The 72,089-nt window shown below is 37.6% G+C and overlaps 1 long non-coding RNA gene and 1 pseudogene across 1 annotated transcript; one reads left to right on the forward strand and one right to left on the reverse strand.

Annotated features, from left to right (window-relative positions):
* Window positions 1–25,990: 25,990 nt before the first annotated feature.
* LOC110220440 (uncharacterized) lies at window positions 25,991–54,101 on the reverse strand. Its single transcript, XR_002327867.2, has 3 exons — window positions 54,036–54,101; window positions 33,839–33,934; window positions 25,991–26,105 (listed from the first exon to the last, which is right to left on the reverse strand). It is a non-coding gene; the product is annotated as an uncharacterized LOC110220440 (long non-coding RNA).
* Window positions 42,569–43,140, forward strand: LOC110220439 (large ribosomal subunit protein uL5 pseudogene; annotated as a pseudogene).
* Window positions 54,102–72,089: the final 17,988 nt, after the last annotated feature.

The raw sequence follows: 72,089 nt of genomic DNA on the forward strand, positions 1-72,089 counted from the left end.
TGTATTAATGGGTCCTTGTCCTTTTCTTTTTCCTTTGATCTGTTGGTGGTATAGGCCTCATACTATAACTGGATCAAAGATCATGAACAGTTTAGTGATTTTTTTTTTCCTGAGGCAATTGGGGTTAAGTGACTTGCCCAGAATCACAGAGCTAGTGAATGTTATGTGTCTGAGGTCAGATTTGAACTCAGGTCCTCATGACTTCAGGGCCGGTGCTCCATCCACTGCACAACCTAGCTGCCCCGTGATTTTTTTTTTTAGCACAATTCCAGGTTGCTTTCCAAAATGGCTAGACCAATTTATAACTCCATCAATAATGCATTGAAGTTCCTATTTTCCCATAGTTCCTCCAACATTCATCATGTTCTGTTTTTGTCATTTTTGCTAATGGGATGAGTGTGAGGTAGAACCTCAGCTATTTTCATTTTAATTTTTATAATTATTAATGAGTTGGAGCACTTTTGCATATAACTATTGCATAGTTTAAACTTCCTTAGAAAACTAGATGTTCCTATCCTTTGACTGCTGATTAAGGAACGTCTGTGATTCTTATAACTGTGAATCAGTTTTTTTTAATATATTATATATCTTGGAAATAAGATTCTTATCAGAGAAATTTGCTGCAAAGATTATTTTCAAATTACCTATTTCCCTCTAGTAGCTCCAATGGTTTTCTTTGGCCAAAATCTTCCCAATTTTTTTGTAACTTAAATTGTCTCTGGGCTATTTTAATTAATGATTTCTTCATTAGTAAGGGTTATTCAAAGTATACTCGTATAACCTCTGCCTACTTCCAGCTGATCATGGAACTTAAGGGTCTTCTTGGCTCAGGGCCAAAAGGTTCACACTTTAATCTGATAAAAAGCCTTCTAATTGGCTGCTGAACCAGAGGAGCTTATGACTTAGTGTATATACAAAAAAGATTGACTTGCCTATCTTATCTTCCTTCTCAGCTATAACACATGGGAATTGTTTTAAGCTGTATACTAACCTACAATTGCCTCTATTTCCTACCTGGCCTGCACAAGGCTGTGAGTACCTCTCCTGCCTAAATATGACTTAGCCTGGGTTGGTGCTGCTTTTTCCCCTTGGAGGGTGTTCTTTCTAGATCTTAGCGAACAAGTACCTGGACAAGGATTTATTCAGGATCAGAAATGCCCTTGTGAGCTCAGAGGGTCCTGAGATCTACAACTGCAGCAGTGGGAGTAAGCACAGGAGCAACAGTGGCAGAGTCCACTAGAGTGGTTAGTTGTGGCAATGGCAGATGCAAAAGAGGCTGACTGTGGACATGGCCAAACACAAAATTCAAAGGAAATGCTTTTTGGAGAAGAGTAATAATGCAGAGCTGAGGTAGTACTGCTTAATGAGCATTTCTGCAAACTGTTTTATGCTCTGATGGAGTTAAATATTAACCTCCCCAAAGATTTTATATATATAGTTATAGATTTTATATATAGTTATATATAGTTTATATATAGTTTTAACTATATATAAATTATATATATTATATATAACTACATTTTATACATAATATATCATGTACAATATATAATTATTACATGCAATATATAATTAATATGTAATATATTATATATAACTATATAAAAATATATAATACATTAAATATATATATTAATATATAGTTATAAATTACTAAATCCTATTCAAAGTTCGTATATATTAATGCATTGTGAGTTTTTATGCTTAGCATTTCTTTTTGTGTGTAGGAAGAAATTACCCGTCCCAAGCCTGATTCATACTGTACATTGTACCTCTTCAATTTCCTCATTTTTGGGAAACCTCTAGACTTGTGAGTGTAGCCTAATCACCAAAAGTAAAATTGATTCACAGGTGGATTTAAGGTGGATTTGTTTTCTTTTAGAGATATTAGTTCCCAGGATCTGTGGCCATAAATAATCTACTAGTTCTCAGGATCATGGCTTGTAAACAATCTCACTGCACTTGCACCTCATTATATGACCATATAATGATATAAACATTTGAGTTTAACTTGTAAACAGCATCCTGTGCCTGCTTCTATGCTAAGTCATCATGATACTGCTAAAGTTAATGTACACTTGTGAGGCTATTGATGGCAAATTGCCTTCTTTGTGTGCTCCTCTATAAATCAAGTGAGCACTGGTCAGTAAATGGGGAATGTGAATGCTGTGCTTATTTTGACTGGCCCCCATCGAGACTTAGAGGAATGTTGTAGGATCTGGATCTCCTACTCTTAATTCTTGCAGGCCCCTTCAAGAAAAGTAATTAGGAGATGCTGTAGGAGTTGGTGCTCCCATTATCGGTAACCCCTGCAAGAATAAATTAAATTAACCTCTTATTATGTCTCCATTGCTGTCCTTCTGGCTGCCCAGATCAAAAGTGAACCTGCTAGAGACTGGAGCCCAAAAGCTCCTATGTTACAACAGGTCACCAGGATAGGGGAAATTATTGAACCAATGAGTATGAGAAAAGGCAGGTCCATCTCACCAGAGGCATATACCCCAGACTGAAGCTGCTACAAAGGTACAGGACAAGGAGTGTCAGCCCCAATGGACCAGGCTGTAGTGCCTAAAGGCTATGATGTGCAAGGTCACAAGCACTCACAGAGATTGGGTGATGAAGACATCAGGTCACTTCTAGGGCCAGACAACATTATGGAGCAGAAAGAGGGGAAATGAATGCAGGACTTTTAACATAATTCATTAAGATTTTGGGGCATTTTTAACACAATAGTCAACAAATATTGTGAAACGGCAGCTAAGGGTTAGATTAATTTCTCTATCAAGGTAATAAGTAAAAGCTTTCCAAAGTTTAGTTGTTATTTAGTTGTTTTCAGCTGTGTCCAACTCTTCATGTCCCCTTTGGGGGTTTTCTTGGCAAAGATACTAGAGTAGTTCGCCATTTCCTTTTCCAGCTCATTTTATAGATGAGGCAAAAAGGGTTAAGTGACTTGCCAGGGGTCACACAGCTAGTAAGTGTCAGGCTGGATTTGAACTCCGGCCCTCCTGACTCCAGGCCCTCCAGACTCCTCTATCAACTGCACCACCTAGCTGCAAGGATAACATTGTTTTATAGGATCAACAATGTCATTTAGTCCACATCTGTGATTTTATCAAAGTGGGGATATCTCCAGAGTGGAAACTCCCTCCTCTGGGGCAGATCAGTGGCTCATTCATAATTCACAATTGAAGAGATGGCAGAGGTCCTGTGAAATCAAGTAATCTGCCTGGTATCACACAGTCAATATGAGTCGGAGGCTATACATGAGCACAAGCATATTTTTTCTCTTTATTCTTTCTGCTACATCCCCCATAGGTCTATCCCTGAATGTTGGCAAGTAGATGCTGTCAACATGTGATTGCAAATGATCATGAACATTTTAAATCTGAAAAACTGAACTTCTCTGATTGAAGAGATATGAATTTAGAACACAGGCATTTTTAGATTCATCCAAAAGTTCAGTGTTTTGTTTCAAGAAAATGCAGGCAGGGTTTCAATGTATATTTCAAGAGAATCTATCTATATTTTTCCCATTTTTCTTCCTAAAACTTATAAAAAACATAGCTTTGTAATAGACGTTTAATGTCAGCGAGCTTAAAACAGAATACCTACAATATGCTGGGTATAATTCCAAATACTTCACAGAGCCCCGTATTTAAACCCCAAAAGGTTGTTTGATCTTATTGAACTACCCAGATTGCTGGATGATCCTTTCACTTGCCAAAACATTCTCTTCCACCTGTATCTTTGGGGTTTGGCAGTCCCAGGTGTTGTGCAGTATTTTCATCAGGAATGTAAACTCTAACTTTTGGCATCCTGGTCCTTGCCTTCTCACATTTACAGAAAGAATTTTGAAAGAGCTTCATCCTGTTTACGTTTATTAAGCATCTCTGTTCCTATCACCTTTCTTCCTATTGCCTAATCCAGTCGACTTATTGTATTGTCCATCACAATGCCACCGAAACTCACATGTGGAAAAATAACTCTTTGGGGTTATAATCTCAGAAGTACTTGGGTAGACGTATTGACAGACATGTAAATAGTTGCTCTGAGAAAGCAATTCTAAGAATGCGTTTGTCTCACATCAATGCACTGTTGATGGACCTATGAGTGGTAAAACCATGCTGGAAACAATTTGGACTTACACACAAAAAGTTACTAAATTGTACATGCCCTTTGATCCAGCTATAGCACTGCTAGTCCTATACCCAAAAGTGATTAAGAAAGAAGTGTATGAAATACATATGTGTATGAAAATATTTATAAAAACTCTTTGTGTTGTGGCAAAAACCAGGAAACTAAAAGGCTACCCATCAGCTGTGAAATGTCTGGACCAAATATTCATATATGAATGTAATGAAATACTATGAGGGCTTTAGAAATGAGAGAAAAAGAGAGATGCAAAGACTTGTATGAATTGTTGCAAAGTGAAATAAAAAGAGGCAAAAGAAGAATTTATATTATTAATATTGTAAAAATGAATAATTTTGAAGATTTTTATAAACTGATGAAGAATGAACAGAGCGAGGAACAATTTCTACAATAAAAATAACACTGTAAAGAGAAATAGCTTTAAAAGCTGTGAGAACCTTAATCAATGCAATGACCATCCATGATTCCAGAGGATACATGATAAAGCATGCTGTTTCTCACTTGACAGAGAGATGATACACTCAGGATGCAGAATGAACTTTTTTTAACATAGACAATGAGGAAAGAAAAAAGGAAAGAAAAGCAAATTCCTTATGACAAATGTATATATATATATATATATGTATATATGTGTGTGTGTGTGTGTGTGTGTGTGTGTGTGTGTGTATGTACATATATATATTTATCATAAGGAATTTGGTTTTCTTTTTCTTTTTTTAATGATAGGTGGAAGGGAGAGAAAGTTGATTCTGTTCATTTAAAAAAAGAAAATACACACACATCCACACACTCATATGCACACACACACATTCACACACTCATATGCACATGCACACACACAAATACCCACAATGTACCAAGCTGCCTCAGCCTAGTTCAAATTTCAGATCCCACTAGCAGATCTGCCTTTTCTATAATTCTTACACCCAAAGGTAGACTTTTTGTCTGTTAAGTGGCATGACAGCAGAGCCTGTCTTTTCAAAGCCCGTATTGGCCTGGCATACCCAATGCCAAGAAGATTGTGCCCAACTCTTGGATGGGCAAACTGCCTTTGAAGCAGATGGCTATGAGGACAAGCAGGATGGAGATTAAGACTATGCATAGAAATATTTCAGTCTAGGGCCATATTCACATTTGGGAACATTCTACCATCTGCTCACATCCTAAATTTCCAATTCCACTAATGCAGTTTGCATACAGATTTCCATTTTTGTTTTCATTTTTTTAAAGCTTTGAATTGAAGGAAGACCCCTTTCTCTGGCCAGAAGAATCAAGAAGTTAGGCTTTTTGTTGTTATCTAATTTCTACCACAGTCACCCTGCCAGTTAAGGGCAGAACAATGGGTAGAACCTGTCTCCTAGTACTTTTCCCATAAAACCATGCCGCCTCTCAGCCTAAATAACAAATGCATTGATTGACAACATAATATTTAGTTATCAGTTTCAGAATTCCTTATATTCTTGTGGGATAGATAGAAGAGTGATATCATTGGTATGAAGAACTACCCAGTAAGTTAACTCCCAGATCAGAAACTTTATAACTTAAAATCTCTGAACTGTCTGGGGTACTAAGAGGTTAAGTAATTTGCTCAGAGTCCTATAGCTTGTATACAACAGAAGCAAGATTTGAACCCAGGAATTTCTGAATCTCAAGCTGACCATTATGCTATGCTATGCTGACTCTCTAGACTGTCTTTTTTTGAAGGTTCACTTGAGCTATTATAGTTTGAATGAAAATAATAGAGCCAGAACCCAGTGATACAATGACTCAGATACTGGAGTCTAACAGTACCTTGGGGAATATACTGTCCAGTCTTTATATACAAAGGAAGTACTCTTTCAGGCAGCAAACATCCCAAGACCACAAGTTATCCTTATGTTTTATCAAGACAGGCAGAGGAATTACAGGAAAGAGTAGTCTCTGGGATAAAGGTTGCACATTCCTATTCTCTATGATAGCCTGATTTCAACCTGATTTCAAAATGATGAGAACACAGGAATAACTTCAGCCTTTGACCTTGTCAGGTAATAGCACCAAGGTTTTTCTGATGATGCATTGGGACAGGATAGAGATATGGGCTAAGGGTCTGGCCAAGACAGATAAGAAAGCATTGCTCTTCCAACTCAATTCTGCCACTGACTGATTTTGTGACTATAGGCAAATCACATCATTGCTCTGGCTTGCCTCAGTTTCCTCATCTAAAATGAGAGGGTTGGGTAGATGATCTCTATGGCCCCATCCAACTCTGCTTTAGCACTCTGTGAGATTGAGCCCACTTCCAGCCAGGTGAAAAGCATAAAGTAATAGCAAATAGGTCTCTGATGTCATGGAGTTGGTCAGAGGCCCAACAGTGGATTTTACAACCAGCTACTGACTATTACACATGGGCAATGAACAGTGACTAAGCTTTTCCTAAGGTAGAGAGAGACAAACTCAGGAAATCCATACCCAGCCTGATTAAAGCCAGCCTTCTGGGAGGCAGCCACTTTGGAGCCAGTAGATTCCTGCACTTCAATAACTTGTTATCCTAGTGAACTGAAAGTCATTGTACTTGCTAAAATATTAGTTTACTCCCAGGGATAGTATAAGAGAGTCTGGCTAGATGGGATGAATGAAATTGAGTCTCATAAACTTCACATAATGGTAGTAATAGAAGTAGTAGCAGCTTAGATATACATATCTAGCCCTTTACAAAGTGCTTACATATGTTATTTCATTCGATCCTCACAACAAGCCTGAGGAGGTAAGTACCGCATGTTATTATTACTATTTGACAAATGAGAAAACTGAGTCTCAGAGCAACTTGTGTACTGTCCCAAGGTCAGTAAGTACCAGACTTCAAATCTGACCTCAGATTTTCTGATTCTAATTCTAGTGACCTATACCACAATGATCCCTAATGCATATTCCAAAATCAAATCAACCATCTACCCCAAGCTCCACTAAAAACAAAACAAACAAGGCTATCAACTGATTAAATAGCGCTTCATCAAACAGTTGCTTCTCTGATGGAGAAAATACTCCTGTCCAGACAGAGTTAATCCATGAGCATAATATTTTGTTCTACCGGGGTCCTGTTTTCACACTAATTCATTTGATGGATGAAATCTTTCACACAAGCTGCCAAGCAGCTGGGAGGCATTCTCTCAACTTTTGGAACAAAAATTGACAATTCTGGCATTGCTTTTGGAGATCAGGTCCAGTTTCTAGAGATCAACAAGTTGAAATCCTGGTGCCAGCATCTGGTATTTTTGAATACAAGACCAGGAACTTTAACACATTCAAGCCACAGGAAGTGCCTGGGAGCAGAGAAATGTTAGTTAGCTCCTGAGAAGGCAAAGGAAGTTAACAAAAGTGCTTATTGTAAACAAAGTCTGGTGATGTGAACACTTGGAAAACCATAATCTTCAATGTGAGGCTTTATAGATTGAAGTCTATTTAAGCATCAGTTTTCTCGTTAATAGTACAACTCATATATTTCAATAACAAAGCAACAAGTAGGGAAACTATACAAATCAACCAGTCACCAAGTATTTATTAAGCACCGACTATGTGCCAGGTACTGTGCTGGATACTGGGGATACAAATACAAAGAATAAAACTATCCTAACTTGCAAAGATCTTGTAATCAACAACAACACACTTAATAGTTGCAAAGTTTTTTTTTGTGGGAAGAACTCAACCCCATACCTCTCTTTTGTCCTCTCAACACTCCTCAAGGAGAAAACATTTCTCTTTTAAAATAGTTATAATGGGTTTTGTGATGATCAGAGGATATAAGAACTTAGCAGGTAGGGGCATGGACCCTTTGAGAAGCCAGATTTACAATTTTTAAATATGTGCGTGTGTGTGTGTGTGTGTGTGTGTGTGTGTGTGTGTGTGTGTGTGTGTACTGCTGAATGCCTGCTGTAGAAAACAGTCCTGGTCTAGATAGATATAAGTAATTCATGAGTAACTTTAGCTCTGAAGCCAAGGAGGAATGAAAGATCTCAAGGAAGCTTCCCGAAGAATCACTGACTAGACATAGGCAATAATGGGGAAATGTAGTGAGGAAATGTTGTGCAGTGCTCTGGGATGGTGTCCTCTCTGCTAGATACAAGAGAAAGAATAAGCAAAAAAAGAAAGCAGCATCAGAGCAGAATATGATACCATGTGAGGTGAAATGAAGCAAAGATCTTTTCTGTGCATGGTAAGAAGCAGGGAAGGACTCATAGAAGGGGCATACGAACTGGGCTTTGATGGGTGGGTGAGATTTCAAAAAGGATTGGCAAAGAAAGATGGTGTTTCAGGGCCTGGTGGATTCAGAGTGCCTGGAGGATGCTGGGAAGCAGAAAATGGTTCTCCACGTGGAGGATCCGAGGGAAAGTGTTTCTAGGCTAGGCATGATGATGTGTAAGAGAAGTCTGTGGACCATTCATGGACTGATTCTGGTTTGCTTACAAAGTGTTTGGAATGAGTATTATTATTTTTCCACGAGCTGCATGAGCAAAACTATTGCTCTCTTAAAAAAAAAAAAACCTTCCTGAATCAGCTTCTGCTGCCTCTTGCAATTGCGTTTGTGGGAGAAAGGTCACTCCTTCATCACACCTGTCAACAAATTATGCTATAAGAGAAAAGGCCTTTCTATCACATGGCTGGCAAAAATGGTCCTGGATCCTTGGCTTTTTGTTTTCCTTTCTCAGTATAGGGAAAACAAGCTATATGAATCAAGGAGTCAGAATCCAGTCTGGGTGTTGCAGCCTGCCCAAGCAAGGAATGATCTTTGGGAGTGACCTTCTGGACCCATATCAACAAAAGGTGAACTGAAGACTTATACAGTAGCAGTGCTACCTTTAGGGGTAAACTTAGTGGGACCAGTACTTAGTAGGAATTTACTTAAGTTTTGAGGCTCCTTTCCAAAGGTATTGGGGGAGTGTAGGAGACAGTATGATTTGTAGGCGTTTGGCAGCAAAAATGTTTATGTTTGTAATGCCTATCTTTGAAATAAATATCCCATTGTAAAAGCTACTCAACATTAAGTCTTAAATGAAACTGGGGTACTAATCACAGGCCCCCTAACCAACAAAAGGAACAGAGTAAATGAGAGTTCAAGTCAATAATAGCAGCAAAAAGAAATACTCTAAAAGCCACCAAATGCCCCCTGCATTCCCCACATGACCCCAAATATCCTCAAAGTCAGGGTGCCCTGGAACTCTGAAATATGAGATAGCCTGACTAACCTTGAAAGAGTGGAGCTAAGGCGTGCATGTTACATGGGGAACACTACGGGCAAAAGGATGGCGCCAACAAAGCTCTGGTAGTCTACCCTGCACTCATTATGGCATAATGTATATTGATTATTTAGTATGAATAGATGAAAAGCATTTATTAAACGCCTACTCTGTGCCGGCACCGGAAATACAAATATAAAATTAAATCAGTCTCTAACCTACAAGAGCTTAAGTTCCAATAGGAGACAATACATATATAGAAGTGGTGGCCAAGGAAGTTTTGTGGGAGAATCACAAGAATGATGAGTGGAATCATGGGCCACACTTCATTATCATCCCCTTTCCAGAAACAATGTTAGTATTGACTTCATCACTGGTCCCAGAAAAAATGGCGGTGGAAGGTGAGTTGATGTGCATGGTTAGTTAGCACAGATGGCAAGATGTCCAGGCTGGATGGGTGTGAAGCAGTGTCTGGGGCAGACTAAATATAGTGAGCTAGGTGAGTTTGCACTTAGCCACTCACCAATCAAGGCATCTCAGCCCAGGGCAGAGTTTCAAAGCTTAGAGAATTCATTCATTTAGAGAGGCATGGTCTCTGGAGGCTGGTCCAGAAGGTGCTATTCCAGGTGAGGAGAAGAGAGCACTTAACATTAGCTAATATGTGAATGTGTTCCCCTAATTGCAGTACCCAGAGTAAACACTAGGTCACTGAAGGATAGATCAGAGGAACAGAATTTAGGGCAAGTTCTAATAAGCTGGAAAGGATTCAAACATCAGCCTGACAATTGTGCCACTTCAAATTTATTTGGATTGTCTAAGGACTAATCTAGGAATTTACCTGACTTTTATAATGTGCTTTAAGTTTTGCAAAGTACTTTATAGACATTATCTCATTTGATACAAAGTCCTTTAAGCTAGGTGCTGCAGATATCATTATCTTCATTTTACAGAGAAGGAAACTTATTCAGAGTGACTTTTCTAAGATCTGTAGTAAGCACCAGAGGTAGAATTTGAACCCAGCTGTCTCCTGATTTCGGCCTAATGCCCTTTCCATTATCCCTTGCTTCTTCTAAAACTGTGCTTAGAGGCTCAGCATGAGAAGATTAGTCACCAAGTCCTTCTCTTTGTGCATATGTGGCCATGGGGCAATATGTGATGGCCCAAATTACCCTAATCCTTGACAGCTCCTTTAGGCTCTTCACGGTGCAGTCAGAGTGGTTAAAGTAGAAAACATATATTTAGCTGTTGGGAGTCTTGACATGCAGTGCTAGCCCAATGACCAGGAAATTGGCACTCTACTAGAAAAACCAAGTAATTTCCATATTAGTATTTTTACTGCAAATGAAATAAAAGATCAAAAGATGTTAAGAAGTCAGATAAATGGCAAAAATAGCTCCCAGATTCTCATGAGAAAAACTCATAAAATGATTGCCAGCATTAATTTTCTTATTTGCTCAAAGGCATACCATTTGATGAGACATTTGTTCATTTTGTTTTGTGGAGCTTCTGTTAAGTATAAGTAGATAGATTACCCTAATAGATGCAGCTAGGTGGCCCAGTGGATAGAGGTTCTGGGCCTAGAATCAGAAAGACTCATCTTCCTGCATTCAAATATGGCCTAGACACTCACTAGGTGGATGACCCTGGGCAAGTCACTTAACTCTGTTTGCCTAAGTTCCTCATCTGTAAAATGGAACTGGAGAAGGAAATGGCAAACTCCAGTATCTTTGCCAAGAAAACCCCAAATGGGGTCACAAAGAGTGGAACACAACTGAAAATGACTGAACAACCATGCCCCAACATCCATTGCAGAGAATACAGAAGCAAAAGATTCGTATGAAGAACTTGATTTAAAAAAAAAAAACCTAAACTGAGTCAAACTATGTCTTGATATGAGATTACTTCAGTGTGAAAACAGCCAAGTACAGTTACACTAAAGCCAAAATGACACCAGTTTATACTATAGGTTCAACTGCAAAATATCACTTAGAAGAAGTAATTGGAGAAAACAGGCTAGCAAAGAATTTGACATGAAATCCAGTAAGATCAGTTAATGACCATTTATTTAGTGGTTATTATTATTAAGGCAATTTAAATCATCAGTGGCTAGAATGAAGAAATTGACGGCATACTTGTCAAATTTCTCATCAATCAGTCAGATAACAAGCCTGTATTAAGCACCTACTATGTGCCAGACGCTGTACTAGATGGCGCATATAAGAGACAGCTAAGACCCTGAGTGACAGTGACAGTTGGAATGTAAAAAAGTCTTGACAAATGAGAATTATCAATCAAATTTAACAAGATGAAACTTAATACTGTACTGGGATCCAAAAAAGGAACTTCATAAGTACGAGAAAGAAGATCTGTGCTAGAGAGCAATTTGTCTGAAAAAAGATCAGAGAGTTGATCTGAGGAGGTGAGTAAGCTACAAACCCAATTTAGGTAATTTTTGTTGTTCAGTCATTTTAGTTGTGTTTCACTCTTCGTGACCCCATTTGAGATTTTCTTGGCAAACATACTGGAAGGGTTTACCATTTCCTTCTTCAGCTCACTTTACAGATGAGGAAACTAAGACAAACAGGGTTAAGTGCCTTGCCCAGGGTCACATTGCTAGAAAGAGTCTGAAGCCAGATTTGAACTCAGGAAGATGAGTCTTCCTGACTCTAGGCAGCACTCTATCCATTGTGCCCCCTCGCTGCCCCAGTTTAGTAAATAGTGTAACAATATTGCCTCTCCCCCTTGATCAACTACATTAAGACACAGGGAATCTACTAGAGTAGGTATAGTATCTATGATAGTCCTGTTGCACTCTTCCCTGGTCAGACCACACATGGAGTATATGTGTCCAGTTCTAGATACCACACTTCAGGAAGAACATTGATAAGCTGGAGAGTGTGTATGGGAGGGCAACCAGGATCATGAAGGGCCTTGAGATCATGCTATGTGAGGATCGATCGAAGAAACTAGTTCAGTCTGGAAAAGAGAGTATAGAGGGCAAACATAGCTGTCTTCATGTACTTGGAAAGTTTCACGTGCAAAAGAATTAGTTGTATTTTGCTTGACCGCAGGTGGCAGAACTGGAAACTGGGTGGAAATTTCAGAGGTAGGTGTAGGATTTACGTAAAGAAGACCTTCTAACAATTAGAGCTATGAGAAAGTAGAATGGAGGTAATGGGCTGCCGCTCTCTAGAGGTCTTCAAGGAAAAAACTGAATTACCACCTTTGGGGTACGTAATGGGCAGTACTCTTGTACACAAATGACTTAGCCTAGGTGCCAACTGTGAGATTCTGTGAACATTTTTAGACAATGTTGGAAGAATAATTAACTGCCAATAAAAGGATCAGCTCTATTGGTGTTTTATAGTGGAATAAACAATGAAACCACCACATTTGGATTCTACCATCTCTAGCTTTTATGTACTTTGCGAGAAAATTAGCAATGATGTATATGTGAAGGTGAATCTAGAAAGAGAAGCTAGAGCAGACCAAATACATACAGCAGAAATTAATGCTACAGGTTACACAGTTTTAAAGACATGCAAGGGAAGATTCTTATGAGATTTCAAAAGGAAAAGGATTTTAAGGAAATATAAAACATTACAGATAATGTATTTACCAATTAAAAAGGGAGACCAAGAAGACATGAGCAACTATCAGCTTGTATACTTTTCTCATCACTATGAAATCTTTATGATAAGGATATATATAGCCATATAAAAGGTGTCCTAAATAAAGGAAGAATGAGAAGGGCACTGGCAGGCTTTCAGAGATGATTTTCTATGACAGACAACTTCCTTATGGTCACATAACTCATTAAGAGTTGTAGATCCCACTGTATAACATCCACTGGGTTTGTTGTTTGTAGATTTCAATAAAATGTTTTACTCCACTAAATTACTACTCCAATGATGCATTGTGATGTGGAAGTGACCCTGAGTTCTCAAGGGTTTTGCCAGTGAAGTCTGACAGTCAATAAGTGTTTATTAAGTGTCTAGTATGTGACAGGCCTGTGCTCAGCACTGGGGATACAAAAGCAAAAGATAATCCCTGCTCTCGAGGAGCTTACAGTCAAATGAGGGAAAGACAATATGCAAGCAGCTATGTACAAGCAAGATACATCTAGGCTAAATTGGAGAAAGTCAACAGAGGGACTCTGACCCCTCCTATGAAAGTAGAGGACCTTCAAGAGAGATTCATCACTTCTTTGTCCATAGGTTGATAAATATTTTTTCAGCCAGATAAATTCTCCACGATTACCTATAGGTCATGAAGAGGTTTCACTCTGAATCGTTAGAAAGAATGTCTACACCAATGAAATCTTGTATCTCAGAAGGATTAAATGAAGCCCTTTTTTGACTCAGTAGAATAAAGTACTGCCTTGAAGTTTCTCCTAAGATAAAGTAAATACCCAAATCGTGCAAAACCAGCATAATAGTGACTATCAAGATGACTTTGTTCAGTAAGCCACATGCCACTGACATCAAGCAAGGCTTAAATGGAGAGTTACATATTTTACCTAAGACATTCGATAATATCATAGAAAATGTGTTAAGTAAAATCCAAAGAAAAGAATGATTCTCTTTTGACAATGAAGTTTCCCAATGTTCCTATTCAGAGATATCATCTTGCTAATTGTACATACTAGCATACTATAAATCTTTTTTAGTCAAATTTATACTAATGCACAAAGTGGATGAAAAATTCAATCGTGTTACCTACTAACCTGCAGCAGTTAGAATGGAAACCAAATGACAGAGAATTCAACTACCAAGAGTAGTCTACAGATTTTAGATAGAGGGGATTACTGTGTGCATTCTCTCCCTGCTTACCACCAAAAATTTCCAATTGAGGTCTCAGAGTTTACTGTAAATATTTTTTTAAAAAGCCAAGAAATTATATAAGTAATATGTCAGATGCTATCTTTCATTCAATGCCTGTTTTCCAAAATATCAAGACTTGTTTACATTTGTTTTTGTTCATATGAAATCCCACTGTTCATTAAAAGTGTTTAGAAAAAGACCATACTGAATCAAAAGAACAATAATAATTGATCTTTATAGAGGAGGAACTTTCTTTCATATAGTTTCTTATTTAAACTAAAAACCACTTTGAAAAAAACAACTTAGAATAGGAATTCTTTCATGGCAAGGGCTGCTTCATTGTTGTCTTTGTATGTTGACGGCATGTCTTCTCCACTTTCATGATTTCCTTACTCTATGGAATTCCCAGTAAGTAAGGAACCCTCTCTATCAGGGCAGATCAGCATGTGCTCAGCAACCTATAGTGATAAAGAGTTTCGAGGAGGGGGTGGCAAACTAAGAGGTTAAATGAGTTCCCTGAGGTCACAGAGCAAACATTCGACATTCTCTCTGCCATTACATCCTTTCATATTCACATGACCAATAAGATGTAGGATCAGAAGTACTTTTAATCAGGATCTCATTCTTGAAAGGACCTTGGGGTCTGTATCCCAAAGAGGTCAAAACAAAAGGAAAAGGACCTATATGTATATTTTTGTACAGCTCTTTTGTGGTAGCTAAGAATTGGAATCTGAGGGGATAATATCAGTTGGAGAATGGCTGAAAAAGTTGTGGCATATGATTGTGATGGAATATTGTTGTGCTATAAGAGATGATGAAGGGGATGGTTTCAGAAAAACCTGGAAAGACTTCTATGAAGTGATGCAAAGTGAAGTGAGCAGAACTAGGAGAACGTTGTACATGATAACAGCAATATTGTAATGGCAGTCAGTTACTCTAAATAATTAATTGCAATTAATTACTCTAATTAAACACAATGATCCATGACAATTCCAAAAGACTCATCATGAAAAATGCTATCCACCTTCAGAAAGAAAATTGATGAACTCTGAGTGCAAATTGAAGCACATTTTCTTACACTTATTTTTGTTAGTTTTTTTTGCAATATAGCTAATACGGAAATATATTTTCCATGACTTTTCATGTATAGTAAGCACCATATTTCTTGTCTTCTCAAAGGATGGGGGAGGGGTGGAAGGAAGGAGAGAATTCAAAACTGAAAATAATTGTTTCATTAAAAATAAATAAGTAAAAAGAAAGGGCCTTGTGTGGATCTGGAGTCCAAGCATACATCCAGGAAATGTATTAGGTCCTCAGAATGTTCTCCATTAGAAATAGGAGGACATCGCAACTGCTAAAGTATCCACAATGTATGCTACAAGCATGTAGCTCATAAGAGACCTTGGCTAGAGTATAGAGAATTAAATGGAATTCGCTGTCCTAATGGGTTTGCTTCAATTGATTGGAGTCAAAAGTTCAGAATAATTTGCCGCATAGTATAGTGGGAAGTACACTGGACTTGTCAACTGGCTGGTTCTAGCCCAAGGTCATATAGTCCTGCCACAAACTAGCTATGTCCTATCGGACCACTCAATTAACATTCTTGGCTTTGGTTTCCACATCTGTAAAACAGGAAAATTGGACTAAATGATCACTAAATGATTCCCTTATAGATCTAACATTCTTTGAGCTTTATGTACTCAAATCAAATTCTGAAAACAATATGGCTATTCATCTACTTTTTAGGGGACTGAATTGACCGATTTTTCAGTTTCCCTTTCATTTCATACCATATAGATAGTTTTGCTGCAGAATCCTCTATTCCATAGTGGACCCTGAGGTCACAGAGTGGCATAGAGAAGATTTGGAATTATCTAAATCCTCTGTTGAGCCTGTATGGCTCCAAATTAGAGGTTTGAGGAATAAGTTTGTTGTCCATGCATATAACAAATATAACTTCCCGTCTCTATATAGTAACTCATGTTCCCTAAGCCACCCCCCCCACTTCTCACCCATTGCCTTAATGCTTGCAGAGATTAGTTCCTGGCCTCTCCCCAAATATCACTGAAACATTAGTATCAGATGTTCTACCTGTTGTTGACTCTTCTCCTTTTGTTTGTTTGTTTAGGTAGAGAGCCTATCCATAAGTCTAGTCTTAGATTCATCCTAGTAAATAGTAAACATAAGCCTTCAATCCACATGGAAAATAGAGAAAAAAATCTGTAATCTGCTTGTTGGTGCTTCTGGATTGCTGTGCCTCTGAAATCTCTTTTTCATCTCTTTGACTGAAGCTTTTATAGGAGTTTTAAAAAGGACTCTCAAATCAGAGGCCTTTAAAAAGCTGACAAGTTTCCTGATGAGGCCTTTGCCTGGAGGGGGTGTAACAGCCTATATACAATCCCTTGTGGTGTTCACCACCTACCTATCCCTCATTACACTGGCAATGCAGACCCTGAAAGCCAGCCAGTCTACCAAAATTGTTCCTGCTGTCCAGGGTGAAAGGGAATTGCCCTAATCCCTAAAGATGGCTCCATTTCTTTTCTTGCCTTCTCAGGGCTCGTTTGCTCTTTCATCCTGGTTTGTGGGTGATGTTCAGAAGCATGGGACTGCAAGGTGAGAAATTATTCAACAGACATAGCTGCTCCCAAATCCATTGTTTAACAAGAACTCGTTAGAGCCCAGATGGTGACATATTCCCTTTGTAAAGACACACATGCATGGCAGCTGGCTGTGCTCAACAGGAAAGATGCAAGCTTTAAAACAGTAAAAGTAGCAAGAGAAAAAACTGAAGAGCCGAAAAATTAAAAATGAATAGTAAAACATGACAAGAGTCATCAAGGGGAAAGGGTAATCAAAAAATTTGCATTTGGTTTCAAAACAGCTCATTTCTAACATCTGGCAACTGTTACCTCACTTCTCAAAAATGAGGAGGTAAGATAGCCAGTACAGCTTTACCAATTGGCCTCTTCATAAATCTACCTCCAATTGTGTAGAAAAGCACAATGGCACACAGAACCTGTGACTACCAAGAAGAGAAATTACTCTATCTTGCAAATCTCACAGCCAATTTTTAAGGGCTCATTATACTCAACTGCCAAGAAAATAGTCTTTAAAAGTTCGATTTTTTTTGTAAGGTGGACACATATACCACAGCACAGCACCAATCCTGAGAAAGTGTTTCCCAGTAGTAACTGTTTTGAGTTTTTTACAGCAAAGAGATCACTTGACCTGGTTTGCCTTAAATCCCATTCTGTATGTGCATATGTGCGTGTGTGTGTGTGTGTGTTTAAAAATAAACTGACAATAAGCAAACTATGCCTATCACTTAATTTGGTAACTATGTTCACCTTGTTCAATTGATCATAAAATATACTACAAGGAGAAACTGTATTGTTGCAGGGCAGATTTCTGGTTCTGTTTGTCACTGTGAGGATCTGAGAACATCCATTATCATGCCACACAGCATGGAAAACAGGTTGAGGGAAATAAATTCATACAAAAAAAAACAGGAATCATCAATAATTGGACAGTCAGTCATCATTTTAAAAGCACAAAATGGTTGTACCAAGAGAAATCAATTGTATATATCCTGCCCTGAATAGCAAGCAGTTCTCTTTTTTAAATATAATGATTTGCATGGTAACTATATCCAATTTTGACAGTCAGCTTCATAGGGCTTGATCATCTTTAACCCCTTCCTTCCCTCACTAGAACTTAGCACTGCAACCCTCTTTCTCCCTAAATGTCTCAATCCTCCCAATTATAGGCATATCTTTTTGTCAAAGAAATTTTGGCACCTGGAAAGAAGATCCCAAAGATTTGAGTGGGGAGTGGAACTAACTCTGAAAGACCATTTCAGTTTTGTCTAGGCGAGCACATATTTTCACAGCCCTGTTCATGTGCATTCACCATTGTCACTGGAAGTCAGAGAGAAAATTCTGAGTCAGAAGTGAGAAAGAGAAAGGGAGGGACTATGGCCTCTCTTTTTAAAGTCTACTGAGTGGGCAGCTCTTCCTAGATTAGTTGCCCATACTCCTTGGCACAGCTTTATTCCCACTCTACACACACACACACACACACACACACACACACACACACACTTCTAGGTGGACCAAGAAACCAAGTGAGACCTGTGTCTGTTTTTCAATGTCCTAAATTTAGCAAGAGGCCAGACCATATAGCCATCCTCAAGGAGAAAGAGCACATGCTTCATGGGCTTGCCCATGTTGAGTAAACATTTTTTTTATGTCTGGTAGTCATTCAAAGAAGCAGATATGGAGTAAAGATGAGAGGTCAAGGATGGAAAATTACTAATTGGAAGTGATTGAACTAGTAGAATATTTGAAGCACTGTGAGTGAATGAAATTGACAATGGAAAGTGGAGGTAGAAGAGAAGGGTGAGGTGTGTTGGGAGTCGCTCACCTCAAGATGTTGGGAAAAGGGAAGTTGAGCTGGTTGAGGACACCTAGAAGGAATAGTTAGATGTGTTGGAAGAGAATCTAAAGAAGGCAATGTCACGAAAATGAAGAAAGAAGAGCATAACCAAGCCTGAATGTTCATGCATACAGGGGTTCAGTCCTATAAGAATACCGTCAAGCATTGCTGAAACTCAAAATGAGTTAAGTCTTGTGATGTCTGGACAATAAAAATGGAGGAGAGTGGCTTTCTAAAGCTAAGTGGGGATCTAAGGAAAGATTTTTAAAGAAAGAACTGGACCGCAGCTCACTCTATATTAGCGCAGCCACAAACTTAGATCAGGCCCTCATCATCTCTCACCCGGACTATTGTTATAGCAATTTAATTGATCTCTAATAATAAATCAATAAACATTTGTTAAACATCGACTGTGTGCCAGGTGCTAAGGATACAAATACATAAGTGAGATTGTCCTTGGCCTGTTTATTGTTAAGTAAATCAATTAATCAACTCTGTTAGTCGTCTACTATTCCAGGCACTGTGCTGGGCACAGTGATAATATGTAATAATACAATTATAAAGAATGAAACAATACCAATCCAGAATGAGCTTACACTCAAATGGGAGATATAACAGGTCCATATAAAATATAGAGAGCACAAATATAAAGTTAAATAAAATATGTACAAAATATTTAAATACAAGGTAGTTTGAGAGTGAGGGCATTATCAGTTGGGGAGATAAAGAAAGTCTTCATGAAGAAGACAGTCCTTAAACTCTATCTTAAAGGAAGAGAGCTCTATGGAGCAGAAATGAGGAGGGGATATATTCCAAATACATGGGGGGGGTAAAGCCATGGAGATAGGGGATGGGATGATGTATGTGAGAAACAGAGAGAAGGATAGATATAGATAGATGGATAGATAGATAGATAGATAGATAGATAGATAGATAGATAGATAGATAGATAGATATACACATACACAAAATAAATGCAATGTGATTAGTTGGGGGGGGGGGATGGATACTAGCAACTGGAAGGAAGTCATGAAAGGCTTCCTAAAGAAGGTAGCACTTGATTGGAGGCTTGAAGAGAGCTATGAATTCTGAGAGGCAGAAGTGAGGAGAGAGGATATTCCAAGTATGAAGGACAATTTGGGCAAAGGCACAGACTCAGAAGAATGGCTATCATGTTCTGGGAACAGCAAGCAGGAAGGTCTGGCTGACATAGAGAGCATGCAAGGGGAGATAATATGCATTCAATCCTGGTAAAATAGACTGGACTCATACTATAAAGGGCCTTAAATTCCCAAGAGAAGAATTTGATTTTTTTCCTAGAGACTACAGGGAACCATTAAGGCTTCATGAGCAAGAGAGGGACATGATGAGACCTGAGTTTTAGTAATATTAATTTGCCAAATATATGGAAGATGGATTGGGGAAGGGAAAGAGTGGATGTCCAGAGACCAATCAGGAGGCTATTACAATAGTCTGGAAAAGAGGGCCTGGTCTAACATAGGACTGAAGAAGAGCAATGAGGAGGAGGCAGAATCAATAAGACTTAGTAATTGATTGGATATTGGAGATAGGTGAGAATAAAGAATCAAGAACACTGCAAGGATGTGAACCTAGAGGATGGTGGATAACCTTATTGGAAATAGGGAAGTCAGGTGGAGGAATGAGTAAAGTTGTTTTTATGAATCTTCAGAAACAAAAGATGTGTAAATTATTATAGATATCTCCCAGAGCTTTACTGAGAGAGTGTGAGATTCTGAGAAGAAATTGGGTGATTAGAATGCGGAAACCACTTTTTTCAAAATGAATGAACAATTGGAGGAATGAAAGAAAGAAGAAAAATAGTAAATACTATGTGACAAAGCACTGCGCTAAGCAATGAGAATATAAATAGAAAATCAAGACATTTCCTGTTCTACAGGAACATTATAACAGGAGGGAGACAACATGTGAAAAGGAGGGGAGAGACATGGAACATTCACTGAATGTGGATTGAAGGGGAAAAAAGAAAGGCTTTTCTTTTAAAGTTTTAAAAAAGACCTGAGCTTGTTTGGAAGAAAATGAGAAGGAGCTAGTGGAGAGAAAGAGATCAAACCTGTTCCAGAAGTAGCCTGAAATGCATCTGGGCTTGAAATCAGGACACTTGGCTTCAAATTACTGGTTCTGATGATTGAAATGTATTGCCATTGGCATGTCTCAAAGCCTCAGTTTCCACATCTATAAAATAGGCACCATAGTACCTGTATTACCTGCTTCCAGAATGATAGTGAGGAAAAGTCTTTTGCAAGTCCTAAATCACTAAAGAAATGTGGATTATTTTTCTGCACAGAAAAGGGATGACTCCTGAAGCAAGGCCCTGAAAGACCAGGAATAGATTAGGTTGAGGGCACAAGGAGCAAGACTGGATTTTGAAATGAGCAAGAAAATATAACTTCCTCTGAAATAGAAAGAAATAAGGAGAGAATGAGCAATGGGGCTGAGAAGTTTAGAAGAGGGGAGGAGGGGAGTTGAGGAAACTGTGGTCTGATGACTTCAGTCTTCTCAGTAAATAAGGAAGTTAAATTATCTGCTATAAGTGTGGGTGGCAAGAAACATTTGGGAGTATGAAGTAAGAGGAAAGACTTTCCAACAAGCTCTGTGGGAAATCAAATAGGGAGTCAATAAAAGCCAAGTAGAAGGATTCCCAAGCATCATTGGGGGCCCAGCTGAGGTAATGCCCCATAAATTCATAGTGGGTGGAATCACCCGCAATTTTATTACTTTCTCCACTGAAGCTCAGGAGCCCAGTAGGAGGGGTGGGATATTTGGATGGTGGGTTTTGCTTTGAGTTGAGAATATACCTAGGAGCATAAGACATGGTCCATTCTCATTACAAATTATTTGGATACATGAGACAGATAAAAAAGAGAAAAGAAAATCCTGCAGTACACTGTATTCTGTGTTAAGTGTTAAATGTTGTGTGTGGTTTGTCCTTCATTCTTGAAGAGGACCATGACATTAGGGAGATGATGACATGATTTGCAATTGACTTTGATTTGAGTGAGGGAGGGCTGTGCAAGGTCACCAGCTTCACTTTCTCCTCCAGACCCATCCGGGTCCAGTGGCCAGATACAGATCAGGACTGGAGATGGCCCAGGATGCATAGGGAGACCTTGGCCCTTTTAAGCTAAGGTCTTTTCAGGTTCTCACTTTGAGTGAGGCAATGCCCATTCAATGAATAGGCCACTTTAAGAAGTGAGTCAAGGGATGGCCCCTTTAACATACATACATCTATATATAATACGTGTGTGTATGTATATATATATATGTATATATATGTATATATATGTATGTATATATATGTATATATATACATATATATACATATATATATGTATATATGTGTGTATATATATACATACATATATACATACATATATATATATACATACATCTATATATAATACGTGTGTGTGTATGTATATATATATATGTATATATATATATATGTATGTATATATGTATATATATACATATATATACACATATATATATATATGTATGTGTATATATATATGTATATATATACGTATATATATACATATATATATATATATATGTATATATACACATATATATATATATGTATGTGTATATATATATGTATATATATACGTATATATATACATATATATATATATATATACACATACACACACACACACACACATTCATGCATACCTACATCTGTACATACATACATTTATATCATACTGGGAGGGGAAGACCTTCAGGGTTGCTGGCCAAAAGAGAAACAGTTACTATTTACATTCACTCTGACCCAGGAAGGTTCAAAAAAACCACTAAATAGTGTTTGGGCACAGACCTATTGTTGTCCAATCCATGAGATCCAGAGTGAATTAGGTTTAAGGCTTAGTCTTTGAGAAAGAAAGCTAGCCAGTAAGACCCAAGTTAACTAGGTAGCTTTCAGCCATCAAAATTTACCTCCCTTTGGGCAGAAGTAGGTACTATTTGAGTACAAAGGGAGATATGATTACTTTAGTTCTATTGGGTCAGAGATGGTTCAAATAAAGAGACAGGATTTGATCCAGGCCTTCAAAGATAGGAAGAATTTCAATAGTTGGACTTGATGAGAGGATATACTGGTGGTAGGGCAAGAGGGATGGAGTCCATTATGGCATGTACAAAGACCAAGAGATAGAAAAATCTCAGGTTTGTTTTGAGAAAATTGGTAGGATAGTCCAAGATGGAGACAGTGAAGAGTTCATGAATGTAGAGGAGTTGTGAGAGGCAAGTTTGGGCAGACAGTTTGAAGAAGGATTATGAAAAGCCTTGAACCTTAGGCTTAGATGTCTGGATTTTATCTTGTAACCCCCAGTTTTGAGCCTTTAAATTTTTGGTTTCTCCCATAGCTATCTAATTATGAGTGAGGTGGGACAGGCAGCACGGGCACAGGGGGGTAGGAGGAAGAGAGGGTGGAAAGAATATGATTAGGAAAAAATAGCTGGCAAATTATCTTATTTTTAATATCCCAAGAAGATGCATCCCTTTTGCTCCAACAGTAGCCATGTAATCAGAAATCCTTATATGTTCAGGTCACATGATTTTTTACACTTATTTGATTAATTAAGTTACACCTTAGTAACAGTCAGTAACAAAAAAGGAAACAGCAAGAAGATGGCTAGGCAGATGCTACCAATGGGAACCACTAGTTCATATGCTTTAGTACCTCAGTAGTTTGTGATTTCTTTGGTATGAGCCCTACAACTACCACTGCAGATTAGAAACCTCCCTATGAATTAAAAAAATGAGCTTCAAAAGTTGTTGTGGTTGATAAATTCATCAACCTGAGGCCAACCTGATGATGACCCTTTTCAAACATAGTTAGGCTGGTCCTTGAATGACAACAGCTTTGATAAGAGTAGCCAAGGCAAACACTCTGTTGTCACCACAAATCCCTTTCACACCATGATGCAGCAGTGGAGGAGGCCTACTTTCTGCACACTAATTAAACAGAAGTGTCCGTAGTCAAGTGGGTTACATTTGGCCTAGATCCAACATACTGATCCCCTGAATTTTAGGATAATGGCACCAGCCTTCTAGTGGGAAAAGTTTAAAAGTAAAGAATATGTACAATTTAGAGTCTTGTCTACACGAACATACCCTTTTACATACTTTCTCTTGTCCTGAACTATACCATCTCACTCTTTCTCTTGCTTTATTGTCTCTGTCCCTACTTTTCCTTCACATAGTATATAGTTGTCTCCGCTAACACATAGCCTATCTGGGATTAACCCTGGGCAAAACTTCGAAACATTCCACCTTTAACTGTTGACTGTTTCCTTATCCCCTACTTGTTTTTCCCTTTTATGCACCCCCACCCCAGAACCCACTACCTTCATATTGTGGTTGCCCAAAGGAACCCTATTACAACATCCTATCTAGGCCACATAGCAACCCCCAATGAACTGAGGCTCAGTCACCAAAGTTCTAATCCTGACTCTGATCCTTATGAGTTCTTGATCTTGGGTCAGTAGCAGAACCTCCTTCTACCGCAGCTGCCTCATCTGTAAAATGAAAAAGGTGGACACGAATATCTCTAAGGGGGGAGCAGCTAGGTGGCAAAGTGGATAGGGCACCAGCTCTGGAGTCAGGAGGACCTGAGTTCAAATGCGGCCTCAGACACATAACACTCACCAGCTGTGTGACTCTGGGTAAGTCACTTAACCCCAATTGCCTCTCCAAAAAAAAAAAAAGGAAAGAAAGAAAAGAAAAGAGAAGAGAAGAGAAGAGAAGAGAAGAGAAGAGAAGAGAAGAGAAGAGAAGAGAAGAGAAGAGAAGAGAAGAGAAGAGAAGAGAAGAGAATAAAAGAAAAGAGAAAAGAAAGAAAAGAAAAGAAAAGAAAAGAAAAGAAAAGAAAAGAAAAGAAAAGAAAAGAAAAGAAAAGAAAAGAAAAGAAAAAAAGAATCTCTAAGGTATCCTCTAAGTCTTATACTCCATGATTCTATTATAAAGTTTTCTAGTATCCAATTATGTTTTAATTTTTTCCAGCATCTACCTGTTCTTTTACTAACTGAAAATGTCAAATATAGAAGTCCTCTTTTAACAGTGATGTGTATCTCTATCATATTTCTTATTTTGTTTTTATTTTCCAAAGTAAAATGGATTTATTTCCTTTTATAGAACTCTTTGCCTTAGGAAATTCCAAATCCCCGTGTTTCTCTCCTTTGAGAACTTTCCTAATTATATATTTTTGCAGATAAAGTGGCTAAAAAAATCACTAGAACAGGATGTTGCAAATGTATATATTCCCCACTTCACCAACTTCTGTATGACCTTAGTTGGCAATGTGGGAGAAGTAGCATGCTATAAATCCAGGGCCTTTGATGTCTGACTTTTGTTTATTTTTGGAATTTGGTTGTTCCTTATTCTAGCTGTTCCTATTAACATACTGTAACCATGATTATGTAGTACCATGACTGGAGGTCACAGTTTCTTTCACTTAAAAAACTGGATTAATACTAATGATCCGCCACACAGTATCTCCACTTAGAATCACATAAAACTTTTCCACATTATTCATTTTGTACAAGAAGACTCAAACAAAAAAAAAAGTGAAAAACAGTGTGCTTCAGTCTGTATTCAGACATCATCAGTTCTTTCTCTGGAGGTGGATAGCATGTTTCATCATGAGTCCTTTGGGATTGTCTTGAATCATTGTATTGTTAAGAAGAGCTAAGTCATTCACAGTTGATCATTTTATAATCACTATTACTGCATGCAATGTTCTCTTTGTTCTGCTCACTTCACTTTGCATCAGTTCATATAAGTCTTTCCTGGTTTTTCTGAAATCATCCTGCTTGTCATTTCTTATAGCACAATAATATTCCATCATAATCACATACCATAGCTTGTTTGTCCATTCCCTAATTGATGAACATCCCCTCAGTTTCCAATTCTTGAGCTAACCATCTATTAACTCTCCTCTTGTTACATGACTCAACCACTTCCTTTTACAGTCATATATGTCTTTAATGTTGTTTATGTCACTTCTTGTAGACAAGTCATCAGGAGCAATATAGGGTAACCCACTTATACTCACCAACCTTTTTTCCATTGTCCTATAAGTGACTTTTAATTTTTATGTTTCCAGTGTGTTGGTGTTCCAATGAATTGGTATCCAAGATGAGTTCCTATTAAGACCAACAGCTTGGCATGCTTGAGAATACTGCTTACTTCCTGATATCTACCTTAGACGCTCTCTTGCTTCTGGGTCCAGTTCATTGTCCATCTGAAATAACTTGCAAAATCAATAAAGTAATTCATAAGGTTCCCGTCACAACATGTGATGTGGACTGGGCAACATACCTGTTTCATTCACTTTGTTTTTCAGTGTGGATTGCTGAGTTAATTGCCTTCAAACGAACATGCACTTCACTAATAAGGTCCTATTGTATTCCAGGGCTTGATGTAACTAAAACAATGTCATCTGCAAAGAAGAACAATTGAAGACATATTACTATCAATAAAGAAGCCTTCTCTTTGGGCTTTGTATAGGACATGCTCCATCATACTAATGAATGTCATTTGTGAGCATATGTGTCCTTTCTGCATGTCTTGTTTGATGTTAAGACTCAAGAGATTGTTGAACATAGTTAACTCAATGGTTGCATTTGTCAAGGGTCTGACATGATTTTAAGACACACAGAGGAGACACTTTGTTTAAAATGAGACTTAAAGACTGCATTTTTGTCTGAGTCTACGCCTTTATCATAAGGAACATAGGAGATATAGTGCATAGAGTGTTGGACTTGGAGTGAGGAAGACCTAAGTTTGAATCCTGCCATAGATAATTACTAGGTGTGTGACCCTGGGCAAGTAATTTAATGTCTTTGTGCCTCAGTTTCCTCATTTGCAGAATGAGGATAATAATAGCACCTAACTTACAGGGTTGTTGTGAGGATCAAATGAGCTAACATATGTAAAGCACCTTGAACAGCTTTAAGCACTTTATAAAAACTGTTATCACTATCATTATTGTTGTTATTATTATTATTACTCCATGAAAAGTAAACACAGCAGGACCTTATATTTGCTGTTATTTCTCAATTACACAATTGTGAATGTGTTCTGCTGTAAAAAATCTTCCACAAAAGTCGCTTCTTTTATTTTCCTCATAGTTCCCTCATCACGATTTCATCAAGGATACTCAATATGAAGAAAGAGTTTTCATAAAGATTTTATAGACATGAAAAAGTAGACCCATTGGTTGGTACTTGGTTAGTTGGTAGTCTTCTCAAAAGCCATTTTTTTTTAATTTTTAACTTCTCCATTCTTATAGAGTCTTCCCTTCTTTGAAATAACTTGAAGACTGATTCCTGAAGGCCTAAATCATATCTCCTTCATGATAAATGTCTTCTTAAATATTTGGGGGTACAGACACTCTTGCCAAATTCCCATCCATAGGTTTCATTGCAACTTCCTCACACAGAATATCATTTACTCAAATAATGGAATACAAATGTAGCCATTCCACTTTCACTGCTGATAAAATTCGATGAAAATAGAAACATTGGCAGAACTGTTCTTTTTCACAGCTATTTGTTCTAAAAGTTAATGAAAAAGTAACATTCTGTTACTTGCATATTTATAGTGCTATAAAATGCTTTAATAATAGCAGCAAAATAACTGAAGTGCATAATGTTGATCGATCTTTAACCTTGCTACATTTTAGCTTTCTTATCTCCGACATGCAATGTGGTCAACCTATCCAACTTTTGGTAAGAGATTAGTCATGCACAAAAATATGCCGAAAACACTTAGCAAATTTTTAATGCTTCTCTATTTCTGTTGTCTAATATATTAATCATATTTTTCAAAACCCTGTGAAAACAGATGTGTTAAGTACAAAATCCATAAGGCTAGCTCTTACAATATTTTCAAGCATTTTCTGTCTGTAGACATGGACTTATGCCCCTCACTCCCATATATATTCTGTATACATGGAATGGATTGTAGAGCCCACCCCCAGCTGGGGGAATAGGATAGCCCAGGGTGTCCCTAAGCAATGTTTAAGGGCAGTTGCTCTACGGAAGTAATACTCAAACTAGTTCTAAATTGGACCTATTTGATACTATTCTTCTTTATGTTCTCTAGCCTGCTAGCTGTTCTCTACACACAATGTTCCACCACTGACCTCCAAGGCTTTACCCAAGGCTTTACTCCCATTGTGTGAAATGTACCCCTACTCACCTCTGCCTTCTGGAACCTAGGTTCCTTGAAAATACCATTTAGGTGCCATTATCTACATTAAGCCTTTTCTGATCTGTCCTGCCCCCACTTTACATTGTTATACTTTATGCTTGTTGTACACCCCAAGGAAATGTGTGAGTTTTTTTGTCTTTGTATCCCTAAACTAGCATACATCAAGCATTTCATAAATGTCTACTAAATTGAATTGAGTTGAAGCAATGGTGTTGAGAATATCCGGAGGTTAGTTGAGGAAGCATATTATCAGAGGTCATTTCAGTGGGCCATTAACAGAAGACTAACTTATTAGAATCATACACCTAGACCTTGAAGGGGTCCTGGAGGTCATGAAGTCAAACCTCTGCATTTTACAGATAAGGAAAATGAGGCATAGAAAGGATAAATGACTTGCCTAAGGTCACACAGGCAATAAATCTCAGGGGTAAAATCAGGTCTGTTAGTTAAAGCCAGAGTCAACAAAGGAACAGACAAAATGATCAGGGAGGCCAAGTCTATTGATTCGTGCTCTCCTCAGAGCTGATTTTTCTATGCTAGTGAGGCTGCCATGAATAATCTTGGCCTGGCTAGCTTCTACTTTTCTTGTTCTGTTCAACCACTTTTTTAGTGGTCTCTTTTGCATCAGCAGTGATAGTATTTATTGGTTTTTTGTTTTTGTTTTTGTTTTTAGGCAATTGGGGTTAAGTGACTTGCCCAGGGTCACAAGCTAGTGAGTGTCAAGTGTTTGGTCTGAGGCCGGATTTGAACTCAGGTCCTCCTGATTTCAAGGCCGGTGCTCTATCCACTGAGCCACCTAGCTGCCCCAGCAATGATAGTATTTAGAATGTGGGGCAGTAACAATGGTTCTTATGATGTTAAACATAGGAAGAGCAGTTGGACCCAACCAAATAAACATAGCAGGAGGTGATACAGTCTAGCTGTGTCATGTGATTATCTCTTTGTATGTACCTCGAATCAATTCAGCAAATATGTGTTAAAGACCCACTCTGTGTTTAATACGATGGAACTTAATGTGGTGAAGTGAAAAAGAGAGCTGACTTAAAATTAGGAGACCTGGGTTTGAGCAAATGTCCAGGACAAGCATTACATGTAAAATCACTGACATTTCACTAGTTAGGTGACATAGCTCTTAGAAATTTGGTTTCTTCATCTGAAAATGAGGTTAATTATATTGCCCACCTTACAGGGTTTTTGTGAGGAAAGTGCTTTATAAGCCTTAAAATGGTATATTATTATTATATAAGGCATTATGTTGAATCTAGTAGGATGGAGATGATAAAGATGCAAATAATTATAATATAAATTAGAATATGATAAGTGACACAGACCAAGTACTATGATACATTCAAGATGAGAGAGATTAATTCTGAACAGGGAAATCAAGAATGCTTCATGGAGGAAGAAATATCTAAGCAGAGCCTTTAAGGATGGAAAAGATTGCAACTTGTAGGGATAGGGGCAGTAGAGACAGCATGTCAAGTGTGAGGAATGATGTAAGCAAAGGCATGAAGGGGGAAAGGACTGGAGAAGTTTAGTAAAAATGTAGCACCTGGAAGTATTCCCCCAACTCAAAAAGTAAGCTATTCAAACAATGTTCCTCCAGTTCCAATGTGCTCTAAGGGTCCACATCTCCACAAGACCATAACTCCTACTGCTCCAGTAATGTGTTTGCTAATCAGTCAGATAGTATAATTAAATTCAAAGCAAAGGCATTTAATGAAATAACATAGCAAGAAAACTAATAAGAAAATATCCCCCCCACAAGCCAGAGGCAGATTCTCCCACAAATATACAAAACATCAGTGGGATCAAAGGTAAGATGTGTAGCTAGGACACACAGATTCAGAATAAATGTGACTGGAGTACATGCTTGGGGCAGCAATAAATGCCCCTGATGCTTCAGGACAGCTTTTGTTTTTCTCAGTGAAGTCACTATTCTATTCCCACCAGGCCTGCTCTCTTCTTTGTTATGTAGTCTTTGCTAGGTATATAGTCTCTTCCTGGTTGTTGGGGTTGTACATAGCCTTTGCTGGGCATCGTTCCTGGACCATCCCATGGTTGCAGCCAGAGTTCTATTAGGTATGAGATGGTGGAGCTTCTCTCTTGGCTTCTGGCATCATCTGGAGTCCTCAGATGAGATGCTATCTCCTCCTTACGGAAGGAGGTTTTGACTCTGTCAATGCTTTTAGATTAAAGCCCAGAGATTTTTCTTCTACAAATCTTTTAGGAAAGGAAAAGCTGTAATATAGTCAGTCAGTCATTGCATTTGGGGGGAGGGGAATCTTAAATGACTTTTCTTTCCATCAGAAATCTCTCTGTTTTTCAGTCTTGACTGGAAAAAGAATTATCAGAAGGAAGTTTCTTGGCCCAGACCCCAAGCTATTTGGAACAAAGGGGCAGAGTTAGCCCTTTCACCTTGACTTCTCAATCACCAAGAGCCAGGTTTCTGTCAGAACTCATTCTGATATAGAATCAAAAATTTCACGTAACTCTCTGCCTAATTCCCCATGTGAATTTTAGTCCCAAAACCATTTCAGGTTTTTATAGCACTGAGTGCATCTGAGACCTTGTAGTACTTTAGGGGAACCAAAATACTTTGTTTTCTATCCAAATTAGTTTAAGCAAGCACAAGTACTAAAATTAGAAGAAAAGACATTATCTTCTCTCTGTACGACCCCATTCCAGTATTTTAATGCGGCCTGGCCAGCAACCCTTCCAATATCTGAGCCTTCCCTCCAATCTTTAAGTAGTCCAATTCAAATGGAATCAAAAGCATATGAAGAGGAGTGCTGTGAGATAAGACTAGACAGGAGACTCAAGTCAAGTGGCTAATGTCTAACCAATGAGTTAGGAGAAAATATCCTGAATTTTTTTTCAAATTTTTAATAATTCATTTATATTTTCTCACTATGCATGTCCTCCAAATTTTCCTTTTCAAAATAGCAATTCATGTAGAATTCCTTATTTAAGTAATTCATTAGTTCAGTAACAAAAAGCACTTAGCTGGACATCTTACAGACCTGTGCAGAATTTTGTGATGTTATTTTGTGATTACTATCTTTTCCCTACCATTGAATCCAAGAATAGATGCTGGAAAGCTCAGTATTTCAAAGAAGTTAGAAGAGTATGGAGTTCTATGTCAGACTAGAGAACTCAAGCAAGGGTTGAATTGAATTGAAAGGGTTCAGTATAATGCTTTGAAAGGGCCAAGGTTTGGGGGCAGTATTAGGAATGGTGTTGCCAAAGACACTCCTCTACCATTTTTGATCCAACACTTTTGACATTTAATTATATCACCACAGTGATTTGCATCTTTATTTAATTTTCACTTGAAAACTCCCAAGTTTTCTGGATAATAACTATTAACCAAAAAGTTTATTACATAGGTCCTTGAATACTTCCTTTTAGCATTCACTCATTCAGCAAATTTACCGGGTATCTACTAGTGGAAATCATTATGCTATGTGCAGTAAACAGTAAAATTGTTCTCTGTTCTCCGGAAGTTTATAATTGAAAAATGTTGGTTAATGTAGACAAAATGTAGGAATCTTGGTTAACTGGATTCTCCTCCCACCTGACTCCCAACAATCTTTCTCTAAATCTCAAGAAGATTTTTCTTTTTACATTTCATTCTAATTCAGATCCTGCCATTTGAGGGAGATGTTTTCTAGTTTATATCACAGACACCTTTGAGGTGATCATTAATCCAGGTATTAAAGGTGGGCCTTAAAGATTCAATTCCATACCAATCACTAGAATCAATTTTCTAATTTTCACAAATATATCACATTCAAAAAGTGTATTTGGCTAACAATATGAAAAAAATCCAACTGAAGTTAGTAAACATTTATTGAGCATCTACAATGTGTAAGGTACTATGCTAGATAATGGGGCCACTTACAAAGACAAATATGAAACAAATCATGCTTTAGAATTTTTTTGATTTATGATTTTTGAATCATGATTTAGAATCTCTTTGTGGGTAAGGATTGTTTCATTTATTGTCTTTGCAACCATAGCACCAAGAAACAGTGCATGGCAAATAGTAGGCACTTAAACTCTTGTTCAGTAATTTGGTTCTATTGGCGGATACAACATGTATACAGAGTAGGGAATATGAAGTAACTTTAGGAGGAAGAGAGTATTAGCAACTGGGGAATGAAAAACGACTTCAAGAAAGACGTAGCCCCTGATGAGCTAAGCCATGATGGAAAATGGGGATCTGAAAGGCCGTGATGAGAACAGAATGAATTCTAGGCATGAGAGACATCTTTTGAAAATTTATGGAAACAGTAGATAGGATATCAAGTTCTGAGACTGTCTAGCAATACAGTTGGACTAGACTCTGGAGTATATGAAAGAGAATATTGTAAGACAGGGGCAGTTGGGTAGCACAGTGAATAGAGCAGCAGGCCTGCAGTCAGGAAGACTCATCTTCCTGAGTTCAAATCGGGTCTCAGACACTTAATATCTGTGTGACCCTAGGCAAATCACTTAGCCCTGGGTGCCTCAGTTCCTCATCTGTAAAATGAGCTGGAGAAGGAAATGACAAACCACTCCAATATCTTTGCCAAGAAAACCCCAAAAGAGGGTCATGAAGAGTTGGACATGACTAAAAATGACTAAACAGCAATTGTAAAATAAGGCTAGAAAGATAGACATAGCCACATTGTGGCAGTCCTTAAACATAAGGCTGGCAAATTTGTATTTTATCCTAGAGGCAATAGGAAACTAATCAAGGGTTTGGGGCATGGTGGATTAGGGTGGGAGAAGATGATACAATTAGACATCTGTCTTGGGAAAATTATTTTGTCAGATATCTACAGGTTAAGTTAGAAGAGGAAGATATTGGAAGTAGGAAGACCAAATATGAGGCTATTTTAATAGTCTAGAAATGGGGTGATGAGGTCCTGAAAATATGGTGATTGAGTGACTAGAGAAAAGAGGATTGACCAGGAGTGGATAACCTGCAGCCTTAAAGCTACATGTGGCCCTCCAGGTCCTCAAGTACAGCCCTTTGACTGAATCCAAACAGAACAAATCCCCTTCATAAAAGGTTTTGTTCTGTAAAAGTTAGACTCAGTCAAAAGGCCTCACCCAAAGACCTAGAAAGGCCACATGTGACCTCGAGGCCACAGTTTCCCCACCCCTGGATAGATATAAGAGATGTTGTAGACTTAGAATTAGAAGATTTGGAAAATAATCAGAAATGAGTTGTGAGAGATAGGGAAAAATTAAGAATGACTCCAACGTGTGGAAATATATCCAAATAAGGTTCATAAACCATATATCATACCCATAATAGAAGCAAGGAATTTTGGAGATGGCAAGAGTGGGTTTATGGGAAAAGACAGACAATTTGAGTATAAGATGATGACTAGAAATCCAAGTGGAAATATCCAGCAAGCAGCTGGCAATTTAGGGCTAGAATTAGGGAGACCCACTGTGGCTACATATATAGATTTAGAAATTATCTTTGTGGAGATAATAAATGAACCCAAAGAAACAGATGAGATCATATGGAGCATAAGGAAGAAAGGTAAAGCTTAGAATCTTCCACTATAGGGTAAAAGTTTTGAAATGAGGGAAATGAGGTCAGAGTAGGAGCGCTGATTAATTGTCAGAACAGAGAAGGCTGAAGTGACTGGAGGTCACAGTTAAGCATAAGTTTAGGAGAAGTGAGTTTGAAGGAGAATTGTAAATATGGGAAATTAAGAAATACGTACAGAATGGTTTTACAAAAAAATATATATATATATATATATATATATATATATATATATGCATACATACACACATGCATACATATTTTTCTAATGGTATCCATCTCTGGGGGAGAGGGGGATTGAAAGAAGTGAGAAAAAAATTCTTGGAGAATGAAAATACCCTCATACCAAAAGATGACTCAACCCATTCCTGATACGGAGTAAAGTTAAGGAAGGGGGACCAACTTACTTTCTCATTAAGCATCTTTGGTTCTCAGCTTGCTAACTTTGCAAGATTATTCCAAGGATGATTCAGTCAGCTTATTATATATTGAAAGCAATAAATCTAGGAGAAGAAAAGAAAAAATGAGAGAGGACAAATTTAAGAATTTAAGATTACCACATCTGTAAATGGGTGCAACAATACTTGTATCACCTACTTCACAGGGTAATTGTAGGAAAAGGGCTTTTGAAAACTTTTTTTTTATTTTAAGGGTTGTCCTTATGTGAAAAACATTTTGTAAAAGGCTAGTCTACAACTATACACACACACACACACACACACACACACACATATATATATATATATATATATATATATATATATATATATGAAGATATCATATGGAAGGCCTCATTTACCTACTAAAATTAGCTTTGTGAAAATTTTAGACAGGTGGTATGGAAATGGGCTTATTAATTATTTGCTTTCTACATGACACATCATACAAAAAAAAAACACTAGAAAGCACTAGAAAAAGTAATTTTCCTCCTTTCAAACATGTGAATACATTCATCACAACTTTCCTTTGATAGACCTAATCCATTTTGGCCACACAACATCAAAATTCAAGCAAGTATTACATCAAAGTAACTGTCTTTCAATTTAATCCTGATCTTCCAGTTTCCCAGTTTTTTCTTACTTCCTTATGTAATGAGGTGTAGGAAACAATTTGAGAACTAGTGTTGATTTGCTTTTTAAAAAATGACTTGTTTATTCTGACTTAAAATTTGTTTTAACTCTAATGCCATCTGTTATCATCTGTGCTATTAATAATCTCATACACAATGAAGACTTGAAAGAGGAAGTTAAACTCATTTTACTCACACTATTGTGAGTGATGAACAATTTAATACAAAATTGTTTGTTTCTTTGTAGAAACTGGACCCTGAAGTAATGCCCCAAATTGCCATTTATAGAGCATATTAAAGTGTTCCACGTAGATTATCATAACCCTACAAAGCAGGAGCCATATGTATTAATATCCTCATTTTGTAGATAAGAAGACTGAGGAATAGAGAAGTCAAGTGACTCCTTCATGTATTAGACCTAGTATTACAGGTAGGATTTTAACCCAAATCTTCTAAATTCCACATCCAGCACTCTGTTTAGTCCACCATAACAACGTTTTTCATGGTTTATCAATATAATATTAGAAAGGAGAAAAATCATATAGAATCAATAATGGGAAAGTAAGAAATATGCTCATATTAAATATGAAATGGGATAAAGGGACAAGAATCATAAATTTAGGCCAAGAAGGGATCTCATAAGGCTACCCTTCTTATTTTATAGATTAAAAATACTATGTCCCCCCAAAAACTTATCTTGTTGGGCACTTTGTCAAAGGCAATATTCGAACCCAGGTCTTCTGACTCAAAGTCAGTGCTCTTTCAACTATACCATATTGTCATTGAATGGAGACCATGAAAGAAATAGAGTTGGTGGAAGGGGTAGGGGAAGAGGGATAATGCAGAGCTGGGAAATAACTAACTTGTGACAAGTGATACAAGGTCGCAGCATCAGCAGACATGGGTCCAGTTCAGGCATTTGGACATGAATCAGAATCAGGAGGAAAGCAAAATTAGACTTGCTGACAACTGAAAATCAATGAGGCAAGATAAGGAAATGCCTATGCTCGCTCTCTCTCTCTCTCTCTCTCTCTCTCTCTCTCTCTCTCTCTCGCTCGCTCTCTTTCTCTCTCTCTCTTATTTTCTTGATGTTGACAACCAAGTAAAGATTGTACTTGCCAAAAGTTTCACATTAGTTTTACTAGCATTTTTTTTGCTTTCCTGTTAATTAGTGCCAGAGGCAAATACTTGTTCCTTCTTCCCAGACTCCCCCTCTAGTTGCTAATGAAGTAGAGCATTTTCTGGGCTTCACAATCTCACTTGAATTGTGCTATTATTTTTTGCTGGTGGTAGGGAAAAATAAATTAAGTTGGAGAGTGTCTTGATGGAAACAGTTTACAATCAAACACCCCACTGTTGACAAAATCATCGTGACTGTCACTTCGCGCCTCTCTGCCAACTGTGTAATTAGTGTCATTACCAATGTCATGGAAATATAAATTAGTGAGGATTACACAGCACAGAACTGCATAAATACGAATATTTTTATAGTGCTTAAGTCATGTCACAAATTGTGCCCAACATGAGTTTGGCACTTGCTTCCAGCTGTTCTTAAGAAATATCAGACAAGCTCAAGTTCAACATTTTTTGTAATGTAGTTTTGGAAAGACAATCTGTGGGTGGATGTGACTGGGGTGAGAGTGACATGGTGGAGATGAAGAAAAATATTAGTTTGTTTGGAAATATTAAAGGAAAGAAATATTTGGCACATCTGTGCTCCCTAGGAAAGTAATTTAAATTTAATTTTGATGTTACCTTAAGTCAAACAAATAAAGATCAATTTATCTTTAAAACCATATTGTACGTGAAAGACAAATATGCAACCACCATTTTGGATTGTCCATTTTCTTCTTCATGAGCAGAAAACATTATAATTCCCTATGCATTACACGAAAGGTACATATGATTCTCTGTTCAGGGAGCCATTTCTCTTCTTTTCTACTTATCCAAATTTTATTCAAGTTTACTTTCTTCATATCCATTGAAAAACATTTATGAAAAGTTAAGCCTGCTGGCATTACTAGGGAAAAGACAAAAATAAATGGATATACACAGTCCCTTCCCTGAAGAAGCTTACATTCTAGAAAGGGAGAAAATAAATATGATGCAAGGAAAAGATATGATCAGTACATGAGAAAATTACAAAGTGCTATGTATTCAGATAAGATAGTGATCACTACCAGATTGGGAGATCAAGGAAGGCTTCATGGAGGAAGTCGAATTTTAGCTGGGCCTTAAAGGACAGCAGAGGCTTTCAGCAGTAAAAGATGGGCAAGAGAGTTATATTATGGAGAGTGAATGACGTGCAAAAGCACAGGAACTGGAAAGGAGGGAAATCCTTTGAATCACAAGGAACTTAGGCTAGCTATGAGCATAGGCAAAACTTCCAAACATTAGTAAAGCATGAGTCAGGTTGTGTAAGGCCTTCAATGCCCAGCTGAGGAGCATGACTTAAAATGAGCTACGTCAATGGGAAATCACTAAACCTTTTTGAATGATAAGATCAGACCTCCACAATCGGAAGATTAAAGTTAAATGGTCTCTCTGTGATTACTCATTGACAGATCACTGCAGTAATCTCTCTCACTTTGAATTCTTATAACACTCATTACACAACTTGATTTGGCACAAAATAATTTGCTGTTTCAAATTCTTATCTAACTGTTTTGTGTGTCTTGGTCATGTCTCCTCAAAACAACTGTCAGCTCCTAGAGGGCAGGGGTCATGTTCAGAACTTCTTTTGCACTGAATCAATGTTACTGACTAACCAAATATGTTCATTCCAGGGGAAGAGCAAAAAGCAGGCCACAGCAAGCAGAGGATTATGGCCTAGGGCTTTCTCTTTAGAGGGCGGGATGCGACATGAGAAAGCCATATGACAGGAACTCAGGAATTCTAGCCTCCAGGGAAATGTTGGTGTTAAATGTTTTGGTCACTCATACAAGTTGGTTCATTAAAAGTATATTTATGGTCACTTAAACCCTTCATTTTGAGCTAAGGTGTATGAGAAGGTCTATGATTTCATCAGTCAAGATGGGAAAGAAAGAAAGGAAAGAAAGAAAGAAAGAAAGAAAGAAAGAAAGAAAGAAAGAAGAAAGAAAGAAAGAAAGAAAAAAAGAAAGAAAGAAGAAAGAAGAAGAAAGAAAGAAGAAAGAAAAAGAAAGAGAAAGAGAGAGAGAAAGAGAGAAAGAGAGAAAGAGAAAAGAAAGAAAGAAAGAAAGAAAGAAGAAAGAAAGAAAGAAAGAAAGAAAGAAAGAGAGAAGAGAAAGAAGAAAGAAGAGAGAGAGAAAGAGAGAGAAAGAAGAAAGAAAGAGAGAAAGAGAGAAAGGGAAAGGGAAAGGAAAGGAAAGGAAAGGAAAGGAAAGGAAAGGAAAGGAAAGGAAAGGAAAGGAAAGGAAAGGAAAGGAAAGGAAAGGAAAGGAAAGGAAAGGAAAGGAAAGGAAAGGAAAGGGAAAGGAAAGGAAAGGAAAGGAAAGGAAAGGAAAGGAAAGGAAAGGAAAGGAAAGGAAAGGAAAGGAAAGGAAAGAGGGAGGGAGGAACAAAAGAAGAATATAAACCCTCTTCTCCAGGGAGAGTCCACAATTTATAGAACTACCTTGGGTCTCACCTCTGAATCACTGCTGCCATATTTATTCTCTCAGAAATTCCATCATATTTTATACCAGAAGTTTCCTCAGTTTTGGAAAGATCCAAAAGATGTTTGATCCTGCTTGCTTGACCATAAAATCAATACCATAGGCCCTTTATTCTTATATGACTCGGAGCTCAAAGGAGACTACTTATGTTTGCAAGTGAGAAAAGGGCTTCAGTCAACTCCCAGGGCATCATTTCCTCAAGACCACCCATGTTAGGGTTTTCAGTTAAGAATCCCCTTCATTCATTTCTGTAATTGCCTATGCTGATGTTCCAAGTCACTTTTCAATGTTCGTTACTCTCCTACAATCCATGTTACTTATTTATTCTAGTAGGAAAGATACTGTTTTCCTTCTTTCCATTTCAACAAAAACTCCATTTATAATTTAAGCATTCTTTTCCTATAAGAGCTGGGGTTTCAGATCTCTTGGATTTCTCTCTCTCTTTCTGTCTCTCTGTCTCTCTGTCTCTGTCTGTCTCTCTCTCTCTCTCTCTCACACACACACACACACATACACATGCACACCTACACAATACTTCACACAACACAACTATACTATGTTGGTGTTAGCTTTTTTTTTAATCTCCCAAAAACCTCCAAATGAAATTTGTATTTTGTTAATTTTCTTTTGAAATTCATTTATTTTCATTCATTTCTTTGCTAAGATTTTGTAAGTTGGAAGCTCTACAAAATAAAAATGACAACAAGTCTCAAAAAGTTCTGTGGCTTACTATGTAGAGCGTGAGATATTTACCTTCAACCATATTTTCTACAATCTTTTTCACTACTATTTCTGAGTCCCATTCTCATGTCTTCAAAGTGCTATTTTTTCCTAAAATACTAGAATATTTTTGCCCAACTCTATGAATCAAATTATCTCACCAAAAAAGATTTTAGACTCTAAATTTGTATTGTTGTTTTCATCTTCTGCTTCTCTTTACAAATATTCTACTGTTCAAAATGTTTTTTATTTGTTTTACTTTAAAAAAAAAGGTAGGAAGGATAGAAGGGAGGGAGAGAGTAGAAAGGAATGAAGAAGATAGAGAGAGAGAGAGAGAGAGAGAGAGAGAGAGAGAGAGTCACATAGGGAGTTGTCCTTGGCTGCCTTGGTGTTGACAAGTCAGCCTGTGAAGAAATGTAGAAGAACATGTATTTTTTGATAGATCTTAACTTGTACTTTCTAGTTTTACTAGACGTTATGTGCTGTTTAATGAAAATTCCACTTCCTGAAGTTAGTGACTCACTTTCTAACACTGCTGAAGAACCAGGGAGCCAGAAGGCTGAGGCAAAAGCAGCAAGGTAAGGACAAGAAGAAAACATTCATTTTCTGCCCTGTCATTCAGAAAGAACTGCTTCATGTTTCAGGGTTCCACTCTGATCCAGTTGGGTCTCCCTGTAGCACTATTCAGAAGGGTTTCTAACTGATCTGGAAAACTATCAAATATTTTCATTGGCACTCCAAAAGCTGAAGATAGTTAGTGTCTCAGTAACCACCTGTAGACCTGATGGCAGTTTGTCCCTTTTGGAAATTCAACAGTATGATAAACCTGAACTATTTCTAGCCCTACAGAGCTGCTGAGAAGAAAAGAGATATGTGCCCATCAGTAAGTGAAGGAACATTTATTCTCCCTCTGTAACCTAACTCGGCTCAGCTAGGTAGGAATCTCTATGAATGGCAGAAAATCTCTTGGTAGAGCTCAACTCCAACATTAAACACTTATTATCTGTGTGACCCTGAGCAAGTCATTTAACCTCTCCATGCTTCAGTTTCCTCTTCTATAAAATAGGGATGGTAATAATATCTACTTTACAAGGCTGTTGTAAGAATCAGATAACATATGTGAAGGGCTTTACAAACCTTAAACAGCTATACACATGCTATTTTTATTAATAATTATTATTATTATAAGTGATTATTATTTGTTATTAGCTCTCTTATAGCCGAGTTCTGAGGGTAGAGAAGAGAGGCAATGATGTCCTGGAAGTGCTTTACCTTTAGTCAAGGTAAAAGTTACCCCAACAATCCATGACTTCAATTTTTTGTGGGGGAGGAGATGAAAAATAAAGGCTACCACTCAAGGAATGCATGTGCTTGAACAGAGGTATGCCTACTCAAAGGCAAAGAGAGACAGGGATAAAAGTGAATATTGATCAATAGCTCTAGAAAATCACCTGACACAATGTTGTGACTGTCACCGGACAAAATGTAAATTATTGAAATCCATATTGTGTCTCAGGGGATTTTTCCAGCCTCTTTCTCTAGACCTCTTCTTGTGAGTTTCCCATCCAGGAAGTCCAGGCCTCACCAACAGTATAAAAGCTATCAGTTCCAAATCACAGCCTCCTCTCTATCCCCACCCCCACCTTGTCAGAGGAGGGGGGGTCTGCTATTTAATAGTTGGAGACCTCTCAAACCCTTTCACCACAAGCAAGCTACATCCATTCTACATCTCTTTATAGTGTCTAAAGGACTTCCAAAAAACCAACTGTCTTTTTTTTTAAATACCCAATGGAACTCAACATTCACAATCTTAGGCAACTCCCTAGACAGTAGAAAACTCAGATAAATTACCTCCTAGCACTCTACATTTCTACTTCCATCTAGAAGATACTTAAGAGATAGCCATAAATTGCCGAAGAAGGAATTTAAGCTCATTTAAGTGTGAGTTTAAAACATGTTATAGCTACATGGTATTCTATATGCATAATTTACATATATTTAACACATTTTATATACATTATTTATACCCCATCCCAACTACTCAAAGGCAAAGAGAGACAGGGACACTAAAATACCAGATCCTTAAAGTGTGGGCACAGAATGACAAGATAATTCAGGCAGTACAAGAACTCTGGACCAGGGGATAGATGGAGCAAAGGAAGGCAACTGAATGTTCATGGCCCTAATTACAGTTGAGTACATTAAAATTGGAATGGAGAGATATACCTGCTTCTCTTCACCAGAGCCCATGTCGTCCCTGATGGCACCAAAGTATTCCTCGCTAGCCCTCCAATCCCCCAAAGCATTAAGGTGAGAACTGCAATTTAAGCAAGCTAAGTGATGCTGGCCGCAGGACAGACCATCCAGTAGACATATCATCATCAGGAAAGGAAGCGTAGCTCCTGCAGCTAAATTTCAAGGTGTCATTGCAGATAGAAGGAAACATGATGATCTGAGCTGAATCCCCCACTAAAATGTCTCATTTTAATATTGAAATTGGCAATCAGACTGAGACCTCCCAGGTTGGTAAAGATTAACTGTTGGCCCAAGGAAATTACACATAGGAAAAAGTCACAGAGCTCTTATAAATAATATTGTTAGTTATGTCATTATTATTGCACACATATATATATATAGAATATCATGCAATCCTTCAATAATTTACGATAAAGGGCTATAACTCTGTTATTACACCCTGGTGGAAAAACTACCTACTGACAATATTATAATGTAAACTTTAAAAAACCCTCTCTGAAGATTGGCTAATGCACTCAGACAAAATTGAGGTTTGATGGGAAGAGCAGTGGAAAGTCAGGAGAATTGGATTTTAGTACCAGCTGTGCCATTAATCAGTTATGTGGCCTTAGGTGTCATTTAACCACTCTGTACCTCAGTTTCTCCATCTATAAAATAAAGATATTGGGCTCAATAATTGCTAAGGTTCCCACTTTAAGAATCTATGATTTAAAAGAGTGAAATTAAACTTCAATGAGCATATTTAACTAAGTCTCTTAAAATCATTCAACCTGATTTTTCTACATTCTAAATAGCATACACATCTTTTGTGAGTTTAGGGGAAAGTGTGGAAATGTAATATATAACAATATTTATGTATTTTGAACAAAATAAGGATTTATTTCTGCTTCTTCCTTTGCTCACAAAAGTACCCTCTCTTGGCTTAATTTTTGTTTTATTTCCATTTTGCATTTATTGATTCTATACATAGCAGGAGTCTGGTAGAAATTTTGGCAAGGCTGTAGTAGGAGATTTGGGAGAAGATTGGCAATTAAAAAATATTAATTAAAACCTTACAGTTTTTCTATTGTGGTGAGGCTGTAGGTCATTGTGGGTAAGGGGCTGGTTCTGGTACAAGTAAGGCCTGGCTTCAAGTGTTGCCCCTACTACATACTAGCAGTGTGACCTGGGTAAGTCACATAACCTCTTAGTCTCCCAAGCAGCTCTAAGATCTTTACCCACTGTGGAGCTGCTGAATCTGAATGGGTCAAAGGAGTCTCTACACAAGAGAAAAGTTTTCCCAGCAATACCCCAGCCCCACCAAACAACATATTCACACTATACAATTCAGTCAACTTCATTTTAAGTGCCTAGATAGACATCAAAGACAGGTAGGCAAGTGCAGTGAATAGATCACTGGGCCTGAAGTCAGGAAGACCTCAGTTCAAATTTACTCTCTCTCCCCCAGGTTCTCCACCATGGCTCAAGATCAGGGTGAAAAGGAAAACCCCGTGTGGGAACTGCGCATCCCTAAGATCTGCCTCAACATCTGTGTTGGGGGAAGTGGGGACCAACTGCCCCGGGCAGCCAAAGTATTAGAGCAGCTCACAGGCCAGACCCCAGTGTTCTCCAAAGCTCGCTATACCGTCAGGTCTTTTGGAATCAGGAGAAATGAGAAGATAGCCATTCACTGTACAGTCCGTGGGGCCAAAGCTGAAAAGATTCTGGAGAAGAGGCTGAAGGTGCGAGAATACGAGTTCAGGAAAAATAACTTTTCAGACACCAGCAACTTTGGCTCTGGGATCCAAGAGCATATCGATCTGGGGATTAAATATGACCCAAGCAGCGGCATCTATGGCTTGGACTTCTACATAGTGCTGGGCAGGCCTGGGTTCAGCATTGCAGACAAGAAGCATAGTACAGGCTGCATCTGGGCCAAACACAGAATTGGCAAAGAGGAAGCCATGCGCTGGTTCCAGCAGAAGTACGATGGCATCATCCTTCCTAGCAAATAAAGTTCTGTTTTCTAATAAAAGGTCAATAAAATGATCACTGAAAAAAAATCCACTCTCAAACACTTACTAGTTGTGTGACCCTGGGCAAATTACTTAACCTGTTTTTGCCTCAGTTTCCCAACTGTAAAATGGGGATAATAATAACACCTACCTCACAGGGGTAGGAAATCAAATGAGATAATATTTGTCAATACACTTAGCCCAGTGCCTGGTACATAATAGATGCTCACTAAATGCTTCTTCTCTTCCCCCTCCCTTAGATAAAACACTGGTAATGCCTACATAAACAGAATTAAGCCAAAGTAGAACCCTGCCCAACTGAAAAAGGCCACACTCTAACATGGTTACTGGTGGGCCTAGTTCTCTAACTTTGGTTTCTAAGGTCCTTAATCTACGGTCTCTGAGCCTGACTGTCCAATTGCTTTCATTAACCATAGGTTCAGCTGCCCTTGCTTTCTAATTGGTTCTATGACTAACTGTCCATTAAATACTTGGCATGAGGCAGCAGGTAATCTGAAAGCCTTCATTTCCTCCAATTTTAATGCCATCGTACTTTAAATTAAAATGAAGCCATTTCAGAATCGACCAGAATCCAAGGCTGTATAACTCATGGAATCAAACAACTGAAGAACAGCCACCCTCCTGCTCAGGGCCATTCCCTGAAGACTCGATGTAAGCTGTACAGACTCTTAAATTGCAGGGCCAAGTTTGTGGCCACTTTCCTCCTGAGATTCTGTGGAGGGGCAAGGGAAAAAAAGGAGAAAGGAAAGAGAAGGGAAAGTTAGAATAGCATGGGGAGAGGGAAGGGGAGGAAGGGTAAAGAAGGAGAGAAGGATGGTCAGGGGAGGAGAGAGGAGGGTGGGGTTTTCCAAATGGGTTCTAAGTCTCTTAAGGGAGACTTCTTTTTCAATGGGTGGGGAAGAAGTGGAATGAGAAGATTTTCATTAACTGAAAAAAAAATTAAGCTTTTAAAAGAGAAGGTATGTGATGAAAGTAGAAAATGTTGGGAAGAAAGTGGTTCATAGAGAAAAATCTTTGCAGCAAGTTTCTCTGATAAAGGTTTCATTTTCAAGTTATATAAGGAATTGATTAAAATTTATAAGAATAAGAATCATTTCTCAATTGATACATGGTCAAAAGATGGATATGAACAAGTATGAAGAAGTAGTTTTCAAAAGAAGCACTCCAAGCCATCAATAGCCATATTGGAAAAATGCTCCAAGTCACTAAAAATTAGAGAAATACACATTTAAGCAACTTTGAAGTCTCACTTCACACCCCTCAGATTGGCAGAGGTGACAAAAAAAGAAAAAATGACAAATGTTGGAGGGACTTGAAGAAGACAGAATATTAAAGCACTATTGGTAGAGTGTGAATTGGTCTAGGCATTTTGGAAAGCAATTTAGAACTTAGGCAAAGTTACTAAAGTGCACAGATTCTTTGACTGATATTACTGTTAGATCTATACCTCAAGAGATAAAAGAGGAAAAGCAGCCATATGTTCAATAATTATTTATAGAGCAAAGAAGAATGACTGAATAATTATAAGAACATAATGTAAATGATGAAAGGGATGATTTTAGAGAAATATGGTAAGAGTGAAGTAAGAACCAGGAGAATGATGTGTACAGTAACAGCAACATTGCAAAGACAAAAAACTTTGAAAGACCTAAGAATGCAGATCAATTCAATGATTAACCACAATTCCAAAAGATCCATAATAAAGAATATTGACTACCTTCTGACAGAGAGGTGACTCAGGACAAAGAATGAGACACATTTTATGTCACCAATGTGGAAATTTGTTTTGATTCATTATGCATATTTTTATGAAAGTTTTGTTTTTCTTTTTTTTTTTCAGTGAGGTAGATTACCTATACACGGTTTTTCTGATGTGACATTTAGGGAGCACCAAATATTTCCATGTTATAACAATCTGTATGTATATATGCCTATAAATGTGTGTGTGTGTGTGTAATCTGGTGGAAGGAAGAAGTAAAGGAAGCAACTATCAAGTATCTACTATGTGCCAAGCACTGTCCTAAGTACTTTTACATATATTATCTTCTTTGATCTTCACAACAATCCTGAGAGGTAGGTACCATTTTATCCCCTTTTACAATTAAGGAAACTGAGAGTCACACAGTTACCAAGTGTCTGAAGTCAAATTTGAACTCAGGTCTTCCTGACTCCAGGCCTACTGCTCTAGGCACTGTACCATCTAGCTGCCTCTAGGCAGCAACTCTGTGTTTTGCCACAGTACTAGATCATATGATGTTTTGCCATGACTCATGAGACACTACTAAAAAGGAATATAGTGTAGTTCAAAGAGCACTGCACTTGGAGTCAAAATATCTGTATTTTAATTGTGACGTTGAAACAACCAGCTATATGACCTTGGGCAAATCTCTTTAACTCTCTGATTTTTCATCTATAAAATGAGTGTTGGCTGATATGATTATTGAACTTCAGGAAAGATTTTAGAGATCATCAAAGAGAAGAGGGTACAGAACTAGTTAGAGGCTGAGGTAGAAGTAGAACCCAGATCCCCTTCATCAGTGTTCTTTTCATTATACTAGGGGAATGGAAGGGAATAGGCATTTATATAGCACCTACTATGTACAGGGCCCTATACTAAGTGCTTTGTAACTGTTATCTCATTTAATCCTCACAACAACCCTGTGAAGTAGTTGCTGTTATCATCCCCATTTTATAGTCAAAGAAACTGAGGCACAGAGATATTAAGTGATTTCACCTTTTTCTTTTATACTACTTTACCAGTTTTCTCTTGGGGCACTAGTCCAACCATGGAGGAATCTACTTTTAGTCAACATTCATACACTAAACCAGGAGTTCTTAACCTGCCATCTATAAGCTTAGATGAGGAAGAGAAAATGACATTTTTATTTTCACTAACCTCTAACTGAAATATAGTATTTCCTTCAATTACTTAAAGCATTGTTCTAAGAAAGGGTCCAAAGGCTTCACTGAACTGCCAAAGGTCCAAGACACAAAAAATGATCTGAACCAATCTTGAATAACATCAATAATTGAACACTTTGCTTTATGTTTTATTGCCGGGTCCAGAAACCATGCCCTGATGGCTTAACCTTGTCATCTCTAGAACTCCAGACTTGGACGGGGGTAAAGGATGTACTGTTTCAGATGAACCTCAGCCAAGCTTACTCTCCTTGGCATAGCATGGACACACACACACACACACACACACACACACTATTTCAATTCTAGAATCAGAGTCAAATCAATGCTTCCATCACTCCTAAAAAGAATATATTAAGGGGCAGCAAAGTGGCACAGTGGAGAAAGCACTGGCCCTGAAGTCAGGAGGACCTAAGTTCAAATCTGGTCTCAGACCAAACTTTTGACATGTATTAGTGTGTGACTCTTAGCAAGTCACTTAACCCCAATTGTGAAAAAAAAATGTCAATCTAGTTCCATTTGCCATCCTTGTAGCTTTCAAAGCCAAATTTATCCTCCCAAGCCAGCATTCCTACATATATATATATATATTGTCTCTCTCTATTAGAATATAACAGGGACTGTCTTCTCAAATTTATTTCAGCACTTCATTAAATGTAGAGCTTTGCACATAGTAAACACTTAATAAGTTGGGAGAGGGCAAGAGTGAGGGAGAGGGACTGGGACAGGGACAGGGATAGGTAGAGGGAGAGACAGTGACTAGGGTCCATACTTATGATTTCTTCACTTTAAAGTGCTCTAGAGCTCTCTCTAACAATGCTGTGCCTTTGGGCAACTTATAGTCTTAGACAGTTGCCTAGGGCATTGAGAAGTTGAATGACTTTCTCAGGGTCACACAGTCAGTATATGTCAAAAGCAGAACTTGAATCCAAGTCTTCCTTACTCTAAGGTCAGCTCTCCATACTAATGAAATTTCATTACAGGAAACAGTTGAATTCATGTCCATGAATTGTCCTGTTTACAATTTAAATCTGAAAGTTAAATGTTGATTTAAGTTATGCCTTCATACAGATGGAATGTTAACTGAGCATGATGACCTAACATGAAATGCATTGCCTATGAAATTCAAATACAGTTTAACTTATTGTTGGTTATTAATGGTCTCTAATGTAGGCTGTATCTGTTAACTAAAGAATATATCACTAAGTTCCCTTATAGTTTCAGGAGTCTCTAAATGTAAGGGATGTAATCCTGTCAGGGATTCAAGAATAGTTCAGTATAGGCCTATAACCAAAGAGCAGATGGTGAAATTGTCTTTCAATGACTTGGCTAGAAAAGACAGTATATATAAAAAAAAAAACCACCCTATTTTCTATATGTCTTGCCGTATTCAAAACATATTTGTAAGTATTCAGAAAAATACTAAGGGTTGGTCCTCTTCAAACAACTCCCATATTTCAAGGATTCATGACTTCATCTGTATGAAACAGTTCAAAATGCTTCTATTTCTGGTAGATGGTCTAATGAGCTGCTAGGACCAAAAACCACATCATCCAGTGGCCAGCATTCAGTCTCGAGGCTTCAATCAGTTGGTCCTTAGATGACAGATACATAAAACAACATCAGACCCATACTTGAACATTTCCCAACTTGGTAAGACCAACAATGATTTCGATTCTGCTGTCATAATCTTTGAGAGTCCAGCATCAAATGCACAACAGAACGAGGCACCAGAGTACAACATTAGTGGAGGAATTGGCTCTAATAAGGAGAGAGAATAAAAGGCAGAAAGCCACCTGTGGCATGAGGCCTACTGAACAGAAAACTTTCTGGGAGGAAGAATTTGAGAATGACTTGAGGAGCAGAACAGAGAATAAGAAATGTGCTTCATCTGTTTTGATTTTCTGGTGAAGAGAAAACTGGAACTAAGCCTGCTACAGAAGTGCCATCTTTGGAGGAACTTTGAGTCTCAATACAAGAACCAAAATCACAGAAAAGAGGTCTAGCCAGACTGATGACAAGGAATCCTCTATAACATGCCTGACAAGTGGTCATCCAGCCTTTGCTCAAAGACTTTCAAGGAGGGTGAACTCAAAACCTCTTAAGGCAGCCCATGCCAATTTACCTCTTTGAAACTTCTACCCATTTTACTGGTTCTGAAAAGAACAAGGAGAAATGGGTGGAAGTCATAAAGTGGAAAATTGGCAACCACACACTGAGAATACAAGGATAGGAAGGTTTGATTACCATAGCCAAATGGTTTACATTAAGAATAGTTATAGCTATTCTCTTAGACTCTAGGACTCAAAGTGGTGAATCCATCCATGGTGCTGGGGAGAAAAATAGAAAAAGAAGTCAGGAGAGTTCTGAACAAAAATGCTCCCAGACTCAATGAGTAAAGAGGATGTGGAACATAGACCCCTTTGTCAAAGTGATGAGGCTTGTGTGCCCGAATCAGATTGGTGTTTTTCAGTACATGAAATAAAATATATAGAATTGCAATGCAAACCAATCACATTGAAATATAGTTATCAAAAAATTTTTTAAGTTCTTCAGCCCCAGGTTAAGAACCCCTCTGCCTAAGTGGATAAATGCCATATAGTGACACTTTTAATAGAGGGAGTTGAAGTCAGGTATCATATTATACCTAGAAATTATGTGCATACTTAATAGAAATGAACATTTATCAGATTCTACTAAATTTTTGAAGTGTAACAGTGATCAACAGTAATAATCATAGTACGAAAGATTTCGAACTAAAACAACCTTAAAAGTAGCTAATCTAACCCAGTCATTTTACAGGTGAGGAAACTGAGGCCTAGATAAAATAAGTGACTTCTCCAAAATCACAGCGTTATGACTCTAAAGTTAGCCTGCTTCCCACAATGCCACAGAAGGAGATAAGTTATCAATATGCAATAGAAAAGAAGCAATACCTCTTTAGAATTCAAGTTAGGGCAGGTATCTCAGGGGTGGGCCAGGAAGAGCATTAAAGCACAGTGAAGCATAGGCAAAGAAGTAGTGGTAGTGACTAAAGGAAAGGGCACCTGGCAGTTTGTCTGAAAGGCTTCTGATTAAGTGTGGGTTATTTAGAGATATAGGGCAGCTAGGTGGTACAGTAGATAGAACGCCAGGCTAAGAATCAGGAAGATTTGTCTTCCTGCATTCAAATCTGGCCTCAGACACTTACTAGCTGTGTGACTCTGGGCAAATCACTTAACCCTATTTGCCTCAGTTTCCTCATCTGTAAAATGAGCTGGAGAAGGAAATGGCAAACCACCCCAGTAACTTTGCCAAGAAAACCCCCAATGGGGTCTTAAAAAGTTAGGAAGGACTAAAAACAACTGAACAACAAAAATTTAGAGAAATGCTCTAATCATGATATCACTACTGTTACTAAGTCTGACCCATATCTTTCTGAAATAACAAAATTAACTGCAGTTTGAATGAGATTTGGAAGGTTTTCTGATGCAAGAGAGCCAGTAGGATCCTGGGTCCCCTTCTGATAAATTCTCTATGATTGCAGCGTTCCTTGTCTTGCAGAGATTTCCAAGCAGTATTTCTTCTGTGAGATCTGTGACCTCTAGGGAACAGTCACATAAGTGCCTTGGCAAGCTGCCATGGTCAGGGAATTGGCCAGTGACAAATTGACAGCCTCAGGGCTCTGTCCTTGGTCCTGATTGGTTAAACATTTTTATCAATGACCTGGATGAAAGCATAGATAGAATATTTATCAAGCTTGCAATGGCATGAAGCTGAGTGAGCTCTCTAATATGCCAGAGGACAGAGTGAGGGTTCAAGAAGATCTTGATTTGCTGAAACGATGAAGCAAATCTAACAAGATGAAATTACATTTATCAGAAAGATAAAATTCTGCACATACATTAAAAAAAAACAGCTACAACATTATAGGTTAGTGGTGTGGTAGCTGGAAAAGGACAGAGGCTTTTAATGACCAGCAAACTCACTATGAGTCTGCAGTTTAATGTGACAGCCAAGAAAGCTAATGTAATCTCAGGCCACATTAATAAAAGGATAGGGTCCAGAACATGGCTACTAATGATCCCATTGTATCCTTCCCTCCTTGGTCAGACCACATTTAGAGTATCGGGTTGACTCCATATTTTAGCAATGACATTGTCAAGCTGGAGCACAGCCAGGATAAGGGAGGAGGGCATCCAGGGGAGGGATGGGACTTAAAAGCCTGAGGAGCTCTTGAAAGAACTGAGGATGTTAAATATGGAGGAAAGACCACCTACATGGAATAACTACCCTGATGAAAACATAGATCTTTCAAAGTATCACTGCAATTCAACATCACAGCAAAAGATTTCATTGTCATTGACAAGAAATGCTGATTCCAATAAATACCAACTTGCTATTTCCAAAGCTCCTTTCTATGTTTAATTAACAATACAGTGGTAGACTCCATAGAGAATACACTTGACCCTCAGGGCTCAATGTGCTTTTGAGAGAAGGTTCACAATGCATACTTTCTTTCTGTGACTTTCTTTTCTCCTGTCTCTTTGGACATTCCTTATAGCTGGAGGAGAGGCATGAAATTAGCTAGGCTAAAAGTTGGGTAGTAAGAGCTCATAGGAGCCTGCCTAAAGAAGGTAGACTTGAAGGTTCTGACTAAATAATGAAAAGGAAAATAGCATGTAGTTTGACAAATGAAAGAATGCTTTTTATTCTACATCTGTCTGTGCAAAGGGGAAGACTCCAGGCTGAAAGCCTGAGTACCTCATAGCAGAGGGAGGGAAAAGTGTACTTATGCACACTTACAAAGTCATTTTAATGATTTGTTTCCTATTCTTAATCCATGAGTATTCCACTGAAGTGAGAACTGCTTGTCATTTACTCCAAGCCCCTCCTATTTCATTTTTGAAATGTGTTTTTTATAGACCCATTGTGTATTTGCTCACTTGGCTCAGTGGGTTGAGCTTCCTTGATTCTGCTCTCTGAGGATGTCAGTGTGTCAGCTAACCCAAGGATGGCAGCAGTAATTGTTACTCTGGTACTGAACAGTTCAGTAATCACTGTAATAAAGTCACGCAGAAGGGTTTCTGCACAAGTTAATGTTGGCTCCAGACAGCTCTCCTGGGTGCTGTTCACTTTGCTTTGCTTCTTTGCAGAGTTCCAGTGAACTGTTTACCAGGGTACTAAAATCTGGCAAAATCCTCAACTTCCAAAAGCATTTCTATTCTGTCTTCTAGCATATGGTGGAGAAAGGAGTGACAGTTGCAGGAGGACGGGTGTTTAAACCTGACAACAAATGCAACTACAGAGACCTCTATCCTTTTTTGGTGTCAAGGCCTTTACTCAATCAAGTATTTATTTATTAAGTACCTAACATAAGTCAGGGACTGTGCTAAGATGCAGAGACAAAAATGAAATGTTCCCTTCTCTCAAAGTTGATACCTTGCGCTAGGGAAGATGATACGTAAATATCACAGGATCTCAGAATTCAAGAATTCAGAGGAATCTTAGTGGCTATTTAGTCCAACCCATGCCCCAAAGTAATACCCAGTGTTACATATGCAATAAATGGTTGCCTAGCCTGTGATTGAAGACTTCTAACAGAGAAGGAACTCACCACCTCTCAAGGCTGCCCATTCTACCATTCAACCAGCTCTAAGTGTTAGGAAGTTTTGTTTTGTTTTGTTTTTTTCCTTGACATCAAGCCTAAATTGGTCTCTTGAAAGTTGCTCCAGTTCTGTTCTCTGAGTCCAAACAAAATAAATCTAATACTTCTTTCATATGGCAGCCATGCAAATACTTGAACATCGTCTTTTCTTCTTTGGGCTAAACCTTTCAACCAACACTCATATGCCATGGACTCATAGTGCTTCATCATTCTCATTATCCTCCCTAGGCTGTCCCTGTAAAGTTGGGATGTCCAGAACTAAACATAATTAATACTCTACTTACATATGTAACTAGTTACCAGATAAATTCATGGAATCAGTTCTGTGGGCTGAAAAGTATGACCTGAGATGACACCACATGTTAAACTTTAACTGATCAGCAATTTTACTGGCCTATACAGTAGAAAGGTAGAAATTCTTTCCTCAAAAACTCTTCTTGATTGATTTCATTGCTGAGTGGTCAGCCTTCTAGTGATGAGTCTCTCCAATGTTTAGCTAGGCTTGTCCTTGGCCATCATCTGTTGATCAAGGCTTCTTCAATTTGACAGTATCTGCTAGAGTTTGTGTTCTACTGGCATGACCTCCAAGAAGCAACCTCTAAAACAGGATGAGGCATCAGAGTAAGACTTTAGTGGAAAGGACAGCACACAGTCCATAAGGTTTCTAAACACTTCAGGACTCACAATATCCACAAATCTCAGTTAGGCCTACTATCTTACTCTTTATTTGTTGCTTTGCAGGACATCTCTTTACACATCAGTAGGCTGTGACAATAAAAGAATCTACCTGTCTACCTTGCTCAGATGAATATGACAAATGAAAAGTTACCCCAAAAGGATTTGTAGCATCTCCATTGCTCTGCCCTAACATTCCTTCTAAAAACACATTAATAACCACCCCAAAAGGAGTCAGATGGCCACCACTAAGTCTGTGACCCAAGGTGGACAAATACAAAAAATATACACCAAAACATTCAGAACAACAATCTTTGTGGTAGCAAAGAACTAGAAACAAATTGTATGCCCATCAATTGGGAAATGGCCAGGAAAAAAAAAAACTCCCTACAAGATTCTAATGGAATCTTGTGCAGTCATAAATGGCAAAAACAAAGAAGGCAGAGAGACATGGAAAGCTTTGTATTAATTGATTCATAGTAAAATAGGCATAGCTAAAAGGGCACCATACAAATGACTACAACAATGTAAAGGAGAAAAGGAAATTGGCTCTGAGTAACTGGAAAAACCAATGATATGCTCGGAGGAAAAAAACTGTGACGTATAGCTCCCTCCTGTAAACAAAAGTTGTAGGATTAGGATGGTAAAATATTGTATATGTTCTCAAATGCTATTCCTCAATCAGGTGTTTTTGTTCTAATTTTTTTTCAATGTTATAAGGGAGGGTTCAATTGGAGGGGGGAGATTTTCATAAATTACCTTGGTATAAAGGCAAAGGGTATTACTAAAACTGTTTTTTCTCAGGAAGGAAAGGGAAGGAAAAAGGAAGGGAAGAGAAGAGAAGAGAAAGCAAGGGAAGGGAAGGGAGGAAAAATAGGCCCATTTGAAAGATATCCTGTATAAAAACAAAAAAATTATATCTAGCATCTTTTAAATAATAATAGCTCAAGTGGAATATACTATACAGTTACTGTCCACTTTCTTCGAAATATCATATGAATTAAGTAGCAAAGTATGATTATCCCCATTTTATAGATGAAAAGATACTTGTTTAGAGCTAAACAACTAATAGATATTGAAGTTGAGACTCAGACTTAGTAGTTGTCCCTCCAGTCCAAGGGTCCTGGCTATCTACACTGCTTTGCCTCTCAGGAATGTAAAGCAAGAAGCTCTAAATCCACCAACTGGGCTGATGCAGATCCATGCCTCTAGTTTTTCACAGGAAATTATTAAATTAAACAAGATTTCAAGACAACTTATGTTTTTAGTGGTTTGTCATTTATCTCTTGAAAACATATTCACATAAATGAAGTCATTCACATGGAATATAAACAATACTCAGATGATGACACAGGTTTTAGAAGTTTATATTTATCATTCACCCTATGGAGTACTAGCCTGGTGAGCTTGAAAAGAAGTTTCGGTTTACCCATTACTGAATTCTGTGCTAAAACTTGCACTGCTAGGAATCCCAACCGAGAAAAATGATTATTTTCTATTATATTAACCCATTAATAATTATGATCCAGCCTTTTTTTTCCTCATTCAAGGACTGGCCCCCTATAGGTCAGTTAGCCAGTCTCGAAAGGACATGGCTGATAAAATTGCTCTATCTTTGCTCCTCATTTTGGGTAAGACAACCCCCCCCCCCCAGCTAGGACACCTTACTTCTGTAAACAGAGCTGGTCTGAGAGGAGATGGATTCTTCTGTCCAGATTGCTGAAGGCAGTTGAGTCTCACAATGAAGCCACATTCTAAGTAGGAGGAGCTAAACACTCCTAACCTACTCCCTCATTAATTGTTCACCATTCAGGGTTGATTTTCACCTGTCTGGGGCACCCACTTTTCCAAAAGTATATTAAAGTTTCCAGTCTCTTCAGGACCTTTGTCTGCTTACTGAAAGAAACCACTGACCATCAATTTATTGATTATTGGTTAGCCTAACTAATAAACTGATCATTAATTAAACCAGAAATTCTGTCTCTTGGGTTTTTTCTTTTGTTACACGACCTTTCCTTGCTTGATTTAAGTTGCAGTGTAAACATTCACAATAAACCTCATTTTGGCACCTTGTGTCAGAGTTGTGTCAATTTTTTAAAAAGAGCACAATTTGGAGCAGAGTTCCTTTTTAAAATGTTCATATTTAATAATTTATAGTGATTTACAAGTTAGTCAAGAATAAACAGTTTCTAACCTCTTACTTGTTTATTTATTGACTAACATCTTACTTTTAAGTGGTCTTAAAATGTGAAGTAGATCAAAATCTCTCCTGAAAATTCCTGTCAGAAAAAGGGAAAACATAAAATAGTCTCCAATCATCATTTCTCTATACAGCTTCCTCTTCCATATACGCACTCAAATAAAACAAACATTACAGAAATTTGTCCATGTGGCCAATCCAGGGAGATAATGGTAAATTATTGAAAGCCAGAAATGATAATTACAGCATTTCAATACATCAGTAGGTCTGTGACCTCATTTCTATGGATATGCCCTTAACAATACCAATCAAAGGCCATCCACACCTTCATGTCCTGCTCAATACTTATCAATTTCCTTCTGTAAATCCTGCATGGGAGTCAACAGAACATGATAGGACTTTCTACCAGATCTCTTGATATTATATGGGAATGGTATAGGGGGTTGTCACCTTGCTCTTGCTTTATGACTAGCCCATCTCCTCAGGTGATGCATCTCTGTCATTATCTTTTATGGCACTTGTATGTAATTTGAAAGTGGTACTTTATGCTTGAGTCTATTAAGATTGCCAGGCATCCCTCCATTGCACTTTGAATGACACATAATTTTGATTCCTTCAAAACTGTGGTATTCTATTATTTAAAACCATCTAGTATTATGGAAAAATATGCTAAATGTGAAAAAAAGGTGGGATTTCATTTCAGAAAGAAACCAGGGGTAAAACAAAGGATTTCATAATTTCCCAAACACAATCAAACCCATTTTTTCCTCCTCTTTAATTTTGAATCAAGTTCATTGTCCAAGACTTGTATACCAAGGAACCAGCCCTATGATGCTCACTGAAGTGGCATTATTAATTTAAATTTGCTTCTTTTTATAATCCTATTGGTACATAGGTTTCTAAGTAAACTCTCATTTACTCTTGGGAGAATTTTATGGGTATTTTTAATAAAAGAAAAATCAAAAGAAATATTCCACATGTAATGAGTGTGATCTAGAAAGAAAGGAAGCATGACTTAATGAACAGATGGCCAGCTTTCAAGTTAAAAAGACCTGGTTTCAAGCCCAACCTGTGACACATATGGCTTGTATCATGGACAAGTCACTTTTCCTCTCAGTACCCCAGGCAACTTAGTAAGACTATTAAATTACAGTCAAGCTGGTAATAAGCATCAATAGAGATTCTCAACACCTGGAGTTGTCTATTGTTATTATTATTATTGTTGTTGTTGTTATTATTATTATTATTATTCTGAACTTAAGAAATAAAACAAGCCTGTCCATAATATAGCAGAATATGAAAAAAAGATGATTATACATGAAACTGCAAATTCATTATGTGCAACTTGCTATTCCTTTTAAATATGTAATAAAGTTATCACAAACACTTTTTTCTTTTTTCCCTTTTTTTCCTTCCCTCTCCTTCCCCCAGGGATGGCTACCATTGGACACAAATTTATATATATATATATATATATATATTATATATATATATATATATATGTACACATATGTAAAGACATTCTGTACATACTTCTATTTATCAGTTCTTTCTCTGAATCCTTCATATGTTCTTTGGTAGTTAATTTGGGTATTTAAAATAGTCAAAATGATTTAGTCACTCAAAATTGTTCCTAAAACAATATTGTTGTTACTATATACAATGTTCTCTTGGTTCTCCTCATTTCACTCTTCATCATTTTGTGCAAATCTATCCATGTTTTTCTAAGAACATCAAGTTCATCATTTCACACACACACACACATATATAAAACACACTATATCTATCTATCTATCTAGATACAGATAATGAATTTTTGATATGGATGAAATCATCCAGTCCATCCAGACCTTCCCCCACATTCCAAAAAAAAGTAGACTTGGAAATGAAAAATTATGCAGCTTCAAAAATCTATGACTCCATGGGTCCAAAGAGACTGTAAAAGAAAATAAGCCAATGGGGAAAAAAAAAGTGACCAGTTATGAACAGCATATGAAAGAGAAATTGAAAACCTTTTAGAACAAAGTTGTGAGAAGAGGAACAAAAAGAACAAAGAAGGAAGGGCATTAAAGTCATGGTTGTGTGAGATTAAGCTCTGTAGAATCAGAACAACAGGATAGGAAAAATAATCCATAAACCCAACAGTGTTCAAATGAGTTACAATTTAATCTCGGCCAATCCAGAGAAGGCTGTCTTTCCCTCAGACTTTGTGTGCCATCCAGGACTGAAAAAAAAGCCCAGCAGGAAAAGAAAGTGGATGGTGCTCAAAGAACTCTAAGAAATAGGACTACACAGAAATATATGCATTCAACATTTGGAGGAGGTGGAAAGAGAAGATCATTTTGGAACTTCTAGATGACTGATTGATTATGATTGCAGCATCATTAACTTCAAAGCCTCAAGATGTAAAGCAAAAAGAGTTGTTTTCTGCAGTCCATTCAATTAAAAATATTTATTAAACACTCTCAATGTCCACATTCTCTTCCTGTTGATAGGGTAATGCTATTACCAAAAGAAAAATGTATTCTACTTGTTAAAATGAGACCCAATCACCATCATTATCATCAGCAACAATAACAAAAATGATTACTAGCTTGCAAACCTGGGAAAGTCATTTAACCTCCGTTTGCCTCAGTTCCATCAACTATAAAATGGGGGTAATAACAGCACTTACCTCACACAGTAGTGATGAGGATCAAAAGAGATAATACATGTAAAGTGCTTAGCACAGTGCCTGAAACATAGTAAGCACTATATAATTCCTAATTCTCTTCCCTGTCCCCATTTATTTTTTTTTACCATTCTTATAAAATATTTGCAAATCATACATGCTTCCAAAGCCAAGTATTCAGTGTTCCATAAAAGGAAAGGCTGTTCATTACAGTAGGTCAGTAAGTGCTCATGTGCTCTAGGCTACTCTTCTTCTACAGAAAGACTTTGTTACTCAAAGAGGTAGCAGGTCACAGTGGATAGAAAGTGGGCCTCAGAGTCAGGAAGACTCAAGTTCTTCTGTCTCCACCACACACTGACTATGTAACTCTAGGCAAGTCACTTAACCTCTGAGTGTCCCAGATAACTGTCTAACACCATAAGTTTTAAGAAAGGTGCTGACCCACATTGGTAGAAGGAGTTGCTCATGAAAAGCTTTTTTCACTGTTATAATCAGGTCTGATTTTTTTTAAATCTACCGAGAGAATTCAGATATGTAAATAAATGTACAAAAACGCATTTATGAAGAGAGACAGACAGACAGAGGACAGACAGATTAGACAGGCAGAGAGAAGAGTGAGAGAGACAGAGACAGAGGAAAGGGGACAGAGAAAGAGAAAGGAAGAGAGAAAGAGAGAAGGAGGGGGAGAGGGAAAGAAAGAAAGGGGGAGAGAGGAGGGAGAGACAGACACAGAGACAGAGAGATTTGTAAAGCACCTACTATGTGGAAGTTCACTATACTAAGGCCGGGCATACAAATACAAGCAAAAAGAGAGTCCCCACCCTCAAGGAACTTACATTATAGTGTATGATGACAATACATAAAGGAAGCTGAACTAGTGGGGGGCAAATTGGAGAAAAAGTCTGGGGAGTCATGGGCTGGTTGGAATTTGAAGTAATAATGCTTGGTGTAGGTACTTCCTTTAGTGCAAGTTGAAAGCAACTCTCCAACTGGAGGAAGATATTGGAAGGGAGGAGTCCTCGCCAACATGAAACGAAGGGCCCCAGAACAGAGATGGAGAGTCCAGAGTTATAGACTAGTCCAGGTTTTAAGTGATTATATACACATTGCTAAGCACTGAGGATACAAAGAGAAAAAGGGACACAAGTACTGTTCTGAAGGAACTCACACTTTAATTAGGGGAGACAACAAAGAAAACGAAATTCAGTTACATGGCAAACAGAAAGACTCAGGAGTTCTAAGGGTATAGCAGTGGATGAAATGGCCAGACTGAGAGGTCTGTTAGTCCTGTAAGTAGGTCAGATGGTGGAAAGCAGAGGCATCAAACACCCTGCCCAGGCAGCCCATTGAGCTGTAACACTCCTGAGGGCCAGAAACAGATTAAAATATAATTAAGAAATATTTAACAAACAAAAATACAGGAAATCATTATATTAAAATTTAAAACTAAGCCAATAGGCACCCCCAACAGGGATCCTTGAATATGATTTAGTAGCCCTTATTTCTATTTAAGTTTGACACCCCTGATGTAGAGGCAGAACAGATGGGAAGGCCTAGTGGTCCTCACAGGAAGGAGAAGAGCTGTGGACGCCCATCTGATCCAGTCCTGGGAGCCTTCATTTTTGTATACCTGAACTAAAACGTTACTATTTGCCAAAGGCTTTTCAGTCTTTCCTGTAACACACTCACCTTGCTGCTCTGCAGGCCCTGGAGAGTATAGTTTTTAAGCATTAAAAATATGTTTGCTATATCTTAGACAAATATCTTCCTTGTTTACCCCTAGTAACAGCTTTATTAGAAAAGAGTGGGAATCATCTTATAATTTTATTTTCTCTCTCTCTCTCTCTCTCTCTCTCTCTCTCTCTCTCTCTCTCTCTCTCTCTCTCTCTCTCTCTCTCTTTCTTTCTTTCTTTCTTTCTTTTTTACCAGTCTCTGATTTCACTGGTTGTTATTCATCCTTCATTCTTGAAGAAGACGAAAGACATCATGAGGGTGATGTCTTGACTTGCAAATAAAATGGATATGAGGGGGTAGAGCTGTGCAAAGTCATCAGCTTTGCTCTCTCCTACAGAGTTATTGAAGTCCAGTGGCAAAACAAAAGTCAAGACAATGGCAGTGGTCCCAGATGCAGTGGGTGACCTTGGCCTTTCTAAATTAAGGTTTTTCCCAGGTGTTAGCACCAGGCCCATTCAATATTTCATTGATGAGGGCACCTTTGAGGAAGAAATTCCTCACCACCAATGCAGATCAATTTCTTTGTAACTTATACTCTTAAACACTTGCCTGGAATGTTGGCAAGTAAATGACTTCCTCAGGCTCACACTATCAATATGTGACAGATGGAACTTGAACTGAGGTCTTCCTGTAGCCTGGATTAACTTCCTCTCCACAATTCCATGCTGCTTCCCTGGGGGGAAGAATCTTTTCCTAATGGAGAAAGGGATTAATTTGGTCCTGGAAGTCTGACAGTTAGGAATGAATTCTGGAGTGAGATGAGGGAGAAGTCAAGTACAGATGCTATACAACCAATCCCCAGCACCCTTTAAATGAACTCAAGTATAACATTTTTAAAAGCTTTTTATATTTCCACAATTCTGATAAAAATGTTTTTTAAATGTTCCTAAAAACAAACATGCTGGCAGTTAGGTGGTTCGGTAGACAGAATCCTGGACTGGAGTCAGGAAGACTCCTCCTCTGGCATTCAAATTCGGCCTCAGACACTTACTAGCTATGTGACCCTGGGCAAGTAATTTAATCCTGTTTGCCTCAGTTTCCTCATCTGTAAAATGATCTGGAGAAGGAAATGGCAAACCACTCCAGTATCTTTGCCAAGAATAGCCCCAAATAGGGTCACAAAGAGTCAGTCACAACTGAAATGACTCAACAATAACAAAAATCAAATATTGCCATAACAAATATACATGTAGGTCATTCACAGTGACAGCAAAATATGCTATTATTATATTCCATTAATGTTTTATCTAAATTATATTTCACATCACCTAGTACTAAAGGACCTTACAATGCAATGTCCCAAGGTAATTTAAACCAGGACACTGACACAGGGTTTGATAGTTATTCATCATAACTTTTGATGTTAAAATAATTCCATTGTGTACCAAAATTATATGTACTAAAATAGATGGCCTGGTATTCCATTTAGAAGCAGATGGTTTTTAAAGCAAACCATGATCCTTAGCCCCTGTCTGTCAAGGAATCTAATGTTGTATTTAAAAATAGTATGTGAAAACCTTTTTATAAACCCAGAGAGTGTTTTATGCGCAATTTTTTAAATGTTTGTTTTAAGTAATGCAAACTGATGCTAAATAAATGTTTATATTCTCCCTCAGAATGTAGTCCTGGGCACAAATGAAATCAAAGTTAAATTTTTTCATTATATTCTTTTAATAATTGTCCAAATTGAATTTTACTACCCCAAAGTAATAGTTCTTCTATACTGTGTCCCCAGTTAGGACATTTCTGAAGTATTGTGTTCAATTCTGGGTGCTACATTTCTATGAAGGGCATAGACAAATTAAAATATGCCCAGAGTAAAGTGAATGATATAGTGACAAGGTTAGATGCTGAACTGCTACAACTCTGGAACAGTATTACATTGTGCCAGGTACAATAAAAAAACACACAGAGAGAAACTATGTTGACCAACTATATGCCAATAAAACCAAGAACTTAAATGAAATAAATTAACAGTTACTAAAAATTTAAATATTTACATTAACAGAACAAGAAATAGAGAATTTAAACAATCCAATTAATGAGGAAGAAATTAACCAGCCCATAAATGAACTTCCAAAGGCAAAAACTAATTCAAAAGTAAATCTGCCAAACATTCAGAGAACAATTAATAACAATGACCATATAAATTATTGGCAAAAAAAAATGGCAAAAGAAGAGATCCTACCAATCCCTTCTGTGTCACAGATATGATTTTAATACATAAACCAGGGAGAGTCGAAAGAGAAAAAGAAAACTACGTAACAATATCCCTAAAGAACATAGAGGAGAAAAAATAAAATACCTCCAAAGAGGCTAAAAAAATGTATCACAAATGTTACAATATGACCAGATTAGATTTATAGCAGCAATATAGGGTTGGATTAATATTAAGAAAACTATAAACTTAATGAATCATTTTAATGACTAAATCAACAAAAATCATGTGATTATATTATATTGATAAATACAGAAAAAACTTTTGACAAAATATCATACTTTCCTATTTAAAAAAAAAACAAAACAGGAATAAATTTGGAATTATGCACAAAAAAAATTTACAGGGGTTTTTCCACCGTAAATATTTTTCTGTATTTAGGAGCTCTTTTTGTTTCTTTCATCACTTTGGGATACAGGCAATACCTGAGTCAAAAGGTTTAGTAAATTTTTTTTGTGCATAATTCCAAATTGCTTTCCAGAATGCTTGTTACCATTTGCAGGTCTACCTATAGTGTATCAAGGTGCCCATTTCCCCACAGCCCCTACACTCTTTATTATCTTCCTTTTAAAAAACTTTTCTGTCAATATGATAGACATGAGGTTTCATTTCTTTAATTAGTAGTGATTTTGAGCATTTTTTTTAATATGGCTACTGAGAGCCAGTGTGTCTCTCCTTGATAACTACCTATTCATATCCTTAGATCATTTATCAATAGGAGAAAGTTTCTTATTCTTATAGATTTGAATCAGTTCCTTATACCTTGGAAAAACACCTTTATCAGAGAAATGTTACAAAGATCCCCACTCCCAGTTTGTTTTCCTTTCAATCTTAGCTTTATTAGATTTTATTATATAAAAATATTTTAATTTTATATAATCAAAATTATCCATTTTATCCTCTGTGATCCTCTCTATACCTTGTTTGCTCATGAATTTTTCTCCTATCCATAGATCTGACAGGTAAGTTTTCCTATGTTTCTCTAATTTGTTTATAATTTGACCTTTTTATAGCTAGGTTGCATATTTCTTTGGAACTAATCTTGGTATAAGCTGTGAAGTGTGGGTTTAAATAAAACCTCTTCCATATTGCTCTATACTTTTCTTAGCAGCTTTTCTCAAATAATGAATGCTTACCCCAGTATCTTCAGTCTTTGTGTTTATATAACACTAAGCTACTACATACATTTTCTTCTGTGTGTTGTATACATAATCTGTTCCACCAGTTGATTTCTCAATATTTTTTAACCAGCAGCAAAATCTTTTAAAAATGACCACTTTTGTTGTTTGAGATCTGGCACTACTAAGTCTCCTTCATTCCTACTTCTTTTAATCATTTCCCTTGAGATCTTAGACCTTTTAAAACTTTGTATAAATTTTATTTTAGTTTAGTTTAGTTTAATTAGATGACATTGAACAAGTAAATTAACTTAGATAATATTGTCATTTTTATTATATTGGCTCATCCTACCCATGAGAAATTAATATTTTTCCAATCATTTGGGTGCATATTTTTGTAAATAGTGATTTATGGCTGTATTTATATAGATCTTATATGTATCTTGTTGGTAGATCCCACTACCTTTTTATATATTTTATATATTCTATATATTACATAGTAATTTTAAATAAAATTTCTCTTTCTATCTCTTCTATCTGCTGGGTTTTATTGGTATTATATCTAAATGTTGATGACTTGTGTAGATTAATTTTTAGTTTACTTCTTAGGGTTTTTAAAGTAAATCATCATATCATTTGTAAAATGTATTATTTTTTTGTCTTCTTTACCTCTTCTTATTGCTTGAATTTCTTTTTCTCATCCTATTGATAGAGTTAGTGTTACTAGTAGTATACCAAAGAGAAATAGTGATAATGTATATCTTTGTTTTTACTCCTGATCTTGTTGGAAAGGATTCGAATTCATTTCCATTATACATAAAGATTGCTCTGAGTTTTAGATATATACTATTAACCATTTTAAAGAAAGTTCCATTTATTCCTGTTTTGTTTTTTTTTTAAATAGGAAAGTATGATATTTTGTCAAAAGTTTTTTCTGTATTTATCAATATAATATAATCACATGATTTTTGTTGATTTAGTCATTAAAATGATTCATTAAGTTTATAGTTTTCTTAATATTAATCCAACCCTACATTGCTGCTATAAATCTAATCTGGTCATATTGTAACATTTGTGATACATTTTTTTAGCCTCTTTGGAGGTATTTTATTTTTTCTCCTCTATGTTCTTTAGGGATATTGTTATGTAGTTTTCTTTTTCTTTTTTGACTCTCCCTGGTTTATGTATTAAAATCATATCTGTGACACAGAAGGGATTGGTAGGATCTCTTCTTTTGCCATTTTTTTTTTTAGGGATATTGTAATGTAGTTTTCTTTTTCTCTTTTGACTCTCCCTGGTTTATGTATTAAAACCTTCATTCTACTTGTTTTAGTGAGTGAATCTAGTCATGCGGTCCAACCCCTTCATTTTACAGAGAGGAAAATTGAGGCCTAGAAAAGTGAAACAACTTCCTCAGGGTCCTTAGACTCAGGTTCTGGAACTCCAGATTCAGAATGCTCACCATTGCCTTGCGGTACCTTTCTTATTGCCTACAGAATCATAAGCTCTTGTCAGTGAAATCACAGGTCACAATACATCATATGATATAATGCTAAATCCTTATGTCAATGAAATCATCCATCCATTTCTTTTGCCTGTCCAGGGGTGGAGAACCTGCATTCTAGAGGCCACATGTGGCTCTCTAGGTCCTCAAGGGTGGCCCTTTGGCTGAATCCCAACTTCTTCCCACCCCTGGATCCTATTGGGCAGCAAATATCTTTTCAATTGGGAGACTGTGTATTAATCAAAGTATAAGGGACAAGGTATCACGCTCCCACAATTTAAGATAACTTCTGACATCTTACAACATCAGCAAAGAAGTTACATTGTTTTAATAAGGTTGCAAAAACTCGGAAGGGCAAGCCAATGAGAAGGGCCCTAATTTTTAAACAGACCCCAAAGTTCTAGAGGGCAGAATCGGTCTTAACCAGCCCTAAGTAGAACAAAGGGCACGAGCTCTTGGATGACAGCAGTATTGGGGGGGAAAGGGGAATGTCAAGGAGACATGGGATGGGTGGATGTGTAAGACTGTAACCTGGAAAGGAACAGACCAATCTGGGCCTGGAAGGGAGGAGTCACAGCGTTCTAACAGTATAAAACGTTTTCTCACTTCTGTAATTGGTGCATTCTCTTCCGAGAGGTTTTGCCTGGTTCTCCCAAGAACCATAAAATAAATGATTCTTCACTCACTCCGAGCTTAATTTTGTTTTTAGCTAGAAGGCTTTATTTCTCTAAGGCCTTATTTCTAACAAAAGTATTCACACTAGGAAAGAGAAAGGAAACCCAAACAAAAGATTTATATATCTAAAAGAGATTAATTAAAGGTTACTCTTTTTTGTTTGTTTTTGCGAGGCAATTAGGGTTAAGTGACTTGCCCAGACTTACACAGCTAGTGTTATGAGGCTGGATTTGAACTCAGATCCTCCTGACTCCAGGGCCGGTACTCTATCCACTGCACCACCTCGCTGACCCCTAAAGGTTATTCTTTATAGCAGACCTGCACAACTTGGCTGTAAATAGGGACCAAAATTAAAATAAGTTAAATTTCCTTGGGCTGCAGACAGGTTAAATAAACTAGAGACAGACTGACAAAGGTTGGTCACCACAGGTCACATGACAAACAGGAGCATGTGCAGAGGCAACCCTACATTTTTCTCCTAGCCCTATGCTGTGCAGGCCTGCTTTATAGCCAGCTGGAGATTGGAACGGGGTGCTGCAGGCCTCCAAATCTGATTCCAGATGGAAGTGAAGGTGAGGTAGTTCCCAAGATGACTTCCCAGCTTTCCCTTTCTGCATAGAAAAAATGTACTCTCTAATGTGCAAAAAGAAAAAAAAAATGGCCCCTCCTTTTGAGAGGGGTCCAAGATGGTGATTGGTGGATCCCAAGGCATAATCTACTGCCTGTACCCCAGACTGACACTTTGGGATTTTTGAATGTAGTAATTGAATGAGAGTATGAAAGTGAATATTCCCTGATTCACCCAAGATTAGCTAATGATAGGAACATGGCATTGATGGTTCTAGATGCTGTAGGACCATCAGATGGATACTTATCTATGAAATTATTAATTAGGCAAAAATTCAGAGACCTTCTTGGTTGTTTTTAAGAGGAAAAGTAAAGGACGATTAGTGCTATGGTTACAAAATGCTAAGAAGCAAAAAGGTATTCTTATCTACTTAATAAGAAGGGATATGGAACTACAGAGACGCACATTAGATAAAACATTGTAGCAGTTACAGTCTTGCCTGGAGGGATGATAGTAGGACAATAGAATGTTCCCAGATTTCCTCAAAGTTAGCAAGCAAAGGGGATATGGAGGGGTTTTATCTAAGATACCAGGTGCTATGGGGACATTTGGTCCCAGTTAGACATGTTATCTATAAAATTATTATTGGGAAGATAGTTGGAGGACAGAGACTTTCTCAGTTGACTTTGGGGGTGAAAGCAAAAGCAAGGGAAAATTAACACTTATATGGAAAGTACCAGGAGAATGAACATGGTTTGTTTTCTCAAGTGAGGAATCAAAGGCCTCATAGAAATACTAATGGTGCCTAGAAGGCAATTCCCACCCCCCCACACACCCCCACCCCTGACCCCTGCCAGCCTCTTGTGGCTGGGGGAGGGGGGTGGGATGGGGACTTAATCCTTGGAATTCCAATTTTGGGGATTCTACATGTAAAATCTATGGCAGGAAATCTTGATTCATGTACGTTCCTCAGAGTAAGGAAGGATAGCGCTGGCAGTTACAAAACTCCAAGGAGCAAAGCCATATCCTCATATATATAAAACAGGGATACAAAACAATAGAGACCAGTTACTATTGTGAACCCAAAAAATGAACTCCAATTTTTAAACAGTCAGCTCCAAGAAAGAGATAAATGAAATTGGGGGGGGGGGGGTGTTCACAGTTTAATTTCCCTCAAGCTGGCTTGACATGCACTACATGGGAGTTCAGTCCAAAACTGGGCCAGTTCAGAACTGGCTCAATTTGGGGGCTTGGGGGTACAACCTTATATACCCTTCTAAGAGTAAGTGTTCCCAAGAGATGCCAATGAATTCTGGGAGGTGGCCCATATTAAAATGAGGGTCTTTCAGTACTTAATCCTGGTCAAAGAGATCAATTTCCATATCACCTGTCTTGACTATAGGGAGGAATCAACATTGTCCCAGACCTGTCTAGGCAACATAATGAGCAGGAATAGATGTGTTTAGATTAGATCTTAATGTCCTTCTGAAGAAGGACTGAACCTAGAAAGAAAGGGGGATGGGGAAGCTCTGAGTTTCCAAGATAATGATTACTAAGAAAAATCGTTTTTCACATCCCCCTCATCTGATTCTAAAGAGAGGCACAGCCTTCTCAATGAATCGTTAACTGATATGGTCAACACTTTATCAAGGGGTTTGGAGAACTTATAACAATATGGGAGAGGGGAGGGAGAAATTAATCGACACATTGACAAATCAAAATGAGGCAGTTCCCTTAGTAAGTACAGATATAGAGACCCAAAGGGAAAAAGTAACAATAAATTGTCCATTTAAGGCTTCAGAAGTCTCCTCTCATGCAGCTCTTTGGATGCTTCTTTTAAGGCATTTATAAGATAAACCACAAACCATTCTTTTAACATCAACTATTTGTAACAAACTGAGAGTAACAGAATAATATCCCGATTTCATAAGTTTATAAAGAATTAAAGGACCCTAACTTATACAGGAATATATACTAGTAACAGATATCAAGGCTAAATAATTAATTCTAAAATTCTAAGCCAAACAGCTCAGTCTTTTGCATCTTACTATAATGGCCTTAGATGTTCTAGCATCAATCGATTATTTAATAGATTTAACATTGTGCTTATAAACATATTGCTTCTAGAAATTTGCCAATAGGGAAATAACTAAAGTAAGGGAACAATATTTTCCTAAATTCATATCAATTCCAGGCAGAAGTTATGTAGATGGCCAACTGCATTGAGCCAGGCTTAAAGTCTGCCAGGTGTCATAGTGGGGAAATTGAGTCAGGAGAATCCACCTTAACTCATGAAGAATAGTCATTCTCCCAACCTTCCCATAAGACCACCCTCTCCAGTTCATAGAGACCTCCGCAGGATTGCTGGCATCATGGACCATACCTGGAGTCAGACTAAGAATAAAATCAGTTATCAGTCCCATAAGGCCTTGAATAGCAAGTTCCATAATCAGTTTCAGATGTGACTATAATCTCACATTGGTTAGGGAATATCTTTAAAGTGTGCCCTAAGTAGTTTGCATGCATTCCTACACATCTTCTAGTTCCTGATTAAACTCAAAATGCACAGTAGGTTTGGACATAATTGTCATTAACATCAAATTATTACTATAACAAATTAGCTTGCAAATGGAAATTTAGTAGGCCTTCTAAAAATCACACAAAAGATTTTTCAAAACATTTCTCCATAAAAGTATTTCCCTTTTTTAAAAACGCTCACAATTTATCCTGTTACTTATAACAAACTAAATTAATTATAAGATTTTACAAGGCCCTTTCTTCGCATAATTGCCAAGTTTCCTTTCACAAAAATATTTTTGTAAATACTTGAGTTAAACAATAGCTTCAAATAGCTTAGTTAACAATCTTAATTTTCATAAGTGAGAATCAAATAATTTTAGCTGTAACTTCCTTTTAAGTATAGACAAAACTTGGAAGTTATATTTCTTAAATTATACAACTTTGAAAATATTACAACACATGGTCAGATAGAATGACCTAACAGCTTCCTAACCCATTCATTTTTTTCTCTTTTTCTCTGACAGTACAATTCTTAATCTAACAACATCCAGATTATAAGAGAAATTGCTTTTCTAACAACATAGGTGATACAATTGTTTACCAAACTATAATTTAAAAATGTAACAATAACCTACAAATTATAATTTATTTAAAACTTTAAATAACCCATTATCAATTTAGATAAATGCATTTCTAAATCACCTTGCACAGAGAATCATTCATCTCATCATTAATATGTTGAAACTACAATCTGAAATCACCTTGTATATTTTCATAACAGCCAAGATTTCAAATGAAAAATCTGCTCTCATAGTAAATGTATTATTATTATTATTATTCAGTTATAACCAAATATACTTCATTAAATGTTAACAGTTTTCAAAAAGATTTTATCACATCCCTTTCTTTTCAAAAGTCCCAATACATATGCAACAAAATAACACAAATAATACATCAGTTGCATTTTCAGATTATCACATAAAGAATTATTAATCTTATTACTTTTGGTATTTTAAAACTACTTCAAAGTTATCAGGTATGGAACAATTACATTAAAGTAATAATAATAATGTTGTCTAATCTATGCCAGTCATTTTGCAATCATGTGATTCTCACAACATCCCTGGGAAGTAGGTTCCACTATTATCCTCTTACAGAACAGTAAACTGAGGTAAACTCTCAGGGCCATACAGTTAATAAATTTCTTAATGCCAAAAAACAATATCTTTTTGCTTAATCCTGACAGGAAGAAGAGCACTCTCAGATGCTGATGCTGTTCTTATTCCTTCAGGACAGATTTTGACTAAATCAAATAAAATCTGGATTTATAATTATGAATGATAAACATTTTAAATTAATTTTTAAAGTCCAATAATCTTGGCCATTTGAAAGGAAATATTATCCATAAATTCATACACTCCCTTAGAAAGATACATGATGACAATTCTCAACTCTGAGTAACTTTTTTATTTCTTTCCACTTCCTTAACAGGGCTGAAAAGTCTCTTTTTTGAGGCTTGTCAGATAAAAACTACTGTAAGCATTCCATCCTCCTGGGAGTTTCAGGCTGATGCCTTTATATTTCAAATTTAAAAAAAAAAATTATACTCACCCCACCTTTTGTCCTGCTTCTCTTCACCCTGTTAGAATCTAGAGGAAGTTAATGCCTAACAATTTACAAATCAAGAGAGCTGTTTTTTCCACACCCTTATACATACACCCTTCCACACCAAATAGCTTTTTATAATGTTAGTGCTTAAAAGACAGAAAAACCCTTATTTTTGCAGTTTTAAACACATTGCTGTGATATCAGATCTTATCAGTTTAAAATCTGCTTCTTAACTGATTCTGTCTTCCATTAACTTTTGGGAGAGTCTCTCCCTGCTTTTTGATTCCATTACTCATTATCTAACTTTATTCTGGTATCTCACCTTGGCCAGTGTTGGAACCAAAAAAAAGTCTTATTCTCCCACTGAAAGCCTAAGGTGACAGTTCTTTCCCAATGTCCTTTTTCTAATTACAAACCTTAGAAGTTCCTTAAAAGATTTTCTGGCTGCATTTTGAATTTTTCATCACAAACATAAAACCTTTCACAAACACACACAGAAATGGAAACATCTTGACGATATGAAATGTGCACAAATCTAATTTTCTTGTTGGCTTTTTAGGCTTAGCTCATTTTTAAGATGAACCAATTTAGAATCAAAATTCAGCAAGTGCCAATTTCCACACCCTTTTAAAGCAACCAATTTTGATTACAATGCAATTTACCAGTCAAAATTCAGAGTTATCACATGCCAATTTATTCTGACTGACCATAGCTAATTACATGATATCCCCTCAGAGAAGACCTGTCTTGAGACCCCTGACTCCAAAGCCACTAGGAAAGAAAAGGACTGCAACAAACAAGTGCAGTCCATTAGAAAAGGAGCAAGGATTTGGGGGATAAGATGCACCCATCCTTCAGGGCTGGGACTTCAGAGGAAAAAAAGTCCTATGGGCACCCAGACCCAACATTGTTGGATGGAAGAGTCCAAACTTCAAATCCCGGTCCAAAATCCAAGTCACAGTACCATTTATTGTGAACCCCAGAAAAGAACCCCAATTTTGAAAGAGTCAGCTCTAAGAAAAAGACAAATGAAATTGGGGTGCATGTGTTCACAGTTCAATTTCTTTCAAGCTGGCTTGACATGCATTGCACGGGAGTTCAGTCCAAAACAGGGCCCGTCCTAAGGGGAACTGGTTCAATTTGGGGGCTTGGGGGTACAACCTTATTACCCTTTGAAGAATAGGTATTCCTAAGGGATGCCAACAAACTCTGAGAGGTGGCCCATATTAAAATAAGGGCCTTTCAGTACTTGACCCCCTTCACTCAATCCTGGTCAAAGAGACATCAATTTCCATATCATCTGTCTTGACAATAGGGAGGAATCAACATTGTCCCAGACCTGTCTAGGCAACATAATGAGCAGGAATAGATGTGTTTAGATTAGATCTTAACATCTTTCTGAAGAAGGACTGAACTTAGAAAGGGGGATGGGACAGCTCTGAGTTTCCAAGACAATGAGTATTAAGGAAAATCATTTTTCACACTATGGGAAACATTTCTGATGTTATAGTTTTGTTGGCTGTACTACCATAACCTCTAGGGGCAACTAGGTGGCACAGAGAGTAAAGCACTGGGTTTGAAGTCAGGAAGACCTGAAATCAAATCCAACCTCAGACACTTACTCCCTACGTGACCCTAGGCAAATCATTTAACCTTGTTTGTCTCAGTTTCCTCATCTGTGAAAATGAGCTGGAGAAGGAAATGGCAAACTACTCCAGTATTTTTGCCAAGAAAATGCCAAATGGGGTCACAAAGAGTTGGACACAACTGAATAATAACTCACAACTCCAGAAATCACAAGGTCTTGGTGTCCTTTCTCTGGAGGATACTCATGAAGTTCATGATAGGACATGGTTTCAGTGACGGATGACTTAACTGCTCAACTGAGTTGGTTCTTCAAAAGGCTTTTGCATCTACTCTGGATGTGCTGCTCAGTGGGGGCTTTCCCCTTATGAGGCACAGTGTCTCAACTGGATGGGTCAGTCTTCTGTTGGACTGGGTCACACCAGTGTCTTGGCTGAGTCTCTGGCTTTTTGTGAGGCTTGCCTGTTGTTGTATTGGGCCAGGCAGGCTGTTCTCCCAGTGAGAATTGGCTGCTAGAGGGGCTGAACAGTCTTCTCTTCCACTGAGCAGATGTTGCCAGAAAGGCCTCTTTGCCACTGGGATGCTGCCAGGCCAGACTGCACAGATTGCTCAGCATCTCTCTTGAAGGAGTCAAACCATTGGAGGTTTATTCTTTAATGAACAGCTGCCATGTTTTCACACCCACAACCACTGTCTTCAGCTAAAGTGTTACAATGCTCTTTTCTACTGACAACCTTTCCCTCTGACTACCTCATAGCTTCAACTATAAGCTTGTTTGCCATCTCCAAGGAGGATATGGGGAGATATAGCCTCTCCTATTTCAACAGGCCTTCTTGGCTCAAAAGCTCCATCCCTCAGTAAAGCACTCCATCTTGTTCCAGGTTGCTCAATCTCTTCTCCTATACTCAGAATCCAGAATCCTGTACCCAGAGTGGCTGTATAGAGTGTATGGGACGTTCAGGGAAGACTAGCACCTAACTCACTTGTGGCTCCAAGAAGCTGTAGCATGCGTAGCAGCCACACCCCCGATAAAACCATAAAACCATCTCAGCAGATAAGCTAAACCAGGTTAGGGTAACCATCAGACCTCAAAACCTGTCAGTGAGTTAGAGGGATGTCTACCCCAAGCATATAAAGATTTTCCCTTGAGGAATGGGCAGATAAGAACAATTTGTTCCTATGGCCATGAAGGTGGCTGAGGCAGGTTCTGTGGAGTGCCTAGATTTGGGCAGATATGGAAGATGCCAATGATGTGGAGGGCAAAGAGTGCCCTAGGACTAAAAATAAACTTAAGGGTTGCTTTTCCAGGCCCCTGAGGGAGT

The sequence above is a fragment of the Phascolarctos cinereus genome, unplaced genomic scaffold, assembly GCF_003287225.1.
Source record: "Phascolarctos cinereus isolate Bilbo 61053 unplaced genomic scaffold, phaCin_HiC Scaffold_4;HRSCAF=312, whole genome shotgun sequence".
NCBI classification, from domain to species: domain Eukaryota; kingdom Metazoa; phylum Chordata; class Mammalia; order Diprotodontia; family Phascolarctidae; genus Phascolarctos; species Phascolarctos cinereus.